Source organism: Conger conger, chromosome 6, assembly GCF_963514075.1.
Source record: "Conger conger chromosome 6, fConCon1.1, whole genome shotgun sequence".
In the NCBI taxonomy this organism is placed as follows: domain Eukaryota; kingdom Metazoa; phylum Chordata; class Actinopteri; order Anguilliformes; family Congridae; genus Conger; species Conger conger.
In genome coordinates, this window is record NC_083765.1 from 49,805,766 (window position 1) to 49,877,532 (window position 71,767).

At 43.6% G+C, this 71,767-nt stretch overlaps 3 protein-coding genes across 7 annotated transcripts in view; 2 read left to right on the forward strand and 1 right to left on the reverse strand.

The window, feature by feature from the left end:
- The first annotated feature begins 229 nt into the window (after positions 1-229).
- LOC133130486 (sodium-dependent noradrenaline transporter-like) lies at positions 230-35,218 on the forward strand. 2 transcript variants are annotated; one of them, XM_061245104.1, is made up of 15 exons: positions 230-400; positions 1,037-1,529; positions 2,533-2,664; positions 5,803-6,040; positions 18,837-18,975; positions 19,876-20,010; positions 20,914-21,017; positions 23,542-23,666; positions 24,403-24,515; positions 25,320-25,448; positions 26,865-26,964; positions 29,808-29,908; positions 31,684-31,854; positions 32,592-32,663; positions 32,903-35,218. In XM_061245104.1, exons 2-15 carry the CDS (start codon positions 1,241-1,243, stop codon positions 32,924-32,926), a joined length of 1,872 nt encoding a protein of 623 aa, XP_061101088.1. In that variant the 5' UTR covers positions 230-400; positions 1,037-1,240; the 3' UTR covers positions 32,927-35,218. The 2 variants fall into 2 exon arrangements, with proteins under 2 accessions (XP_061101088.1, XP_061101089.1); XM_061245105.1 differs by lacking the exon at positions 230-400 and adding an exon at positions 704-777.
- A 19,383-nt stretch (positions 35,219-54,601) lies between these two features.
- Positions 54,602-68,201, reverse strand: LOC133131485 (E3 ubiquitin-protein ligase AMFR-like). 4 transcript variants are annotated; one of them, XM_061246863.1, is made up of 14 exons: positions 68,113-68,201; positions 66,948-67,204; positions 66,707-66,799; positions 64,661-64,825; positions 62,541-62,693; positions 61,892-61,932; positions 61,121-61,253; positions 60,132-60,265; positions 59,700-59,810; positions 57,258-57,448; positions 56,564-56,667; positions 55,797-55,931; positions 55,321-55,514; positions 54,602-54,977 (listed from the first exon to the last, which is right to left on the reverse strand). In XM_061246863.1, exons 2-14 carry the CDS (start codon positions 67,194-67,196, stop codon positions 54,803-54,805), a joined length of 1,878 nt encoding a protein of 625 aa, XP_061102847.1. In that variant the 5' UTR covers positions 67,197-67,204; positions 68,113-68,201; the 3' UTR covers positions 54,602-54,802. The 4 variants fall into 4 exon arrangements, with proteins under 4 accessions (XP_061102847.1, XP_061102848.1, XP_061102849.1 ...); XM_061246864.1 differs by having other exon boundaries at positions 66,948-67,218; positions 68,113-68,199; XM_061246865.1 differs by having other exon boundaries at positions 68,109-68,199.
- Positions 68,202-70,452: 2,251 nt separating this feature from the next.
- Positions 70,453-71,767, forward strand: part of si:dkey-148a17.6 (uncharacterized protein LOC108190685 homolog) — a 2,076-nt gene continuing 761 nt past the window's right edge. The window contains exon 1 of the mRNA XM_061246466.1: positions 70,453-71,767. This exon is cut by the window's right edge and continues 761 nt beyond it. Within this exon, the coding sequence (XP_061102450.1) occupies positions 70,538-71,638 (1,101 nt within the window). The 5' untranslated portion in view covers positions 70,453-70,537 and the 3' untranslated portion in view covers positions 71,639-71,767.

The window sequence follows — 71,767 nt, forward strand, 5'->3', positions numbered from 1 at the left end:
AAAATAAATAAAAACGTAATACAATATGATTCAATATCAACACGGTTACCGCCCCCTTGGCACAATACAAATCTGAAATATTAGGCGTTCTGACTGACGCTCATTAGGCTAAATTGTATCCTTGATATGCCGGTGAAAAAATGCATTCTGGACATTTAGCCCGCAGTTGCTCGTCTGGTTGAAAATCCATCGGCGATGGTTATGCTAGCTTCTCAAGGGCAAGAGAAAATGTGCAATTATAAAATATCACGTGGAGTCCGATTTAAAAGCACAGAGTTTACATCGCCTCCAGCTTCTGTGAAGGCAAGTCTTCAAGTTTCAGCAGATTTGGCTGCAACTCCTCAGACTCATCCAGGCGACAGGAGCAGCGGATCATGGAGCCTTACCTCCCATCTCTTAAGTACGGATTACTCTACCTTTCTATCGTTACTAAACTCATTTTGCTGTGAAAACATGTGATGGAGTAATTTGCTTTGTTTAATGAAATATACTTGAGGAGGTAGTCGTTTGTTTGAGTTTACTCTTATTTTTACCTCACAGTCATCATTAATAAGATCGCCACAAATAACTCTTCAAGATGATCACTGTTCAGTGATCACAGACAGTGGTGGAAAATGTGTTAGTCTGACAGACTGGGGACACGCTGTGGTCGTTTAACTAATGTCTTCTGTGAGAATTAGCTTTAAAATGTAGTTTCAGAACCGAATCATTGTGTTATTGAATTATTGTACTGTGTATTGTACTGAAGATGTTCCTGCATTTTTGCAGGGTTCTAAGGTAGATAACATTATTTGTTTAGAATTGTCATTACCTAATAAAGTTGCTGGATGCGATATACATGCTGAGTAGATGCTTGCTATTGGTTTCAGATTTCAAGACACATTTGCGTTCGCTGTATACTATACATGCGTCAACGTCTCAAAGTTTGCTAACGTTACATTGTAGAATAATAATAATCATAATACGTGTTTTTTTTGTTTTTTGTTTTTTTCCCTTAACTTTTGTCATGTCGTGACTATTTAATCCATTTTTATAGTTGATGCACGCAGTGGAGACCTCTCAACTACCGAGGAGAAGTAGATTGCCTTAACAGAGTTTCTTCATCATCACCGTCATTATCATAATCATTATTACCACCTTCACTGCTACCGCCATCAGGAGCCGCAGCGCCAGCATCACCTCCGCGCATTCCTCGGGGCTGTGAGAGCACCAGGTCGCCAGGATTCCAATTTCCACGAAGATGAACATTCAAGTCCTGCCAGACAATAAGCTCTCGTCCGTTGACCCTCTGAAATCATATAACAATGTGGAAAAGAAGGAAGTGGAGTTAATCTTGGTGAAGGATCGGAATGGGGTCCAGTATACCAACTCCAGCATCATCGCCGCCTCGAGTGCCACCGAGTCCGCTGAGGAAGCGGAGAGGGAGACTTGGGGCAAGAAAATAGACTTTCTCCTGTCGGTCATTGGCTTCGCGGTGGACTTGGCCAATGTGTGGAGATTTCCGTATTTATGCTACAAAAACGGAGGAGGTGAGTTTAAAAGCATGCACATTTTGACGTTTTATTTGGTTCTTTTTAGCAACGCATAGTAAGGGAATAGCCAAGTGATTGACCGTAGTAAAACCGTATTCCCTTCATTACGACATACAGATTTACACGGATTTAGTTAAAATTGAGAAACAGCGGATTGCCTTTAATTTCACATTCTTAAAACCAGTAATCTCTTGATATTTTTTTGTGTTTTGTTTTGTGTTACACTGTTCGAATGTAGTGCCAATGTTCTGTCAGGGCCACATCGACCTGAACTAGGAGTGAAGTGAATTATGCGACAACAGGCTTTGGAAAGCTGGAGTGGGGAGAGAACTCGTAGCATGGCTTTATTTAGTGCTACATATAGTTCAGCCCTTGTGATTTTAGCCAGCTACTCCCTTGCAGAAAAAGATGACTCATTCATCTAATTGAGTGTTTTAAAATCTGTAGTAGCCTACTGTAGTTGTGTCCCATTATCATTTACACGCAAATTCCCTTAAGTTGGAACAATAGGCACCAAATACTGGTCTTAAGACCTCTCTGCTCTGCTATTGCAGAGAGACACAAATATTTGTTTTCAGAACCCACCAGTGCTGATTTGTTTCATATGCAAGAAACATTCCTACTCATGACATTAACATTCCTTAGTGAATTCATCTTTCCATTTTAACTGCATTTTATCTTCTGTTTGTGTACACATAGAGTATGCTACTTTGAAAGGAACCCGAATCTGTTGTCTCAAGCAAGACCGTCTAAATATTGCCTTTGGCTTCATGCTGATATGTATTTGTTTTAAGCCAGACTTCGTGATTGAGTCTTTTCAGTTGTTTGATTGTGTTAGTGTTAAAATGTTCAGTAGCTTGCATAACTTCCTCCAATTGTTTTTCACAGGATCTCTGAGATACGTAAAGTGGTGAGAAGTCGAGAAAAGTACACCGTATCGGGTTGACACTCATGTTTTTCACCCAAACATCCCCAGTTAACATGCGGTTTGCGTTTGCAGGTGCCTTTCTGATCCCGTACATCCTTTTCCTCCTGATTGCTGGGATGCCCCTGTTCTACATGGAGCTCGCCCTGGGCCAGTACAACAGAGAAGGGGCTGCCACCGTCTGGAAGATCTGCCCTGTGTTTAAAGGTAGGAAACCAAAACCATACCATTGCACAGACATATGGGCTATGGCTATTTCATTCTCTGGCTACTTGCAAACCAATAAGACATAGTGTTACTTACTACAGGAAATCTCTGCAACTCGGTTGAGCTTGTGGTATGCTTTTAAGTCAGACTTTGGCTGGCACTATATTCAAACTGTATCCTATTGTATTTCTTTATTCAAATACAGTTGCTCAGAGAAAGAGATTCAGATCTGCATTCAATCAAAATTTGCCCTTAAATTTGACTTAGAAGCAAACTGAAGTGTTCCAGTGTACACGTTTTCTTCACAAAGAACTCGGATATGGTTGTGAATACCTTCGGATTAAAGGCAACAGTCTGCACTTTAACCTCATATTTATAGTTTCATTTCAAATCCAATGTGCTGGAGTACCGAGACAAAAAAGAACAGGGATTGTACCACTGTCCAAATACTCAATATTGTAGTTTGTCAGCTCACATTTATCTGCAGATGTTTTAAAAAGCCATCATCTGCATAGTTAAGTAACTGAGTGTGCTACATTGGATCTCCATTTAATTGGTATACTGTACACTCACTGAGCACTTTATTAGGTAGCCCTGTACTCCAGCTTGTTAATGCAAATACTTAATCAGCCAATCATGTGGCAGCAACTAAATATATAAAAGCATGCAGACATGTTTAAAAAATGTTAATTGAAGATAACAACAGTCATGTAAGTTCTCCTAAATGAATGCATACTTAAGGAACGTAAGAAGTCAGTATAGCTGATATATCTTAGCTGAGACTCTTCAAGGGTTCTGATTTTCTGTATGTTTACACTAGGACTCAGAACTGTACTGTCCTCTCAGGTCCTCTTTGCACTTGTTCTTGTGTTTGATTTGCACTTTGTTGTACGTCGCTCTGGATAAGAGCGTCTGCTAAATACCATGTAATGTAATGTAATGTAATATATAGACTCCCATTAACATTACAGCATTTTCTGAATCAGTAATCTTTCCTCTATGAAGTTCTTTCAAAACCAAATGTAATATTAACATCAGTCAACCTATTGTAATTGATTTAGCTTTTAAATTATGTTGCATGAGTTGCACAACTGCTGATTATAAACTCATTTTATATGAAAATTTAACAACTTAACAACCAAATTAATAAAGCTGAGTCAGTTAAGAGTCTTGACGGGCTGAATGGCCAATCTCATCATCCTATATTTCTATGCCCTTATGAATTTTAACATTTTACATCATTTTTTGTTTCTTACCTAAAAAATGAAATTGTCTCTGTTTAATACAATTATTTGATATAGTTTTTGATGCTGTTTTAGAATTTATGGTAACACTTTACAATAAGGTTAGATGAATTGGCTTGAACTTATGTAGTTGTTAATTATCTAACACAAAAAAAGTTCTGCTGTTCAGCTTTGTTTATGTATTTGTACATCATTACTCACTGAGTAAAATCCACAAAGCAGGATTACTGAGTTAGTTGGATAACTCACTGAGTAAAATCCACAAAACAGGATTACTGAGCTAGCTGGATAACTGCACTGAGTAAAATCCACAAAGCAGGATTACTGAGTTAGCTGGATAACTGTGCTGAGTAAAACCCACAAAGCAGGATTACTGAGTTAGCTGGATAACTCCACTGAATAAAACCCACAAAGCAGGATTACTGAGTTAGCTGGATAACTGTGCTGAGTAAAACCCACAAAGCAGGATTACTGAGTTAGCTGGATAACTGCACTGAGGAAAACTCACAAAGCAGGATTACTGAGTTAGCTGGATAACTACGCTGAGTAAAACCCACAAAGCAGGATTACTGAGTTAGCTGGATAACTGCGCTGAGTAAAACCCAGAAAGCAGGATTACTGAGTTAGCTGGATAACTGCGCTGAGTAAAACCCACTAAGCAGGATTACTGAGTTAGCTGGATAACTGCGCTGGTTAAAACCCACAAAGCAGGATTATTGAGTTAGCTGGATAACTGCGCTGAGTAAAACCCACAAAGCAGGCTTACTGAGTTAGCTGGATAACTGTGCTGAGTAAAACCCACAAAGCAGGATTACTGAGTTAGCTGGATAACTGCGCTGAGTATAACCCACAAAGCCGGATTACTGAGTTAGCTGGATAACTGCACTGAGTAAAACCCACTAAGCAGGATTATTGAGTTAGCTGGATAACTGCGCTGAGTAAAACCCACAAAGCAGGATTACTGAGTTAGCTGGATAACTGCGCTGAGTAAAACCCACAAAGCATGATTACTGAGTTAGCTGGATAACTGTGCTGAGTAAAACCCACAAAGCAGGATTACAGAGTTAGCTGGATAACTGTGCTGAGTAAAACCCACAAAGCAGGATTACTGAGTTAGCTGGGTAACTGCGCTGAGTAAAACCCACAAAGCAGGATTACTGAGTTAGCTGGGTAACTGCACTGAGTAAAACCCAGAAAGCAGGATTACTGAGTTAGCTGGATAACTGCACTGGGTAAAACCCAGAAAGCAGGATTACTGAGTTAGCTGGGTAACTGCACTGAGTAAAACCCACAAAGCAGGATTACTGAGTTAGCTGGATAACTGTGCTGAGGAAACCCCACAAAGCAGGATTACTGAGTTAGCTGGGTAACTAGGCTGAGTAAAACCCACAAAGCAGGATTACTGAGTTAGCTGGATAACTGTGCTGAGTAAAACCCACAAAGCAGGATTACTGAGTAAACTGGATAACTGCACTGAGTAAAACCCACAAAGCAGGATTACTGAGTTAGCTGGATAACTGCGCTGAGTAAAACCCACAAAGCAGGATTACTGAGTTAGCTGGATAACTGCGCTGAGTAAAACCCAAAAAGCAGGATTACTGAGTTAGCTGGATAACTGCGCTGAGTAAAACCCACAAAGCAGGATTACTGAGTTAGCTGGATAACTGCACTGGGTAAAACCCAGAAAGCAGGATTACTGAGTTAGCTGGATAACTGCGTAAAACCCGGAACAGCTCTTTTTATATCGTTCCAGATTTGGGTGGGGTCCAGGTTTTACTCGGTACCAGGTTTATCCGGCAAACTGACTAATCCTGCCGTGTGGAACAGGCCCCAGGTGTTCAAAGATTATTTTTTCCCCCCACATATTGTCTGAGGAATTTTATTCTTTTTGCAGGTGTTGGCTACACGGTGATCCTCATTGCGTTGTATGTGGGCTTCTACTACAATGTGATCATTGCTTGGTCTCTGTTCTACCTGTACTCCTCGTTCACACTTGAACTTCCCTGGCAACACTGCGGGAATGTCTGGAACAGCCCAAACTGCACTGACCCCAAGGTCCTTAGCGGCTCGTTATTGAAGAATGGATCGTCATACTCCAAGTACAAGATCACGCCGGCTGCGGAGTTCTACGAGTGAGTCTTTTGGGCCCGTTCACACATCCCCTTATCGACTCTATTTCACCTGATCGTAAGGGAACAAAGATTGACACCTCACTGTGAGACGGATAGGTCTAAAGTTCTAACGCTCCATTCGCAGAGGGTTTATACAATGCTTATAGACGATGATATTGAAATATTTAGTTTAATACAATTGTAAGTGCTGTACACAAGTCAATAAACATCCTCATGCTAGCCGTCATGCTGTCACATGTCTAGAGGGGGTGGTAAGAGGAATTTGCCATGTCAAATGGGGGCTCTTGTTCCTGTACCGCTGCATAGGCTAGCCGGTCTTCCTGGCTAACAGACCCTACCCAAAAAAAGAATGTGATTTTCATGGCCTGAGAACATGACTGAAATCAGTGTCATGCTGTTGAGTGTATTACATGCCACTCACACTCACGGAAAGATGGACTGATGCCAACAGAACTAAACTATTTCCATAAAGTCAACACAATCTCAGGACATCTGATGACTCAGGTAATGATCATTTACCCTTTCACTTCTAAGTGTGAAACATTCATGAATTTGTTATTTTGGTTGTTGTGGTGGATTGATTCAGTTGGGTCACTGGGATAGTTTTGTAGGCAGTTCTTCTACAGCCAGTTGTGAAATCACTCAATAGCTGAAATAGGATATAACTTTTGGAAGAAATGAAGAAGAAACTGCAGGACCATGGTCAGTTTAAAATGCCCTCTGCTGGTCTCCTCGTCTTGTGTGGAATTTCATTTGAGACAGCTCATGTTTTCGTCGTCCTAGTCTTCTCTAGGTTAGAGTGGTTTATTGCAACAGACACAGAAAATACATTGATAGCATGACCCACTCTTATCTGACAAATTTAGCAAAAAAGGGCAACATTTCTTGAATTATTTTTTTACCGTATTTATATTAGCATTTGTGTTAGTTATTGAGAAATTCCCGATTATTCTTAGATTACTATTCCACATCGACCATATTGTGATTTCCCGCAGACAACAAGGCACTGTCTTTAGATTGTGTGTTCAGTTGGACTGAATTGTATGTTTAAGGCACTAGGCCACATATCAGTAATAGATTCACACATACATATTTGTCTTCCTGTTCTGTAGGTTGCTCTGTCGTAGGAGCATTAGTTAAGCCTGTATGTTAATTAGTTCATCGTTACCTAATGAGACTCGCTAAGACCGCCTCCAGTCTGGCGTAAACGCAATCGCCTGCCAAACAGAAGAGCTACACAAAGTACAAATACTTAATCCGTGTCACAGCTGATGTGAAGGATACGAAGGATACCTTCCCAACCCATTTTAACTATTGCTCTGATAGGTCTCTCATTACAATTCTGATGCCATCCATTCGATCTTAAATATGACAATGGGCTGGTCAGTAGAGGACCCCCCCCTCGCTGTGTTCCTCCCATGATTACGTCCCACTGGGACGGTTTTTTACCTCAGTTGCTCGCTCTTTTTTTGGCTGCAGGCCTGGGATTTCCCCCCAATTTTCCTTTGTGGCTCCATTGTAACAATCCCAATAACAATCAGAATAATAATCATGACAATCATAACAACAATGCATAGCATGTAATATAGCGCATCATCAAAACTATCACAAATGCCTGTGACTGAGGGTTTATCAAAAAGGCCTGTGCATCATTAGAGCAGATTCTGATAGCTGCTGTCCATGTGTGGGGAACAGTTTATCCATAAATCTATCCCTAAGATTCAAAATACCATATTCCTTGTTTTCTATTGAATAAAACAATATTGTATGCCTAAAAATATATTGTATATGTGAAATATATCCGAATCAATACCTGATCAATACACCAAATTTCATAATTGCCTCCATCTAATATCTGGCTTTATTAATAGGTTTTCATATCAAGCCTCTAGTAAAAGAATTCTAGTATTCTAGAAAGGGAAATAATGCTAGGGCAAAGAAACAATCCATTTAAGCCCAAGAAAGTATTCTATGGAAGTACAATGGTCCTCCTAATCTCCTGTGATTTAATTTCCATGTGAGTTTCTGTACCACGCAATGTAGTCTCATTTGGACAGTGGTATTGTAGCAAACTGATAAAACATTGTTAAGCAGGTTTGGCCTATTTGATGATTTGTGCGCTCACTCTTCACTTTGAAGTGTGCATCAAAGGAGTGCTTCAGGTGCCCAGAACTAGGTCACTTTCACTAAACTTTTACGCTGTGTCTCCGAATTCTAGAAAGAGTAGCGACTTTTAACCTGCGTAAAAAAAAACCTAATTCTAAGTGTCTCATCCCACTGTATAATGAAATTATATTACAAAGGACAGAATTTGTTTCTAGCATATCAGAATAATAATACATCTGATAAAGCCCTATAATTCTGAAATCTCGATAGGCTTCTCATTGCAATCTGAGCATGCAGATTTATTTCAGTAGCCTGGCATTCGCCTCTGGAGCCCACTTTTATTATATCGGCCTGTTTTACAGGAGCTCTTCTTTTGACTGTAACTGTAACTCTGATTGAAAATGATAGTGGGAGTTATGTATTGAGAATTATGGAGGGAAAAGTTATGTATTGAGAATGATGAATGGAGTTATGTGTTGAGAATGATGAAGTGGGTTATGTATTGAGATTGATGGAGGGATCAGCTATATATTGTGATTGATGGAGGGATCAGTTATGTATTGAGAATTATGTATTGAGAACGATGAAAGGATCAGTTTTCGTATTGAGAATGGTGGAGGGGGCTACGATCAGTTTAAGATGGATGGACAGAGGAGAGGGCTGTGGAGAGATTACTGGAGGTCAGTGGTCTGGAGGAGCAGCCTGAAGACATTCACTTCTCTCTGCTACTCCCTCCACTTTATATGTGTGGAGGCCATAGCAGAGAGAGAAGTCAGCTTTGTTAGGGTTGATGAATGCAGCTTTAAGGTGGATGGAGTGATCAGTTTTGACATGGATTAAGAGTGCGATCTTGAGAGGCCATGTCTTATGTTTTATGGTAGATGGCCCCTTTTAGAAAAGGATGGGGAGGGTTTGTTCTGTGTTGAAATGGTGGATGGAGAGATCAGTGCTTGTTCTCTAAGCTATTTTGGGGTGTTGGAGGCTACGCATTTGTAGTTGGAGCCTTATTTACACTCACTGAACACTTTATTAGCACTTTACTTATTTGTGTGATTATCTAATCAGTCATGCAGTCATGCAGATACGGGTCAGGAGCTTCAGTTAATGTTCACATCACAAATTGTGGTGCAAATGGCCGAGCAGGTCAAGGTTGCCAGCAGGTGCCTCCCCTGTGCTCTCCCAACAAGGCCCCAGGCATGCACCTAATTGTAGCATCACGCCATGTCTGTATACAGAAACGGGAGTGTGAAATTAGAAACAATGGGAGAAGCAGGGAGGACCGAGGAGACAGAGGAGGTAATAAGAGAGGAGGGTCAGCAGAATGATATGTCTTGGTAATGCTTCTGTCCTCGACGACACTATTAAAGCCAACAAGCTCATTTTTCTCATTATTCCCTGGACTAGACAAATTCACACATTCGTTGTGGTACAGCTTTTGTACTGCATTCTTTCTTCGTCAAAGAGCCGGTAAATAACGTCTCTATTTTCTCCTCTTGCTGCGGCTCCTCCACCATGCCTGCAAACTCATCTTCATCTTCCTCTTCCTCAGGCCTCTTACTCTAGGGTGGCCTGTAGCGTAGTGGTTAAGGTACATGACTGGGACCTGCAAGGTCGGAGGTTTGATCCTCGGTGTAGCCACAATAAGATCCGCACAGCCGTTGGACCCTTGAGCAAGGCCCTTAACCCTGGGGAGGACTGTCTCCTGCTTAGTCTAATCAACTGTACTTCGCTCTGAATAAGGGCATCTGCCAAATGCCATTAATGTAATGTAATGTACTCTCCCTACATGCCTCATTGAGCCATGCTGGCTAATAGCAACACAGAGGTGGCATCATTAGATGGATAAGGACTGATTGCTGATTTGAGTTGTGCTCGGGAGCTTCACACATGTGCATTAGAGATTCATGCAAATAATTTATATTATCTGTGAATAGATGTTTTCCTTTTATTTTTAACACAGTTAAACCAATAGAGTTTTGGGTCTTTTCTATGAGATCTGTGTTAACTGTTTTGAAAAAGGGTGTGAAAAATGCAATGAAACAGTGTTAACAGTGCAAGAGAAGACTTCTGCTATGCTAAGATGAAGATCATGTGGATCCCAGTTTCATTGTCTTAGCAATCTTAGCAAACTGTAACAGCCTTAATGCCTACTATTCAACTACTTTAAGAAATGTATCGTACCACATCTTTAAGTGAATCAGGGTTCCTCAGACTACTTGCAGATGGCCTGATATTGTGAATTAGAGATAGAGAGGGCTTTCACCTCGTAGCCATATGGGGGTTGTAGTCTGAAAAAGAGTCATTAGGAAGAGAGCATGCTCTTTAGCTTCAGTTCTCCCACTGTAGGAGCATTTTGCATCTTCAAAACAGAGGCATTTCTGCTGTTAGTTTGGATCCATATTATTGTATATACAATGGCAGCAATGTCATATGTTATACTTGTAGCAGATGTAACTTTCAGCAGGTTATAGGCAAAAATTGGGCCATCTAGTAAGCCTATAGCCAACAAGCATTTTTTTCACCAACTTCAGTGGTGTATTTTCCCTGCAGATGGTGAACCTGGGTGATCTTAGTGAATGTTACAGTTACTCTATTAACTCTGACTCCCAACTAAAGGATCCTGACTCACTGCACAACCTCCCTCTTTCACACACACACACACACACACACACGCACACACAACACACACACACACGCGCACACACACACGCGCACACACAAACACGCACACACACGCACACACAGACACGGACTGAAGGAATTTCACAGTTGCATTTCAATGCTTCAAAAACGATTTTGTGAGACATACAGGATAGAGATACATTAGACCACAACCAGGTTAAATGTTCCAAATTGAACAGTCATCTTGGATTTCCGTTGTTTACTGTTTAATTTTGTGTTGCTGCACAAACATCATTATTCTTGTCTGCTGAAAACTGATATTATTTGCTTTAGAAGAATGACTACGCGACTGGAAAACATTACATCAATTAGATTTCCGTATTACTTGAAATAAACATTATTTAATCTGATCTAGGTTAATGTGTTCCAGTGAATGTTTTGAGAAAGGGATGGAAAGTAAACGTAAGGGTCTATCCAGTCTATCCAGTCTATCCAGAGATTATCTACATAAATCTCTTCTTGTCATCTCGGTCAAATTTGTTCCAAATTTTGTTCTTCAAAAATATGCTATTCATGGAACTTTAGAAAAAAACATTAACAGAGGGATACCTGTACCAGTGATGCTAAGCATTTCATTTGGAACCATGGAACGATGTGAAACCATTCTGGATGTTGTTGAGAAATGTTGAATGTTAGAATCAAGCGTGGCAGAGCTTCACGGTTGTCTACCCATTGAAGATGGCTACTCCTCCTTAGGTTGATAATAAGGAGGTGATTCGCAGTATACCAAGACTTTATAGCCTTCTCTGATGCCTGTTTTTTTGCTGTATGTGAAATATCAGACAGCCCCTCCTGTCCTTCACATGAAGTGTGATAGCGCTTTGATTTGCAATACCCTTGACTGTCTTTGGTGTTGGAGGGAATGTGTTAGGTGATTATTTTGTTTGTGAGGGTTTTATTATTGCTCCTGTCGCTCCGCGCTGCTCTGTAACTTCGGTGAAAAACCGTACTAATGGAGGCCCAACGTGTCATTATTAGTGGCAGAACTGGCATGTTGACTTCAACAAGGTGAGTTCCGCTCAGTCTGAAGTCCGTCGGGCCGGTCGGAATCACACCCCAAATAGCAGACTGCAGCTCAAGCGACCTGTCGTAACCACCTTGAGCACCATTACATTACATTACAAAGCATTTAGCGGACGCTCTTATCCAGAGCGACGTACAACGAAGCAGTGCCATGGCTCTACATCCAACACCAACATCATGCAGATCTGCAGCTCAGACCAGGTGTGGTGAATGTTCTGGAAAGAAACTGGCTGGTGTGCGTAACCCATGTGGGCGCTACCCACTAGTTTTGGCTGAGATGAATTGACCCCATGAATTCAAGACGGCTGGCGATCTCCTTCTGCCCTATCCGTTCTAACTGCTGGATGATTCTCAGAAAACGCTGGGCAGCTGTGTAGTATAATGGCTATGGAACTTGGCTTTCAACTCTGGGGTTGTACATTTGATTCCCAGGTGGGGTGTTGCTGTTGTACTGTCAAGCAAGACAATTAACCCGCATTGCTTCTGAAATTATCCAGCTCTTTAAATTTGTGTTTTCATGGAATGTAAGCTCTGTAAGTCAAAAATAATTCATTTTTAGTGTCAGACACAATGCAGTAAGAAATCAGCCATTTTGGGATTAGTTTAATGTTGTAATACACATTGTAACTCAACTCACAGTTCCCAGAACTGTTGCAAAACAGCGTTCAAGTTGCTTAAGGTTGACCTGCTGAACTTCGGTTTAGGAGTCCAACTAAATCCTTTCCGTGTGGCTCTTCAGTGATCATATAATCGATGTATTATCTGAGTATAAACACGTACCTTACGTGTTAAACTTGTTTTCCATACGTGGCTATACAGTTCCCAAATTAAAAATACAGTATATCCTTTGAAGGCGGCACGGATGGTGCAGTGGGTAGCACTGCCGCCTCACAGCAAGGAGGTCCTGGGTTCGAATTCCCGTCGGCCGGGGCCTCTCTGTGCGGAGTTTGCATGTTCTCCCCGTGTCTGCGTGGGTTTCCTCCGGGTACTCCGGTTTCCTCCCACAGTCCAAAGACATGCAGGTTAGGCTGATTGGAGAGTCTAAATTGCCCATAGGTATGAGTGTGTGAGTGAATGGTGTGTGTGCCCTGCGATGGACTGGCGACCTGTCCAGGGTGTATTCCTGCCTTTCGCCCAATGTATGCTGGGATAGGCTCCAGCCCCCCTGTGCTGTAGACTAACAAATAACGCCGTTATTGACATTAGCTTTATTTCCCAACATGTTTAAAGTAGTGCACTTTATTAATGATTCAGTGTAATCAATCAATTTCTTACATTAATAAAATATTTCCTTAATTATTGGCACAATTATTGTTCCACAATTATTGCCACCTCTGGTTTAATATTTTGTGCAAACACTCCTGGCAAAGATTTGTGAGTCTTTTCTTATAATTTGTGATAAGGTTAGAGAACACATTTGGAGGAAGTTTTGACCATTCCTCCATGCAAAACATTTCAGAATCATTGATGTCCTTGGGATACCCCCCTCTTCAGTTCAGACCACAGGTTTTTCATGAGATTTAAGTCTGGAGACTGAGATGGCCATTGCAGAACATGGTTGTTGTTTTTACTTAACCATTTCTGTGTGGATTTTGATGTATGTTTGGAGTTATTGTCCTGCTGGACAATCAAGCTACGACCGAAACTCATCTTCTAGCATAGAAAACCTTCCTAGCACAGATTTTCTGTCAAGATTTTCTGGTACTTTGTTTAATGAATTGTTGCTTTTCCCAAGCTGATGGTCGACAAAGGGATTTTGCGTGCTTGTTACCTCGTTTTTATACGCCGGTCGGTGGTGATGGAAATTACACAAATTAATTCCTTTAGACTGAGATTAACTAAATGAAAGTAAAATTCTACTGCCAATTTCACTTTGTTTAATTTACAATAATTGTTAGGGGTGCCAAAACTTTTGGCACCTGTGGTTTTCAGTAAAGATTATATTACTCAATAAAAAACATTGAAACATGAGATTAAGTGTATTGAAATTAAAGTATATAGTTTGCATCAGATAAATCAGATATATCGCATCAGAGCTTTCAGTATCCAGTCTTGTTTCTTGGCTTTCAATTGTCTTTGGAGTCCATTATAGGCCTTTGTCAACAAGAGGACCAGAGTTGTGACAATGAAAGTCAAGGTAGCTATTACAAGCCATGAAATAAGACAAAACTGTCAGATACATAGGCTAAACAGACTCACTAAAGTCAACTGTTTGGAACATGATTAAGAGCGCTGGTGAGCTCAGTAATAGCAAAGGGACTGTTAGGCCAAGGAAGTCCATGACAATTGATGACCAAAGAAAGAAAAAAATAATAATGAAGAAAACCCTCCAAACACCTGATAGATCAGACACCCTCTTCATCAGGCGGGTGTGGATGTGTCAGTGTTTTTAAAAAACAGAATCAAGCTCTCCCTTTTTCTTGAAATGTCATATTTCTTGTCAGTATGGGGTGTCACCAGTCTGCATGTGTCACCAGTCTGCAACCCAAGCAATGTTAAGGTGAATATTGCCAATTACAGCGCAATTCAATGAGAGAAAGAGGGAGCAATACTGGACCCAATAGTCACTTAGACTTGTTAACATGGTTTGGTTCCCAGGCTAGGAACTGAAGCCCTAATTTAAAAGCAGTATCTGCACAGAGAATTCAGCCTTTATTCTTGCTAATCTCCAACTCAGTGTACTGGTTTGTGAACGCATGTTGTGTGTTTACATGCAAACATGTTTGTGTGTTTGTGCTGATCTGGCCATGGAGGGGGAAAGCCTCTAGAGTCTGTAAAGAATGGTGTAAAAAAAACAAACAAAAAAATCCAGTTTCCCTTGTTCTCCCCAATGGTGGGAGATATTGCCAAAAGTCTGTTTTGATTATATGCAAGTGATTTCTTTTTACCTTTGTGTTTTTCGGTCTGTATGCCCTAGAATTTAAAAGAATGGGCAGCTTGTAGTGTAGTGGCTAAGCTAAGGTACCTAATTGGGACCCAGAAGGTTGGTGGTTCAAGTGCTGGTGTAGCCAGGATAAGAGCAATGAAGCTGTTGAGCCCTTGAGCAAGACCCTTAACTCCACATTGCTCCAGAGAAGATTGTCCCCTGCATAGTCTAATCAACTGTAAGCCGATTTGGATAAAAGCATCAGATAAATAACTGCAATGCAATAGTAAACATTCCTTTAGTTACTAACAGGCTGCATTGTTTTGGTATAGCGTGCTAGCTTGCTGGGATTGCTAGACAGTCAAAAGTGCAGACTCACCACAGGCTGGTTAAACCTAACGGGGTGCTTAATTTCTCTGTGTATCTATCAGTGATAGAGAGTTGTAGCAGAATGCCAGCAATGACAGAATATAGCAGGTGTAAGCTAGGGTGTTTTAATAGACTATTATGACATTTCTCAAGCAACTAGGCTTCATCGAAGATGCATAAGAAAGTGGAGTAAAGCTAGAATTTCCCAAACAGGCAATAAAGACTAATAAATAAAAAGAGTGGGAGAACCCCTTGACTAAATTTATTCGGCTTGAACTCGAAAATAGTGATTAGTGACGGCCCTAGTTGGCATTAATGAGGGCTCGCCTGATCTATGGTTATCTGATTTATTTATTTTTTATTCACAAGTATCGACGTCAGTATCAGACACAAAAACCCAGTCAGGTTTGGAACGAAAACCTACTCTCGGCCCTCCATGACACATGATTGGGCACCCCTGCTCTAGAGTGAATAGTGTTCAATGCTGTTCCCTGTTTCCTGAGTGTCCACTGAGCTCAACCAGTCCTGGCCATCCAGGTGGCATTGCATGGGAGCCTAATGAAAAGGGGATCCGAAGGTGGAAATGGTCAGAATCTGGAACCAGTCAGTACGAACTGGGGACGGCCTGTAGTGTAGTGGTTAAGGTACATGACTGGGACCCGCAAGGTCGGTGGTTCGATCCCCAGTGTAGCCACAATAAGATCTGCACAGCCGTTGGGCCCTTGAGCAAGGCCCTTAACCCTGCATTGCTCCAGGGGAAGACTCCTACATAGTCTAATCAACTGTTCTTCGCTCTGGATAAGAGCGTCTGCCAAATTCAATTAATGTAACGAACAAAAAAGACTTTCCTTTGGAAAAAGATATACTTAGCATTTGGACTATGGCACTCAATGCCATCTCACAGTGACACTGACCTACAACACGACATAACACAAAGTTAACGTCAGTCTTCCTAAGACACAAACTATTCCGAAATTACAAAGAAAAATGCTCATGTGATATACGGTCTGGCTGAAACCCAAACAAAAACGTCTAACCGGATCAAGCCCCCGAACTATGCCCCTGAGCCCTGTGACTTATTGTCCAAGGCTTATCCATCTCTCTATAAACTAAAATCATTCTTAAATCATATAGACTCTGCTGTTGTTTCCATCATATTTCCATACTGAAGCCAGAGCTCCCGAGATTGTTTTTGTCCTCTGCTGCAGACTCGCGCATTGTGATTTATTACATTGTATGTCTAGTGTTCTGTTCCTGGATTTTTCGAGCAAAAAAAATAATAATTGCATTGTAATGATGAGAGTTGGTTCATCATGGCATAGCCTCTATGGTTCCTGGATGAAACTCAGATGCTTGTAAAGACATGTCAACTGGTTCATAGTCATTATATCTCACTTGTGTATTTGTAATAAATAAATGAAAGTGTAATAAATAGATAACTTTCCGACACATGTGAAGATCTGATGTATAAGGCATGGCCCTACAGTCTGGAAGGAGATTCGGCTGTTGCAGAGGGTGTAGAGGAAAAAGAACGAGGTTGTAGTGGCTGTATTCACACACTTCCTGATTTCTGACCAGAGAAAGACAACAACATAAACCTGATTATCACCAATCAATGTGAGCCCGCCTAATCGTAAGGAGCAGTGTCATAAGGAGCAGCTTACAGGCTGCAGTGTCGTAAGGAGCAGCAGAAGACATCACATGCTTCAGAGCAAAACTCTTCTCTGTACTCTGTATGCGAACATTAACGACGGAGGTTGCAATTAGCATGACTAGGGAGAAACTAGGCGTTCTATTGAGTCAGATCAACTAATGCCTTCATTTTCTGTAATGAATGTTAGTAGTCAACAATCAGCTTTGTTTCAATCTGTAAGCTGCCAGCCACCACGTTGTATGGCCATGCACAGGCAGATGAGAGGCGCCTCTCCCAGAACGAGCGGCACTGTTGTGCGATACCAACTAAAACACTGGCTTCCGGGGAGATGATTCGGGCAGTGGCTTGGACCAAAGTCCCTGCAAGCACTAGGATTCGTCATTGCACCATGCCGTCACTGGATTTGCCGCTCACGCACTTACATGACTATTCTGAGCTCACTGAATAGTTCAAAAGAACACTGACTGAATAGTCAAGTCAGTGGTTTCCAAACTGTATGTTGTGATGGTAAAAACTATACTAGCACTGTACTAATTTCTATGTACACACAGTTCTTTTTAAATGTATATACATTCATCTATATTTAGACATGCAGCATGGCAGACTATTGTCAATATGGGTGACATAAGTGTGTTTACGCATTAACACGAGAAAGGCCACAGTTTTTTTTTATTTCCAAAACTACCAAGGCTGAGCGGACGTTTTTTCTTATTTCGTGAAGTGTGTTCTTCGTAATGATTGGATTTGTGTTTTTCTTCCTTGACTGTATAATTTACCTTCATTGCTACAAAAACAGGCTGCGCAAGACACAATTAACATAAAACTTTGGAATTACCTTTCAATGGATCATTGGTTTGCCTGTTAATAACAAAATAAATAAAAAATGGTCAAAAGCGATGATTTTCAAAGACAAGATTTCTGCCTCTGTTCTCCAGGGCATCGGCTACCATTGCCTTACAGTATGTTTTATTGTTTTATATTTGGTTATGCTCAAGGCTTCTGCTGTGAAGGTGAGCAAGGTGCAGCATTTAAACAAGGAAAGATCCCTGCTGAAAAAAACGAAGCTTGGTTTCGAAACAGCTGGTAGCTGGTTGACCAGTTCAGACCAGCTCCATACTTAACACGGTTTAGCTGGTTAACCAGTTCAGACCAGGTCCCAGCTTGACATGGTTTAGCTGGTTGACCAGTTCAGACCAGCACCCAGGTTGACATGGTTTAGCTGGTTGACCAGTTCAGAACAGCACCCAGCTTGACATGGTTTGACCAGCTCAAGCTATGTTTTATAGGCAGCCAGCTCAGACAAGCTACCAGCACTAGCTGGTTGACCAGCTGATACACATCTAGACCAGCTTTATCACCAGCTTGGTCAAGCGGGTTGATCAGCTGATACCCAGCTAGACCAGCTTAAGACCAGCTCATACCCAGCTAGACCAGCTTATGACCAGCTTGACCAACTCAGTTTTCAAGCTGGTCAAGCTGGCATAGCTGTATGTTATAGTAAGGAATTATTTTTATGAAGGTCCCATCCCTTGATTCTATTGAGAAAAGGCAGTTGCATATTTAATCATGCCATTATCACGCACTTATCCGCAACTCAGCAATGCTGCTTTGTGTCAATTTTCAATATGTTTTAGCCCATGTTTTAATTTATGAGAATGGATGAGTTGAATTTCTATCTACAGTTGGTCTCTAACGGTCTCTACCTAAGGGCACTGACCGCTGGGCTAGTGCCTGGAGGTTGGGGAGACCTCTCACATCCAGCATGAACCTGGGCAGACCCTGCGGTTATGGGCCTGGTAAATGAGGCTAATGGAATGTTTAATGTTAACTGTACACGAAAGGTGACAACGAGTGTCTCTCTCTCTCTCTCTCTCTCTCTCTCTCTTTCTCTGTGTGTGTGTGTATGTGTGCCTGTCTGTCTGCCTGCCCATGTGTGTGCCTGTCTGTCTGCCTGCCTGTGTGTGTCTGCCTGTCTGTCTGCCTGCCTGTGTGTGTCTGCCTGTCTGTCTGCCTGCCTGTGTGTGTGTGTGTGTGTGTATGCCTGTCTGTCTGCCTGCCCGTGTCTGTGTGCATGCATGTGTTTGTTGTATATCTAGGCGAGCAGTGCTGCACCTTCACGAGAGCAAAGGCATTCAGGACCTGGGAGTGCCTCAGCTGCGGCTGGTGGCCTGCCTGGTGGTGGTGGTCTTCATCCTGTACTTCAGCCTGTGGAAGGGGGTCAAGTCATCCGGCAAGGTACGGCACAGGGTCCCCCGAATGGCTTCAGTCCAGCATCGCTCACACGCTCACACACGCCATACCAGGGATTCACCCTGTTCTGTACACGCTGAGAGAGAAATCTACCATTCTCAAATGAAACCGGCTCATTAACTCACTGCTGCGCAACACTCTCTGTGACAGGCCAATGGAAAAGCTGCTCTGCCATGTGTACCAAGCGTGTATAAATGACTATTGACCCAGTGTGTGACTGGAACATGTTGGTTGTATGCCTCGGGCTGCTGTGGGTGATGATAAGACACTAAGGGCCAGAAAACCAATAATATGACCAATGATTGGACATGGTATTTGTTGTGTGCCAATCATTGGTTTTGTTATTAGTTTTGCACCAATCATTGGTTGTTTTTTTTTTGTTTTGCATTTGTTAAAAGATTTTTCACATGCTACAGATCTAAGTAAACCGAAACCTGAATTGTGTCAATGCACAGGCCTGTTTTGGGTCCACACTTTTTTTGTGTGGTTATTCGTTTCCAGTCGTATTGTCTTTAAGCCAACACCCGAATTGACTGTGATGAGTAGAGAAATGTACAGATTTGCTCCAGTAAAACATAGAGAAAATGTTTGCCTAAAATATAAATCATTGTCTGAAACATTCAAGGGCTATTGAACCAGTGTGCAACTCAAAACTGTCCCGGGGTAAATTTTATGCATTTATTTTATGATTGTTGATTAAATTAATGTTCAAGTTCAATAAGTACACCTTCTTAAACTGAGCAGTGAGTTCAAACGGTTCTCCCTTTGGAGAGCTGCCCGGTCTGTAGAGCAGTTTGATGTTCTCCCTTTGGAGAGCTGCCCGGTCTGTAGAGCAGTTTGGTATGGGACAGTCTGGGAAGAAGCTAATAATGTGTCCATGTTCAGGTGGTGTACATCACCGCCACCATGCCGTACGTGGTGCTGTTCGTCCTGCTCATCCGTGGCATCACCCTGCCTGGAGCCATGGATGGCATCAGGGCATACCTCCACATCGACTTCAAGCAGCTCAAGAACCCCAAGGTGCCATTTTACCGTCGACTTCCCACGTGTTCGCTTACAATTAATGCCACTGAACACTGTAGCTGCCTTAGCATTGTATCCCTGTGGTACTTCAAAAGCATGACAAGGCGAAAATTTGCAAAGGGCTGGCTGTTGAAAACTAGCACTAGGCTATATACATAATGTTGCCTATGCAATGTATCACTGCATTTGTAGCGGTCCCTATTAAAAAAACAATAAATAACAAAATTCACAATATCAACAAAAAGTGAACTTTTATGGGCAGAGGATCTGTTGTTCCAATGCTGTGTGTGGAACACAGAGAAAATAATGATACAGATTTCAGGACAGACTGTGGGCAGAAAACCATTTATTGATAATTGGCGGTAGTGTCAGCCAGGACGTCCGTGTCATATCGCACACCTCTGACATGCTCAGCGATAGCATCCACAGTCTGGCTGCACTAGCCACATACACAGTGTAACAGTCTGCCTGTACTAGCTACATATACAGTGTAACTGTCTGCCTGTACAAGCTACATACACAGTGTAACAGTCCGCCTGCGCTAGCCACCCCACATGTACAGTGTAATTGGTGGACTGCGGACTGAAGAACACATGACCTTGCGTTCTTCTCCCAAATTGATGTGATAAATCTGCAGCAATGAGCATAAACACAGTACAATTGAGTATTTTAATCGGTGAGAAAATAGGGTTACAGTTACAAGGAATGCAATCACAATGTATGGCTTTATACTGACAGTATTTACAGTACTACACTGGCATATTGATTCTGCTGTCTATTCAGAAGAAGGCCTGAATAAGAAAGGTGTTAAGGTTTAAGAGTAACATTATTTCCATTGTAATATTATTTCCATTGTAACAGTATTGTCATTGAGATTATAAACTCAGGCTTTTCTTGCAGGTATGGACTGAAGCGGCGACTCAGATATTCTATTCCCTGGGAGCAGGTTTTGGGGTTCTGATCGCATTTTCCAGCTACAATAAATTTGACAATAACTGCTACAGGTAAGAATGGAAACTGAATCGAGTTGTTCAGCATGACTGTTTTGCCCTGCCAGTGCGGGTTCTGTATGTGGGAGAGTGGGTTCTGTATGCGGGAGAGCGGATTCTGTATGCAGAAGAGTGGGTTCTGTATGTGGGAGAGCGGGTTCTGTACGCGGGAGAGCGTATCCTTAGTATCCAATTGAAAGTAAAGTTAAAAAGTTTACTTTAAAAACACTACCTATATTTTTAAACTGGTCAAATTAATGAATCAGTTGGCTAAATAGGTTGTTCAACACATATTACAGTTTCTTCACAATGCAGGTTTGGCTCGTTATCATTTGCTTTGTCTTTGAATTCTTCATTATCTACCAAATTGTTAGTTTTAGTGTCCGTACTTTCACGTAGTAGTAGCATACTGATTTACCTCAATCTTTCATTTGATATGGGAAATAATTCTGTTTGCAATATATCACAATAAGCACAACATCAACGTCAAACTAAATTCATGGAATACTTACATTCTATTTATTTTACTATTTCTGACATAATTTCAAATGCATCTGGATTTTTTGATTTCTTTTAGCTGTAACAGACTTTGGCAAAGTTTATGTAAGAGGCTGCGTGGTGATAGTATGTCTTGGTCAGTGTACCCAATCTTGACTGATGTCTTGGTAACATGCTATACTGTAACTGTGTTCCTGTAACATGTGAATTGATGTGTTTTGGCATTCCAAACACACAGTGAGAGGGTCCTTGAGGTCAGACTAGCAATTTCCCTGTTCTGTGACTGCCATGAACAAGGTCTTGGGCAGTAATTCAGTGTGAAAACTCACATTGGTACAAAACATGATGGAAGTGAACTGAAACGAAAGGAGCGGGGGAGAGTTTTCCTTATTAAACTGCTTTATGCTTTATGGTTCCCATGAAAAATAATTGCTCAAATAACATGGTATTTCCAGGTTTCATGTCATGCCTGTGAATAAGGTCTAGAAGGGGTGGTCAATCTTGAAAACATGCCTACTGCGGCTGTTGAGCTATGCTAGACTATCTCCACTTTAGTGAGTAACTAAATCTTTCAGCATGTAACCCTGTCATTACAGTTACTGCAGGCACTGTAGAGCCGAATTATACGAAGCATTTTAGTGCAGAGCCCTCAAGCGACTTCTTCCTGGGGGTCAGGTTCATTTTTAATAATGGTACATTGGCCAAATATTACCATTCAAAAGTATGGAATCACTGATAGATCTTTATTTTTTTGAAAGAAATGGATAAGATGGTGATAATGTTACAAATTACTGTCGTTGTTTACATCACAGGTCCTCAGTGCCCACTAAAAATCAGTTTAATCTGCAGCAATGAAGAAGGGACTCTGGGATGCTGGCCGAACAGGCTGTATACTGCCCAGTCTCTGTGTTCTTTGCCCATTTGAACGTTTTGTTCTTGTTTGCCAGTTTCGGTGGCTTTTTCTTCACCGTTGCTTGGGTACTATTCATCTGAGGACCTGTGAGGCCAAAATGGAGGCTCTGATGTACTTGCCCTCTTGTCTGGTGTGCCCCTTGTATGAAATATTCAGTTTCTTGGCAATCGCACACACGGAATAGCCTTTGTGTCTCAAAATAACAATTGATGAATGAGTTTCTAGAGGAAGCTGTTTCTTTCTGGCCATTTTTAGACCAAAATTGAACGTTAGAAATGCCAGTGTACTAGATAATGTAGCACCTGAAAGAAAGCTACATTGAACAGCACAATTGTTTTCAGTTGCGCTTAATATAATGGGAAAGGTTTCTCTCATACCAAATTTGCACATTTACTCGATTACTGAAGGATGAGGTAGAGTGTTGTTAAAACACTGGAGTAATGGTTGAATATGGGGCTTTGCAATCATGTGTAAAGATTGATTTAAAAAACTGGTTTAACAAACGTTAAGAGTAATTTGTAACATAATCAATTTCTTGCCTACATTTTGTATCAATATAATGGTGCCTTGATAAATAAAAATATAAATTTCTTCCAAAAACAGAAATATTTCTCAGTGATTCCAAATTTTTAAATGGTAATGTATTCGTAAGATGTATTTGATATTTGCATGCATTACATACCTTATTAAAACACACATAGCTATTGTTTCTTATTCTGATGCTTGTGGGAGATATGCTGGCTCTCTGCAGATTGAGATGTGGACAGCGTAAAAACTAATATCTGATACCTACATGGGGTGACATGGCTCAGGCAGTAAGAGCAGTCGTCTGGCAGTCGGAGGGTTGCCGGTTCGATCCCCCGCCCGGGCTGTGTCGAAGTGTCCCTGAGCAGGACACCTAACTCCCAAATGCTCCTGAAGAGCTGGTTGGTGCCTTGCATGGCAGCCAATTGCTGTGAGTGTGTATGAATGGGTGAATGAGAAGCATCAATTGTACAGCGCTTTGGATAGAGATGCTATATATAAATGCCAACAATTTACATCTGAATATATATGTATATTTATTTTCTTCTCGTTAATGCTCAGAAGGCCAACGTTGTGTGTTTGTGTTGTCACTCACTTCTGCAGGGACGCTCTTTTGACCAGCAGCATCAACTGTGTCACCAGTTTCTTTTCCGGGTTTGCGATTTTCTCCGTGCTGGGATACATGGCCCAAAAACACGGGGTGAACATCAAGGACGTGGCGACCGAAGGTATGTGAGATTAGTCATTAGTGCTGGGATGCTCAAATCTCACCCTTGAGGTCAGTAGCACTGCTTCTTTTCTCTTCTGCCTGCTCGTCAGCGGTCCAGTGATGTCACTGATTGGGCAGAAATGACACTCACCTGGGAATCAGCCCCTGATTAGAGAAGAGTACTGAAAGCCAGTCGGACTACTGGCCCCCAGGGCCAGCTTTGAAGATCTCTGCATTAGTGACTAAGTGTTCAGTTATGCTGGCCGGTTTATATTGGTGAATTGGCAGAGGAGTGGTTGTGGTTTTAAACAACAGTATTGAGCTTTCACACTGCACAGGCACTGCATAACCTGGGACAGTTCAATGTAATGGAATACTGACAGAAAGAGTCCCATAATTCCCTGTAGGACCCAACTCAAAATGAATCTTTAAAGGGATTCTGCTTCCAATACACATCTACTGATCCCTTGATGCATCACTCGCTCTCGCTCTCTCTCTCTCTCTCTCTCTCTCTCTCTCTCTCTCTCTCTCACTCCCTCTCTGTATCTACATGATTGTTTGCATTGCAGTGCTGCCACACAATTGGCTGATAAGATAATCGCATGAATAAGTAGGTGTAATAAAGTAAAAATGTTCCTAATAAAGTGCTCGGTGAGTGTATTTTACATCAAAAGAATGTCAACTGCCAAAGTCGTCATGAAAAAGAGCAACTGCTAATTGCCTGTAATTGTCTGTCATTGTGTCTCTAATCACAGGGGCCGGATTGGTTTTTATAATTTACCCAGAAGCCATATCCACCCTCCCTGGATCAACCTTCTGGGCCATAGTCTTCTTCATAATGCTCCTAACCCTGGGCATCGACAGTTCTGTGAGTGTCATACCCAAACCCTTCTGGGCCATAGTCTGCTCCGTAATGCCCCTAACCCTGGGCATCGACAGTTCTGTGAGTGATAGACCTAGTGTCATGTCTTTCATAGGTTATTTCATCATGTAAGGTTTGGGCCATGGAATTATTTGAGAGCACACACTGCATTCGTGTTACACCAGGGGTCTGGAGCTTGAGTGCTGGGGAGCTCTAGTGTCTGCTGACTTCTGTTGTTTCATTACTTAGGTGCTTATTTCAGTCATTGATTGGCTAAAAATCAGAGGCCTAAACGGAGGCTGAAAGGAAACCACAAAAACCTGGAGATACTGCAGCCATCTAGGACTGAAGTTTAAGATCCCTGTAATACATCCAAACTAATGCCCCCTCCCCGTTTATAGAAGCGTCTTGCCATCAAATTGTATCCTAAATAGTGGCTTTTGCAGAAAACCATGACCAAGTAGTCATTAAAAACAAAATCCCAACTTTGATGTGGATATGATCGTACTATAACTGCATAAAGTTGATCGTAGCTATGTTATTTAGCTGCTGGTTATGCATGGGGTACTGCACATTTGAATATGCTGCCTCTTCTGCAGCTCGGACATTAAAATGCAGTAGTTAGTATGGAGTGTGATTTTAGTGTTTCCTTTGTGTTACCTGGCATTTTCACTGTTTATACACATGGACATGGAATTTTTTGGCGACTACATGGAGAAGTTTCTCTCTCTGTTTTTCCATGATCCCTCTCTTCTTCCCCCTTCTCCTTTTCCCTCCTCTACGCCTCGGTTCCTCCTGTCTTTTTTTCAGATGGGTGGTATGGAAGCTGTCATCACCGGCCTCTCGGACGATTTCAAATTCCTCAAGAGGAACAGGAAGCTGTTTACGTTCGCCACGGCGTTCGGGACATTCCTGTTTGCCTTGATCTGCATCACAAACGTACGTGTGTGAGACTTCTCTGCTGTTATGTTCGAGTCTAAAGCCGCAGAACCCCTGCTGGGACTTTGGCTCATCGACGCCATTTTGTTGCCAAAACCTCTGACTTTACAGTAAATCAGGGTCACGGGTGTAGCTAGTCAGGCCTGAAGAATTTTCACACTTTTAAATGTCATTTAAAATGCATGTGCAAAAGTGGTTCAACATATGACATAAAAAATGGTTTAAAATTTCCCTATGAGACCTGGTATGTTGGACAGCCATTCGTCATTGGCAATACACGGGCTGTAAAATGAACTGCTGGAAAAACAGAAACACTTGAGAAAGACTCATAATTTGCCAGAATCCTGGATGGCTGTAGAGAGGCCCCTGGCTGGCTGCAGTATCTGCAGGAACAGGGGCCTGGTGTCAGGGGGTGGAAGGGCCTGTACAGGAACTCTTGCCAACCTGGATATTTTAAAGTTGCCTGCTTTAAAAACGTCACCTGTTTATTTTAAACCCATGTGTGATATAGAGCATGCTTCCCGAGGTGTTTTCCACAAAGCAGTTTACAAATCTTAATTATTGAGTTTACAAATCTTGAAAATAGTAAAGGTAAAAAAATAAGCTAAGTGACGGGTTTAGTTTTACAGGGTGAGGCAGAGTAATGTACCTCATTACCAGAGAATGACCGTAATTTTAGTCCCGTCCGAATGCACCATCTCAGTGATTTATACAGACTGTGCAGTAAACTTTCCGACCTCTTTTACCTATTGAAATTTGCCCTACAAAATTTGTTGCAAACTTCTTATATTGCTTCCCAAACAGTGCGGTTGTGTAACATTTTTTTTATTTTTTGTTATGTCTTGCGGTGTTGACCCCATGCCGAGAGGGAGGGCAGGCTTGTTTCTTTGGCCAGTCAAGCATGGGTGACAACACCAACTAACCACTCCCATCTCGGTCATTTTGGAGACCAATTACTGAGATGTCTTTATCACGTCCCAATCAGACCCACGTCCCATATTACAGACACAGTCCTGTGATAACAATTACTTTATACACAGTGTCCTGAAAACAAATCCTGTCCGAATCCTGCTTTTTTCAGTTATCTTGCTTTGTGGAACAGCCCCCTGGTGTTTGTGTTTACACAACTACTTTTGTTTATGTTTAAAGTTCAATGGTCTTTCAACTGGGACTAGCTTTCTAAAGTGACTTATACTGGACCTATGCCTTTTTTCCCATTAGGCACGACATTTTCAGAAACCTTGACGATAAGCAGTCTCAGATAATGTTATTAAGATTATAACATTATTTTATTGTTATTTTATTGTAAATTTACAAGCCCAGGTTTGTATTCAATCACTGCTGTGTTTACTGTACAGAAACGGTCACTGATCGTGCCGGTGTTCTACCCGTTTCCTCTCTTCTGTCTGTCCCCAGGGAGGGATATACGTCCTGACTCTCCTGGACACTCACGCTGCGGGTACCGCCATTCTTTTTGGGGTGTTAGTGGAGGCTGTGGGGGTGTCCTGGTTTTATGGTGAGTTGGTATTATTATTTTATTTTTCACCATCACCAGTTTATTACTTTATTCCCATAATCATTCCCCCTGAGCCACATGTGGTTGAATGTGCTTGTGAAAAATGATTCGCTGGGCCCTGAAGGCACTGTGTACCAAAGCTCTCCGACGTGTATCTTTTTCTGCCGTGCTAAACTGCTGGTGGCCCAGCAGGTTCTGTATGGGTTGCTGCCCCCTACGTATCCCCCAACCCCCCCCCCCTATTATGGGCTTTCACAATCCTCAAGCATCTGTTGGACCAGGGCCAGCTGCAGTTAAAGGCATACGATGCAGGATTTTTACCATGAAGATATTATCGAACAAACGTGTTCAGTCGTTACTATGATACACTGGCGACCAGTGTCTGTGTTCGCTTCTGCCCAACACCTTGCTTGTGTACTTGTATGTGTTGTTCTAAAAACTCCTCGGGCCCCTTCTGGGTGTGGGCCTTTTCTTCTGTGCTGTACCTGAAAAGCATGTGTCCTAGACACTGAACTGAAAAGAGCAGCCCATTGGCTACTGCAGCACTGAGCTGGGTTTGCGAGAGATTAGCCGTGGTGGCTAATTATTAACCAAGTGGCTGGCTAGCTTTCAGTAACATTCATTTGCAGCGACATTGTAAGCTAACTAAATTCAGTTTTGTACATCGGCTGGCTGGCTGTGATAGCCACTGCACGGTACTGCAGTTACTGCTGATATTTTCTGGAGATTCTACCAGAGTATTTCCTCTCCTTGGCGGGGAGCTCACTCCTAAATCAAAAAGACTCCCAGAATTTCAGAAGACTTGAGATGTCTGATGAAAATTGAGTGGCAATGAAGTGATGCGTTTGTGGTTATGCATGCTTATGTTGCACAATTGTGCAGGCAGGCTGGAGCAGACTGAAATCCAGTGGTGTTTGCAGAAGCATCACCACTAGCTAACATTTAGCCGTAGCATAGTGGGTAATTAAGGTAGATGATCCCCGGTGTAGCCAAAATAAGATCCGCTCAGCCGTTGGGCCCTTGAGCAAGGCCCTTAACCCTGCGTTGCTCCAGGTGAGGATTGTCTCCTGCTTAGTCTAATCAACTGTTTGTCGCTCTGGATAAGAGCGTCTGCCAAATGCCATTAATGTAATGTAATGCAATGTAAATAAAAACAAAAGTAACGTCAGTTAAATAGCAAGCTAAATGGCCTGTGTGGAAAGCGACTACTAACGCTGAAATTGTTTTAATCACATCTGGATTTCTCATCTCATTGCTATCACGGCACACGGTCATCTACAAAGGAGAGGTGGGGTTGAGAATGGGGCGTACACGTTTCTTGTGTACAAACACAGGAGATATCCCGCATAGTATGCCTTTAAATGCAGTGCAGGGACCGTGTCACAATGTTTTATCCCGCAGCACATTGGAGTTGATATAATGCAATGAACATGGTTATACTGGCAATTTTAATTTGGGGCTATTTACATTCATGAGTGATCTGTGTAGGAATTACAGCCCTTTTTATACATGGTACATATCCATCTAACACTTCCATTAGCATGTTATCTTCCATTCAATTACAGTACACTTAGAGAGGCACTCTTCTGTCTGAGACACACGAGACGCTTCCTCATATCGGCTAACACTCGCAGCTGGAGGCAGTGACAGCCCTAGGCATGACAGGGGACAAATCCCTCCGATAATCGATGACTCCCGGAGTCAGGCTTCCTGTTTTTGTGACTGCAGCCGGTCGGGTCTCTCACTGTGGAACGCTCCGGGCTCCGGTTCTGATTGACCGAGTGCCCGGCTCACATTCACGTCACGTTTTCAGAAAACAATCATACTTGGTTATGATGGGCCCGTTTGATCAGCGAAATGGCAACCCTTCATTTGTCCACGGCATGTCATCATGAACAGCTTTCCCAGCTCTGTTGAGTCTGTTATTCCTGGTGCCACAGCCTCCATTTGACTGTATAGTTCACCATCAGCAGTGACCCGTCTGTCGATACTTTTATTTTTTGCATTATATTACATTACTGGCATCTGGCAGATGCTCTTATCCAGAGCGACGTACAGTTGATTAGACTAAGCAGGAGACAATCCTCCCCTGGAGCAATGCAGGGTTAAGGGCCTTGCTCAAGGGCCCAATGGCTCTCCAGATCTTATTGTGGCTACACCGGGGATCGAACCACCGACCTTGCGTGTCCCAGTCATGTACCTTAACCACTAGGCTACAGGCCGCCCTTATTTAAATAAAAACGAAAGCAATACAGTTGTTAGTGTGTGCCAGATGCCTTTATACCATACCATACCATACCAAACCATACCATACCATTCAACATTGAAGAACCTTGTACTGGGTAACAAACTTTGCCAATGGTGTATATTAGTCTTGTTCACTGTGACTGTGATAATGTGATGCTATGTAAAATTAATTCAATTAAATGTTTCTTTATCTTGTGGTTCTTCTTCAGACACCAGTCTACAACTGGCATATAATTTTATCAGCTTACAAACAATCTATTTTTAAGAGTAAAAATAACCTTAACTGTAAACATCTTAAGCTGTGAAAAGAAGAGAAGAGGTTGCTTTGGAAAAGTGATTACTTAAAAAAAGAAGCAACATCTACATGATGGCAATTATAATTACTGTATCCATGATTTCCCACAAACTATATTTACAGCATAAATTAGGGGCCTTTAATACATTTAGGCACGATAAATTTTAAAATGGTTGTGCCAAAACAATGTAAATACATGCATGCATTCCAGTAAAATTACCCCAAATTGTTCTTCATGGGAGGAATGGAATGGTGACTGGAAGTTTGACTGCTTGGCGTGGTGTGGCTGTGTTTGCTCCAGGTGTGGACCGGTTCAGTGACGATATCGAACACATGATGGGCTTCAAGCCCGGCCTGTACTGGAGGCTGTGCTGGAAGTTTGTCAGTCCTGTTTTTCTGCTGGTAAGTTTCTTGTGGTTTTGCAAGGAGGTGGGGGTCCATTTCCCAGCATGCATTGGGTGCACTGATACCCTTACAAGGCAAGGTTTATGTAAATCATCTGTTAATGGTACAAAATGATGATATTTACCACTGCTAATGCATTTTCTTTTGAATGAGTTGTTTTTAAAGAATGCCCTCGTTCTCAAGATATGCAATGGTTAATGAATACCAGCAGGTATTATTTCAGATGGTTTTTTTTTCATAAATTTCGTATACGGTACCAGTCAAACGTTTGGACACACCGGGCCTGTTTCCGCTTTTTCCAATTGATGACAAACAGAGGAAATAAAACATCAAACATCAAAGTGCGGTCAAAAGTGCAGATTCTCCACAGATTTTTTGGTTGTGATTGATGCCTGAGCTGCTTCGTAAGGACAATTGATCGGCAGCAATAGGAAATGTGCTTTTATATCAACCACATCACTTTGCAGTTGTATTTCTGATGATTATATTCTGAGAAATTCAGTAAAGGTCATTAGATAAATCAGGCAGGTGCTTGATCTCATGGATACGCACCAATTTGCCATAAACAACACTCTAACCCAGGCCAATCTGACAGCGTTTGGCAGTCTGGGCTGGGAAGAGCATATCCATAATTAAAGATTTGTATGTCGACAACCAATTTGCCTCTTTCAGTCAGTTACAAACCAAACACAGTGTCCCCCATACCCATTCATTTCCTATTGCAGGTTAAGCGTTTGACAGGCAGCATACCTTTTATGAGTCTATGGTACAAGTCCCTTCCTCCAAGTGATTACCGTAGTATCACAGTTTGTTCCTCTCTTTGCTGGGACTACTTCCTCTAACCCTCTTAAGGAGGCGTGGAGCTGCTTGGAAACTAGTTCCCAAATATCAGATGAACTCTGGGAGAAAGGGTTATGCAAAATTAATCAATGCCAGACTGCAACTTATACAGTTTAAGGCTATACATTGTTGACATTATTCAAAAACATTAAAGAGGATGTATCCTTATGTTTCATCTATGTGTGATACGTGTAAATTCTGTGAGAGTGGAAATCTACCCCCCCCACCCCCCCCACCCCCTTTTAACGAATGGCTCAATTCAATGGTTTCCTGTCTTTACCTGGAGGAGACAAGAAACTCCACATCTAACACTTACTCAAACGATTTGGGGACCCTTCATAGACCGTATTCAAAGTCAGGCTAGATTTTCAAGATCTGTATATGGGGGTGAAGGAACATATGTTTGAGGGTATCTTTGTGTATCGCAAATTGCATTTATTTGTCATTTATGTACTTTCATTTTATCTATTGATATTTCCCTAACTGCATCTGCTTCCATTTGAAAGTTGTTGTATTGTAGGCATGTACAATCTTACTAAAAGGTACACGTTTTTGTACCTTTTATTTTTTCTTTGTAAATCTGACACTGTTTTGTCTATTTGTGTGTCTATATTTGTTTTGGTGTGTAACTTTGTATTTAGTGTATTTTCTAAATAAAATGCTCAAAAAAATAAAAACTGAAACAGAAGCTTCACGTAACTTAAGCCTTATGCTGCGAGATCCACTGCACAATCCATGCTTGCACTCAATTCTGACTAAATGAAATGTCATTTAGCCAGTTTTTAAATGCAGTCCACAGCAGGCAAACAAGCCTAGCTTCAAACCAATCCTTTTCTAATTATTCAGTGAGACAGTGCTGATTAGTTTGCACTTTCACAAATGTATGGAATCCGTTAAACAAATTTTGATACGGAGTGATTTGTCTTTTTCAGTTTGTGGTGATTGCCAGCATCGTGAACTCCAGTGACCTGAAATACGATGAGTATACCTTCCCTAAGTGGTCCAACTATGTTGGCTGGGGCATCGCACTGTCGTCTATACTGCTTGTGCCGTTCTACGCCATCTACAAGTGCTGCACCGTGAAGGCAGACACACTGAAACAGGTCAGTCGGGAGAATCCTGCTTTCTGAAACGTGCAGTGTGGAATGTGTTCTGTGCGTGGAAAACATGCAGGGAACGTCGTGCCTAAAATACACATCTTAATGGTTCCCTTACGTCCTTCCTTTATATTGTCCTAAGATCAGGTTCATTTGAGTATAAAACATTCAGCCCACGAGGAACAGCTGCTACCGTCTTGTAGCCTGTAAGGTTTTGAATTTGTACTGCCTCCAAGATCTTGATTTATGCTGATAAAAATCATTAACAGTTTGGAAAATACTTTCATCTCCCAGAACCACAGTGCTGTTTACCCTAATTGTTTTCACTTGGTCATGTTTTCCGTAGTCATTACTATATATCTAATATCTTGCCGTAACAGCATGAAGTGAAGATGCCAGCTGCTACACAAATGTTGAGACGGATAAAACGGCTACATTCTTCTCTCAGTTTAAAATGGCTACCGCAGCCGGTGAAGTCTAAAAATACAATGCACTTCCATCATGTCCAGGAAAAGGGTTTCTTGCAGTACATTGCATCCACAAAGTGAGGCCTAATTGCAGTAGAGCCATTTTAATTCATTTCATTTCAAGATCATATTTGCCTCAATTGTTGTTAATGACTAGTACGGTAACTTTGGTGGGACAATTTTAAAAGTCATGGATAAAACGGTTTCCAGTAACCGTAATCTATTAAGAATAATCCGGGTGTTCTAACTTATTTGTTCTAATTCATTACATTTCAGAGAATAGCTTATTGCATTACACCTGAACATGAATATCACCTTGTGGCTGAAGGGAAAATCAGGCAGTTTGAGGTAAGTCTACATCCTACGGTTGTTAGCTTAAGAGGCAATAACCTTTTCAAGTTCAGTCTTTGTTCCAGTCATTGTGTGCAATATTTCTTGTCTCAATTCCTCATTCAATGATGAACAACAAAAAAAGCAGAATAAGCTGAGTAAAATTAAAACTAAGAAGTAAATTCTAACGAGTCAGCTGTAATGTATATGTGTGCATTGACTTCAGACTTTTGTGAACAACTCTATTTTCATTTCAGTTAAATCACTGGCTTTCCATTTGACACGTGTGACCTGAAGTTGCAGCCTGAAATTCCAGGATAGTAAAGACATGCAGTTCTGCCTTCTTGGGAAAGGTGAATTTCTGTGAAGAAGATTGACTGGGAAAAGTGGAATTTTCTGTGTTCTGAAAGGCATGTCAGATGCGCTGTTTCATTGGTGTAATTATTTAGTTAATAAATGAAACCATTTCTCAAACCTCATAAGACTTCACACAGAGGCACTCCACTGAGAAATCTGTAGGTATATATATTTTTTTCAAAAGTTGCTTTTGCTTTTCTTTTGCTTTTTTTTGTAAATTACATTGTTAAACATTGTATAAATCAGTTAAAGAGGAAAAAAGGATTCATGCCAAATCGCAACCACAACCATGAAGAGAACTTTGTGTTAAGTACATTTGTGTTTCTTTTTTTGCAAACCCCGAACCTTTAAAAGTGAATTACGCACAGGAATAGGTAATTTCTTCAAACAGCCATTTATTTTCATTCACCTGTACCATCACCTGTGTTTCGTGTAAGAGCAGGCTGATGGGTACAGTGAATGGGATCTCAGGATCTATCAGTCAGCACCATGTCATAGCTGTTTAGCACCTGGTTGTGCCTGGGTCGTGACTGGCTCAGAGGATCCTTCATATCGCATACATTATGAATTTGAATGTCACCCAATGTCTGTGTAATGAGCATGAGAGGTATGCCCAGGTTGATTTGAGTATCCCTGCTGGTGTCAGAGATGAGCTGAAGGAATGTGTAGCAGGAACACCATGTGTATGAAGCAGCAGCATATCCACAATCCACAATACGCAAATGAACGCTTCGTCATAAAATACCTCACCTCATCTCACACAGGTGTCCACTTGAAATAACAATTCAACTGTCAGTGCCTTATCGAGACACTAAAATATTGGCAAACATTTAACAGATTTTTTTTTCTGTGACTTATTCATCCAGTCAGAATGTTTTCAGGTTCCTCAGATACATTCGTTTTTAAAGCAAGATTGTTGAGGTACAAACGATAGCATTATCCATTTTATTTCCAAATGAAAAACTAAAATGAACCATTTCTTATGTAAGGGAAAAGGGAAAAAACTGACACAGAGATTTGCAACAGCATTCTTTTCAAAAGCTTTATTGCTGTTGTGTTTACCAAGAGCTGTGTGGGTTTACTTTACAAACCTCATAATCCTTTGAGTACTAAAGTAATCACAGTGCTATAAAATAAGTGTGGTGTCTTAAGACCCAAAGCCAGTGAAAACATTGAGCTGAAAAGCCAATACCATTGCTTTTCCTCATTTTCAAGAACCTCAGATTAATGTAATAAAGGAGGTGGCTTTGACAACATGGATTTTAACTCTATATGGTATATTTGCACTGTATTTGTGATATTTATTACCACATACATTCAATGCTTTGTTCTGTGTTGTTAAAAAAAAGTCTGCTTTGCTTCCAAAGACAGATGTTCAATATGTGTGTGTGTGTGTGTGTGTGTGTGTGTGTTTGTGCGTGCTTGTGTGTGTGTTTGTGTGTGTGTGCGTGTGTGCGTGCGTGCGTGAGTGTGTGTGTGTGTGTGTGTTTGTGTGCATGCGTGTGTGTGTGTGCGTGTGTGCGTGCGTGTGTGCCTGAGTGTGTGTGTGTGTGTGTGTTTTTGTGCGTGCGTGTGTGTGTGTGTGTGTGTGTGTGTGTGTGTGTGGTTGGAGGGGTTATTGCTGATGTTTGCCTGAAAGTGTTTCTTCTTCTCTCATAAACATGTGAAACAATCTCAGTCCAGAATAACTGTTACCTTATCTGAAATGATACATTTATCAGTAGAAGTATTTTATTTAAGTGTTTTTTACTCAAGTAGAACAGCTTAAAAGTGCCAAAATATCATATTTCATATTTCATCTTTTGTTACTTTTATTTATTAAAACAGTGAAAACAAATGACTTTTTTAATGATTTAACAGGTAGGAGGTAAGCCACACATATCATGAAACAGAAATATGTGTGTTGTAAGATATACAGAATATATAAATATATTCTTTTGGTATGTATAATCTTGTATTCATCAAATTGTTTATTACAGAACGTGAATGTAAAGTCTTAAATGTAACTGTCAACTGTTACAGTGTTTGACGTAGTTTAGGCAAAATATTACAGATGTATCTTCATTGTAACCTGGGGCAGCTGGGGCCAAACCCAGCATTACTGCACTATGTTTACATAATATTGTGTACAATATAAAGTCCTGTTGAACGTCAGTGAAAGTTATCTATAAAGAAGTCGAAATATGCACATTATCACAATAAAGCGTTTCCCTCTACACAGGCCAGACAATGGGTTATTTTTGCTATTTTTATTTATGGAAAATGCTTACAGGAGTTTGAGGTTGGTGAGGAGGAGGACTGGCTCCGTGGTATCCGCTCTGCTCCCTTCAGACAGCCCACGCTTTCACGGCCCGAGTCTCTTCAGGAACTTGGACAGTACTGGGTCGAGGAAGTGCACTTTTGTTTTGTGAGAGGAAGACGCAACCCCCAGTTGTACTCTCGCTTGCTAGAAGTTCCATTTTAATCCTTAATCTCCAGGGTCTTTGTTTAGCTCGTGTTTCTGTGCTTCCTTTGGCTTTAACAATGCCTTTGACATCAACTCTCTGGCTTTGAGTTATAGAGATCAAACACCCTTCCAACACAGAAAAATACATTTCTGTAGGGCAGGAATTCTCAAACCTTTGTGCCATTGGGCGAAACTATTACATTAAAGGGGACAGGCAGTGTTGCAGTGTGTTGGATCTAGGTTTATGACAAGAAGGCTATACGTAAATAATAATATTCAATTGTAGAGCACCTTTCATACAAGGCATGCAAATCAAAGTGCTGTACAGAGCAATGAAACAATATAAAGTGGTCGAGCCATACAACACCATATAATACATACAATATCAATAGTACTCAATAGGGGAGAACATGGTGATTGGTTTGTTTTCATTGATGTATTATAGCAAAGCGTCTCTCATGTGTGAGTGGCTGGATGATTTGAAAACTTCATCAAGAGTTATTAACAAATCTGTGTTTTAGCACCATGAAAGTAATGTTTTTTTAGTTGACGGCCACAGACTGAAATAATTTAAATAATGTCTTGTGGGTTATGACACAGTGTAGATTCGACACGTCACGAGAAAGCAGAACCTGTGAGCCTCGCTGGAGTTCCACTCCCGCCGTTTTCGACTGAACTGTAATCACCAGGAATGTACAACTGTACCCACGGTCTATAGTCATAGCAACGACGTGTGTCTTCTTTCTGGATTAAAAATATTTGCTCTAATGTGTGTATCCACTCACCGAGGACTTTATTAGGAACATTTTTACTTTATTACACCTACTTATTCATGTGATTATTTAATCAGCCAATTGTGTGACAACAGTGCAATGCATGCAATCATGTAGATACAGGTCAAGAGCTTCAGTTAATGTTCACATCAACCATCAGAATGGGGAAATTTTTTTACTTTGATTTTTTGATTGTTGGTGGCAGACAGGATTTAAATAGCTGCTTTTAAATGTTCCTGCAACTGTTTGAAGTGGACAATATGTAGTAATGCAAACAATGTCACCATATGCAGGTGTCTCAAAAACAACAATAATACTTAGAATGATAGAAACAGTAGATTCTGCTTTCGGTAGAATGTGCAAGCGTGTGTTCAACTGAAAAAACAATGGCTGTTATGTAACCTGCAGCATTAGCCAGTTTTCATGGCCCTTTCTGTTTAACTTGAAGTTTTGAGCTGTAGGATGGATTTTGTGGATTTTGCCGCCCTCCATACATACGTATACAGTACCCACTCACACATTATTTCTCTACTAGTACTTTTTTACCAAAGGAAAGAATAACAGTCTGAGGTGTTCTGTTTAAAATCTATCTTCAACAAATACATACTGACCACAAAACAGAAGGACATTTGTCGGGTAAATACCCGTCTGGCAGCATCTGCCATTGAGTTCATTTTAGCATGCCAGCTTTCCAAAGGTTCACCAGTCACCTTGCCTTGCTTGCAATGACACAATGCTGACCTGCATTACACAAGCTGAATAAGGAGATTTGGCCACCCACTGGTTTTGGGGAGAAGGCAAAGTACTGCTGCTGACTGGAGCACAATACCATCCACATGTTTTTTTATTATTCAGTCATTTGAAATGTATCTTAAAACTTATTTTTCTACACCTAAATTTCCCACTACAAAAGTTCAGCCAAACTGTCCGGGTGTGTTAATGAGAACCGTCAATTAGCTATGATTGACAGACCGTGCTCCCACTTTCCACACATTGTTGTTTGTTACCATAGCTACCTCCATGATATGCGCTCATCTTGGGACACTGAATTTTCACAAGCGATCTAACTTATTATATCAACTATCGATAGCTAAGGTAAGTACACTGGCTTATCCAATGATCATTATTTATAGCACAACTATAACTTCCTTATGAAAGCAAACTAGCTCGCTATCAGCATATAACTATAATATATGCTAATATGAATATAACCAGAAATAGTCTAATAGTCCTTAAAAGGCACTCTAATGTATGTGAACCTAGTGTTAGTCAAATTCACAGTTGCCTGGAGGCCAGCGGCGCAAACTGTGGGTCAGGAGTTATAGGGGAGGGATAAGGGGAGTGGTTATCCTCGTGTGACACACTACGAGGAGAACATTCTCAACCGGTTGAAAACAGGACAATAAATTTATACTTACTTCTCCAAAACTAAAGAACGGACATATGTAACACTTTCATCATGTTTCTTCATTGCCCTCTTGTGCAAATTGCATATAAAAACCAATAAAGTGTGACCAAGCACCATGTTACTCCTTCAACTGTTTTTTTAGTAAATGTCAAACACTGAATGAGGTCAGATTGACACCAAACATAATAAGGTTAAATTACATTGAAGCACATCCATTTTGCCTAAAAATGAACATTCTGACACATTCTGGGCTGTTTTCATGTAAACACACCCAATAACGAATAACACCGAGAACTGATGTCACTGCTCGCTCTTTGCAAATTGGCACTGATTTACAACTTAGAACTGTGCTGGTGTCATGAAACTTAAGATCAGGAATGAAAAAAAAAAAAGTGTTTCTGTGTGTTTCCTTTCCCTTTGCGTCTCTGTGAAAGGGAATAGTCAGAAGGAAACAGTCAGAAGGGAACAGTCAGAAGGAAACAGTCAGAAGGGAATAGTCAGAAGGGAACAGTCAGAAGGGAACAGTCAGAAGGGAACACTCATTGATAAGGAAGAATAATGGCAGGGGCTGTACAGACAACATTACACTCATTTATATGGCTTTTCCCCCCGAGGGTGAACATCCATCCGTTCTGTCTGGAAACAACATGGAATTACTGTAAAACATCAACACAGCTACGCTATGTCAATGCAGTCAAGCTGCCTGAAATCTGGCTGTTTGTCACTGGGTTTCACTGTGTCACTGTGGTTGGTAATCTTATCCCTCCTGTAAAACCACACTGAATACTGTTCATTAGGTCTTCCCAAGCTCAGTCCTGAAACAGCTATTTCCAGTACAGTACAGACTGATTGATTGATTGATTTGTTGAGTGGCTAGCAGGCAAACACACACTGCAGTCCTAAGTGCTGAAATTGTAGTTTTTGTATGCATATCAATCTGGGTACAACTCAACGAGCCAAATATGCATTCAGAGTAAATACAGCAGAACGATAATGGAAGCACATAAATGCATGTCCCCCAATAATCTTAACTACTGTAAATATGGTTTTTGTCGCAATAGCCAGTATGAGATCATGTAGACCAAGGACAGAGAGAGCTTGGAATGGTACAGTATTCTCAATCCTATAGCACAGCTTTTGTATTGCATTCATGTAAGCTATGACATAGGGGTGACATTGGCTCAGGCAGTAAGAGCAGTTGTCTGGCAGTTGCCGGTTCTATCCCCTGCCCTTGGTGTGTTGAAGTGTCCCTGAGCAAGACACCTAACCCCTAAATGCTCCTGACAAGTTGGTTGGTGCCTTCCATGGCAGCCAATCTCCGTCTATGTGTGAGTGTGTGTATGAATGGGTGAATGAGAAGCATCAATTGTACAGTGCTTTTGATAAAGGTGCTATATAAATACCAGCCACTTTATAAAGCTGTTTCAGGTGTTACTAAATTAACCACAAAGAGACTTTGCTTCTAATTTAGGCAATAATGTCAGTGAGCAGTTTATAATTCAAACAGAGAAATACAGAACAAATCGTATCCATATATTTTGCCCAAACAAAAATAGCCCCTTAGCTAAAAAATATTTGTTGTGGATACAGCACTTGCTGGCCTGCTATTTTATGTAGTCCTTATCTCTCTTTGCCCCCACCTACCAATGCAGCAAAAAAAAATCAAAACGACAACTTTCATCAGATTTGTCTTACTAATAAAAGTCAAACTGGCAATCCACAGACAGCAAGGTAATTGGCAGGTTCTGTACAGCTCTAATGCAATTGGGAGAAAAAGGCAATTTTTTGGTTTGCTTTTTTTCATATCAAGGGTTTGTTTTCTGCTCATAATCCAATTGTAGCAGATAAGTCCTTGCGACCACCTCAATTAGATCTTTCCCTTAGTTTCTTGTAAATGTTACCTCAGTATGAAACAGCAAAAAGGATGGAGAAGATTGTTAAGAGGAAGAGAAGGTCAGGGCCTGCCCGGCACTAATGTGATAGTTATCAACCACGTTAATTAAAGGGTAAGCACCAGATGTTTAAAAAAATTTACTACACCCTCCCAATGGAAGAAGTTGTTCTATTTTATGATTCACGTTGTTTAAAGGAGTAATATGGTGGCGCAATGTGACACTTGCCAGCTGTCTTTAGGCAACAATAAAACAATGTGCATCCTTTTTTTTACTATTCAGTAATTTAAATGTCTTTTAAAATGTATTTTTCTAAGCCTAAATTTCCCACTATGAAAGTTCACCCAAACTGTCTGTTCGTGGTAATGAGATCTGTCAACACACTGTTGTTTGTTACCATAGCTACCTCCACAATACACACTCATCTGAATTTTCTGAATTTTCACAAGCTAGTTAATTTAGTATATCAACTATGATCGATAGGTACGATAAGGACGCTGACTTATCCAATAATAATTTTTGCTAGCTACATTTATATTTATAAGTGCATAGGCTCTTCCACAGATTAAAAGCATCAAATCCATGACTAGTAAACATGCATGAAGAGCTGTTCTAAACAAAAAGACAATAGTCATCGTAAGTGCAAACGTTTATTTTTTATTTTTATTAGGGTTATACAAGTGGGATATCGGAAGGGGGGAGGAAATCAGGAGGGAGGACTAAGGTATAGTCTGAAAAGGTCTGTTTTTAGTCTGCGTCAAAATATTTCTGTTTCTGAGCTGTGGCGCTTCCTGGACCCAGACGGAAAGTTCCCGTAAACCTTGTTGGCCTGTAGGAAAGAAGAATGCCGATGAGCTTCCCAAGGATGCTCGATAAAAAGTGAGGTTTGAAATGGGTCTGTATTTGGCTGGGACAGTGGCCTAGCCAATCATAGACCCATTTCAAACCACCCTTTTCCTGCCAGGTCTCAATTAAATTCCTAATGCCAAATTCCCGAAAATATTTTTCATGGGCGAGCTGGCAGAGATGCGTAAAACAGACCTGAGGAATGTTATCTGTCGGGCGAATCGTGAAACAGCAGGTGGACTGCTGACGGTATGACTCCGACGCTCACGTAAGTGAAAGGACAACAGCATTGTTCTCCAGTGCCTCTCCGCTCCGTGGTGGTGGGACTCCTCTGATTGCGCGCATGAGAGGTGCATCCGTAGCAGCTGTTTTTGTTTGCTCTGCGGCGTCTTGTTTTGTCTGCGGAGAGGGTCTTTGGTGAGGGGGTTGAGTCTCCTGGCCCTGTCATTCAGCACAGTGATTTGGGTTGTACTTCCTGCACCAGCGAACACATCTTCCTCATTGCAGGATGGATTCAGCTTCTCACCAGCTCATTGCAGGATGGATTCAGCTTCTCAGCAGCTCATTGCAGGATGGATTCAACTTCTCACCAGCTCATTGCAGGATGGATTCAGCTTCTCATCAGCTCATTGCAGGATGGATTCAGCTTCTCATCAGCTCATTGCAGGATGGTTTGAGCTTCTGGAGAAAGTCAGTGCTTTGAACAAGAGTGCACATATCATTCAGGTTTACAGTGTAATTGATAAAGTTTTCTTTTAGAATAATCTAATGGCCACAGAAAGAAGTGGCAGTTGGCTACAAAGTGATTGCAAATATCCTCACAAATAGTTCTGTAATTTCTTGCTCATTAAGATTTCCACCTACATAAACAGCCACACCTCCACCTCTGTTACTGGACCTGTCCTTCCTAATAAGTTTATACCCCTCTATATTATATTATATTCATCCCCAAGCCACGTCTGTGTAATCTCTCATAGTGCCCACTCATTACAACAGCCAAAACTGTTCCAAAACTGGTTTAAATGCTAGCAGTATAAAAAAATAAGACATTTCAATGTTTGTGATTAACAAAGACTTAATCTTTTATACTTATAGACACAGAGGGATGACCAGATGCGGACTACATTTGTTTACAGTCAGCGGACTTTGCTAAATGGCAGTAAGTGAACTCGTATAAAAGAGTCCTGGTACTGGAGAGAAAAGGGCACAGGGGTGGCTCGGTCCGTCCCTGGGGCAACACAGCACCAGCTCTGACATCAGAGGCCTCCACTTCCACCCCCACCTCCACCTCCATGTAATGTAATTCTCATTATCTCTGATCGCCTCACCTCTTCACGTGACACTTTGCTTGCAGTATCAGAGTGTGTCTCGTCCTCAGAGGAGGTGTGGGCAGGCTGAAGGATGGAGGCAGAGACGTGCACAGGGCCACAGAAATCCTGCATAGTATGCCGAGACTATTTTTCTTACAGAGACTGTAAGAAAAATTCAAATGAGACTGTAAGAAAAATGAACACATTATACCTTTCACTGGCTTCCTGTGACATATCAGGTGCACAGTGAAATATGCCATGAAAAACAAGAGACACTTGCTGCCTCAGAATCACGACCAGGTGCCATCTGCTTGCTTTATCACTTGTTGAAGATCCGCCAGCAACCATATCACACTGTGAATCTCTCCCACCTCAGAGCTAAGAGGGGTTAAAAGCATCCGGGCCCGCTTAAGACTTGAATAGGAGGCCACTGCTGGAAACAGGCCACTGTTGCAAATGGCATCTTGTCTAAATATAGTATCAGTGTCCCAGTCCAGTAATGGGGGCGCAGTGATGTACGCTGAGGAGAGACATCGAGCCCAAGCCATGATTCTGAAGCCACTTCAGATAACTGTGAGATCTATCAGCCAGAGTAAACATGCACAGCGACGACCAGGCCCCAGTCCTTATCCGGCTTCCCCGGGAATCCATTCCCTCCTTTCTTCCACAAAATAATGAATGCATCATATTGGACTGTGATTTACGGCACATATTGTATTGTACAGAAAAAAAGACTATGGGAAGCTTATGGTAGAGAATGGCAATAACTCTGCCATGGTTATGGATTCAACTCCCACTGATGCCAGCCATACTGAGAAATCTATGCGCTCATGCTATGGACCGCATGCTATGGTCCTTGGAAGTTTGTTCCTTTTGAATTACACTTTTTTCCCTTGAGTTACACTTTTAACACCATTTAGATTTAATACATGGAGGTGAGTTGGTTCTCTTTGATCACAAAAGGGAGTTGTTCAAAAACAATGAATCCTTCAGAAAGCACACACCACTACTCCTGAACCAACAATGGAGGTTGCAATTAATATTCCAGCACGACTGGGAGTTCCACACTGGGAAGAAAGGGGGGGGAAGGCTTACAAACACTCCGATGGAAACCTTTAAACTAATGCCAATAAGGCCTTTTCATAATACCTGACCATTGGGACTGATTCAGGTCATAATGTTAGCATACTGAGCCATTGCTTTCCATGACAGGTCAATGTTGACCTCATGTATAGTTAGCAATGGCAGATAAAGTATGCCGAAACACTTTTAGAAACTGATTTCTTTCATCTACAGAGAACCATGAGGCACAAATTAGGTTTATTTACACTTATAAGATAATTATAAGATACTCATCTACAAGATAATATGTATATATTATCAAGTTCAATATTGCAGATTAGAAACGATGGATATCCTCTTCTCTGCATGTAATCTTTTAAATTGTCCCGAGATGGATCAAAATTTAGATTCAGCTGAGCGTATTGCTTGTCTGCAGACCCTGAGGTTAACACTATTAAACTGATGGATTTAAATGATTGGCCTAATTTAGCCAAGGCCCTCGCGGCATCCTGACTAATGGGAGAACACGGACGCAGATGGTGCTAATTGACACCAGGAGTGACATGGAATATTTTCATTACAGCGATGCGCTTACTTTTGAGTCAGAGAAGAAGCAGAGGTGTAATTAGTTTGGCAACTTTTAAATCACCTCACAGAGGGCAATCTGACAAACCAAGTGGAATTCAAGTGCAATAAAAGCTTCTTTTTCCTTTTTTGTGGAAGTGGTCTGGCCTCATGGAGGCATTGTTTTGGACCAGATTAATTTCTTAAATCTTAGGAACTTGGAGAGAAAAGGGCACAGGGGTGGCTCGGTCACTCGCTGGGGCAACACAGCACCATCAGAGGCCTCCACCCCCACCTCCACCTCCACCCACACCTCCACCTCCACCTTGGTTCTATAGAATGCAATAATATTTCTGATGAACATGAAAGATAATATTAGTAATTAGCTTTAGTTTTATCTTGACTGGCACAGCCACTTGCAGATGCGTATTTGCCATAAAGAAATCCGTTTTTTTTGTTTGTTTGTTTTTTGTTTCTTTTTGTTAATTTTAAAAGAACATTTCAAATCAATCTGCTCCAACGAATATGTAGAATGTATGTTTAATTGTCCTATATCCCTGGGAAATTTAAATATTGCAGTTCATCCATGGCTGCATACTCTTGCTGAGGTCACCCAGCAGAACTGCAGAGGCAGGTATCTGATTGAGCAGAGTGGTGTGGATGTGTTCAGACAGACAGTAATCTTCTCCCCCCTGGCTGAACATGGCCAACACAAACAGTGCCTGAAAAAGTGGGGGGTTTTTTCTCCCTGACTCAGAGCTAGATTTCCATCTCCTGTAATCCTGTTTGGACTGGGTTTATATTCTTCTGCAGTCTGTCACACGGGGAAGTGTAATTGATGTTATCGTGTCCATCTGCTACGGATTTCCTGGGAGGCTACCTCTCTGTGTCAACTGACCCCCCCATCCCCGTCCTGGTCCCCTCAGCCACTGCCACAGACAGAAAACACAGATACACAGACACCCGTGAACACTGCACTAACTCCACCCGGCACGCAATGTCCCAGAAGCAGGTCATACGCTCGCCCTTTACCTTCACCGAGAGTCCAGCACAATCCACGGTTCGAGCACAGAGAGAGAGGTCTCAACGCTCAACCCTAGTCCAGGAGAACCACCGTGTACGTGGCTTTAACTGTAATGTTCATTGTCCTTAATCTTTACATTACATTACATTATTGGCATTTGGCAGACGCTCTTATCCAGAGCGACGTACAGTTGATTAGACTAAGCAGGAGATAATCCTCCTCTGGAGCAATGCCGGGTTAAAGGCCTTGACTGGGGATCGAACCACTGACCTTGCGGGTCCCAGTCAAGTAAACCCATCTTACCAATAACCATGATTTAGCATACAGAAGGGTTCTCCAGGGCCAAATATTAACACCAAGAAAAGGGCAATATCTCAAGTTCTATGTTAATGCAAAATAATTAAGAGTATGATGCTGTATGTGTGGACGCCATCTGCCATGATGCTGCTAGTCAGAATTAAAGTCAGAATGTATTCGAAACTAGACCTGGGTCTAGACATAGACGTGCACCCATGAGCCAGAGCATTATGACCCCTCACAGATGAAGTGAATAATGCTGATTATCTTGTCACAACAGTGCGTGTCAAGGTCTGGGATATATTAGACGGTAAGCGAACAGTCGGTTCTCGTTGTTGATGTGTTGGATGTGGGAGAAAAGGGCAGGCGTAAAGACCTGAGCGACTGTGACAAGGGCCAAATCGTTATGGCCTGATGACTGGGATGGAGCATCTCTAAACTATGGAGTGACTGCGTTGGGCGCCCAAGGCTCATCGATGCGCTAGGGCAACGATGGCTGTCTGTCTAGTCCAAACCAACAGAAGGGCTATTGTGGCACAAGTCACAGAAAGTTTTAATGAGGTTATAGGAGGAATGTGTGACAACACTGATTAGGTATTTGCATTGAAGTTGATGTACAGGTCTGCCTAATAAAGTGGACACTGACTGTATATCCAATTGAACCCACCTTCAATACAGCCCATGAAACGGACAGCTCTGGGGTCCGATGCGTCACCACGTGTGGTCCTATCAGCATTGTTTCCATATGTTAGCCATTATGTTAGAATATGTAGCATCTCAAAAATTGTATAAAAAAGAACAACAAACTGTTAGCATAAGCAATTAGGAAGAATTTCCTCCATTCTATTAAGTGTGAAAAAGGCAGGTAAGAACATTTTTCTGTATAAAAAAAATGACAGTCTCTCAGCTACTGTTCTTATTTGTTCCAAAAGTAGACCAAAAACAAAATTGGGTGTAGAATATGATGCTAGCAGTTTTACTTTGGAAATGTGTAGCTCATCACAGGGCATCTGGAAGCAGGCCTTTCTGCCATAAGCAGGAAAGTGGCAGGAAAGCATTAAACTTGTATCTCTGCGGTAAATCATCGCATTACAACCGTCCCTGCTCCAGATGGGCTCTCCCACCCAACAGCAGGAGGGGACTTCTGTAAGAGTCCTTGAGATAAAGGCCCAGTTAATCATTCTGTCCAGGGATCCTTTCCATTGTTTTCTAACCTGATTTGGCTATATCAGACTATGTGCATTTGTACAGTTTGCACAATTATTCACCGTGACGCCTTTGGAAAATTGCTTTGTTTTTTGGGTCATGCTGAGTGCTACCTTGACCCTCTCTTTATGCTGTCCTTCCTCAATGGCTCAACATGCACCCATTGAACATTCACACCACTCCACCCATGCAGGGTCAGGTGTGTCCATAGCGGGCTGTCCTGTTTACGTGCTAATCTCTCCTCCCGAGAATGAATTGGAAACACAATTGTATGCATAACAAAAACATATGAGTATTGCATTCGGTATAAATGACAGCATTGACCTTGAGGCATAAAGACTACTGTGTATCGTTGCATTTCAGGAAGTAGAACCGGGTGAAATGATCCCGTGACTCACATAACCAGTGGCTCTCCCACGTTGTGTAGTCAGCCGGTCGGAAAATGCTGTTCAATGCATTGCTTCCTAATGAATTTGGTTCCATTCATCGTGGCATGAGCACACAGGCATGAACAGGCAGGACAGCGGCTGGAGGGATGGGAGCAGTGTCTCCGTAGGGCTATTCCAAAGGCCGACGCTAAAAGAGACATTTTGCGGCACTGAGGCTGATATTCATTATTGGCAGGAATACAATAAACAAGGTCAGAGTTAATGAGCAGTTAAATTAATGCACATGTGAAGCTAGCTACGTAAACAGCCAAACTAGACGATGGGCCGGTTTCACAGACACATACTGAACTTAGTCCTGGGCTGAATTACATTTTGTTAGAGAATCTTTTTTCAACATTTAATTTAGTACAGGACTATGCTTAATCTGCGTCTGTGAAACCAGCCCTATGTAGCATGGATGAAGCATCAGAGAGCCCATGCGGTGGTGACCGAAATGCCCAGATTGCAGTTATGAATCCCCAGTATATCCCCAGAGAAAACCCTGCAATCTACGTGAAGCTCTTGATCTGCAGGAAAAAGCAAGAGGGCTGCACATTAGAATTTAGTTGAAAAGAGCGCAGACTGGTTCTGCCAGCTTCCTGAGTGAAGCCACCCTTTCACACGGCAGTAAATCAATGCATTTCCCTGTGACAGTGGAGACTGGGGGAGCCTGTCAGTAGCATTAGCATCTCCCTCCTAGCCGGTCTCCCAGCGTGCGCCATCAAGCCCCTCCAGCTGGTCCAGAATGCTGCAGCCCGCTTGATCACCAGTCAGCCCAGGTCGGCTCATGTCACCCCGCTTCTCATTGGCCTCCACTGGCTTCCTATTGCCGCACGCATCCGATTCAAGGCCCTAGTGTTGGCATTTCAGGCTGCTAAGGGGACTGCCCCACATTACATACAATCCCTGATCACTCCCTACTCCCCAGCTAGACCACTCCGGTCTGCCAGCTCTGGTCGCCTTACGATTCCCTCTCTACGGGCACCTGGCGGTCGAGCTGCACGTTCACGCCTGTTTTCCGTTCTGGTTCCTCAGTGGTGGAATGACTTGCCTACCACTGTCAGGACAGCAGAATCCCTCCCCCTATTTCGACGCAGACTCAAAACACACCTCTTCAAACTCTACCTTAGTCCCCCCTCCTGATTTACCCCGTCCCCCCCTTCTGATACCCCTATCCCTGTCTAACCCCCCCCCCCCCCCCCCCCAAAAAAAAAAAAAAATTGCACTTATGATGACGACTATATGTTTAGAACAGCAGTCCAGGTGTATTTCTCTAGTTCTGGATGTGATGCTTTGACTTGTGGTAGAACCTATGCACTTGTAAGTCGCTTTGGATTAAAAGCGTCTGCCAAATGACTAAAATGTAAATGTAAAAATTAGATGTTGATTCACACTTTGTTACATGAATCAGCAATTTTGGTTTCCATGTCCCCATGACTGGTTGACTGGTTTATGCCACAACAGAGGGCACTTTGTTTGTTTGTGTGGGGAAGGGGGCTGGGGTTAGGACAAACATCACAGAGCCCAGCTTGATCACAGGTGACCATCGGTAAGCTTAACCACGCACAAGAAAGAAAAGCAATTGGACTCAAAATGCAGATGTGTCGTACGTAAGCCCCCGTTAGACAGGTGAATCCACTTTCATTTCTCCTGCAGTATATTGTAACTCACTCTGGATAAGAGCGTCAGCTAAGTGAATGTAATGCAATATAATATTCCTCAGCATTATCTTGGCAAACATAATGTTCCATCGCAGTGGGGAGCCCCCTCAGGCAGGCAGCAGGGACGCTCTCTCAGCTCTGATGGGAGAATAATAATCCCGCTTTAGAGGGCAGCTAACAAGCCCGCTCCCCACCCCATGTAGAGCTGACCCAGTGCATAGTCAATGAATCTCATTACCACTGTTAAAGGATAATGGGGAAGATGCTAGACCCACAAGTGATGGCAAACATTGTAATAATATGTACGTGTCTATGTAGCTACAGAAGCAAAATCTGTCATCAATACTGTCATTTGGCTGGCGATGCACTCCCTGACCATGAAGCAGAAGCTTGCATTCCCAGATCAACTAGTGCTACTACTACTTTATTACACCTACTTATTCATGTGATTATCTAATCAGCCAATGGCAGCAGTGCAATGCATACAATCATGTAGATACAAGTCAGGGGCTTACTGATGTGAACAGTAATGTTCACATCGGCCATCAGAATGGGGAAGAAATTTGATCTAAGTGACTTTGAGCATGGAATGATTGTTGGTAGCAGACAGGGTGATTTGAGTATCTCAGAAATGGCTGATCTCCTGGGATTTTCAAGCACACTAGTCTCTAGATTTTGCAAAGAATGGGGCAGCAGTTCTGCAGACAGAAACACCTTGTTAATCAGAGAGGTCAGAGGAGAGACTGGTCAAAGCTGACAGGAAGGTGACAGTAACGCAAATCACCACACATTACAACAGTGGTATGCAGAAGAACATCTCTAAACACACAATGCATAATCATTAACTCTAAGTGGATAGGCTACAATGGTAGAAGTCTAAAAAATAAGTCTAATAAACACCTAATAAAGTGTTGACTGAGTGTATATTACAGATCTATTCACCAAGTATATCCGTAATGGCACATCTGTGGTCAGAGGGAATTTTGCTCTTACTAATCTTCAAGGCGCGTTTTTTAACAAAATAATGGTGACATAGAACTGCTAATGTTTCTGATAAATTAACAGTACACTGAGGTAACACTGCCATGCATATCATGGTCTACACGATAGCCGTGTTAATAATGAATTCAAATACCACTTCTTTTAGAATACCACTTCAATATTTCTTCTTGCCCGACATCTTTAGGAAATCTTTGTCCTTCATGAAGAGAAAAAACCCAACAAATAGGGTTAATTCCCACTTAGTTTCATTGAGAGAAAAAACTAAACTGATTGGCAGAATGCAAATGGCAGTCATTTTCTCAGTTTGTTGTGAAGATGGGAAGACAATTATAATTCTAAATTGTACCCTACATGCATTCTTTCAAAATGATAAAAGTCTTTCTATTCTTAAAATTATTATTACAGAATGTAGCAACAGTATATTTCAGGTCCTCTACAAATATTTAGTGAGGATACATTGCTGGCATCCTGCAACTTTTAGTCATTGGTCATTATTTTGTCAGCGTCTATATTATTTTACTTCCTGGATTCACTTTCTGTACCGTAAGTAAATAGTGCCCTCTAGTGATTTATTTCAGACTTCCGACTGTTATTCCACCAAGTTCTTGTATGCGGTGTCTTTGGAGAACTTGGGATACTTATTGAAAATCAAGAATTCAATACAGTACAATAATGAAGAATGTTAAACAACCCCATGAATGCAGAGCCAAAGGCCCCAGAATTCCCAAGATGGAACGGGAGTGCCATTGATTTTCCGTATGATCCGCTTTCATACGCCACCGTGATGCACGGCATCATGCATTAAATCTGCGCTTTGTGTCATTTTTCAGGGACGCTCACTGGATCTTGTGTTACATAAGATTACATTAATGGCATTTGGCAGACGCTCTTATCCAGAGCAACATACAGTTGATTAGACTAAGCAGGAGACAATCCTCCCCTGGAGCAACGCAGGGTTATGGGCCTTGCTCAAGGGTCCAACGGCTGTGTGGATCTTATTGTGACTACACCGGGAATCAAACCATCGACCTTGCATGTCCGAGTCATGTGCCTTAACCACTACACTACAGGCAATTTAAGTGCTTCAAACCTTCTGCCATTCTGGACCACAGGAAGAGGGAGATGTGCAGGAGGAGAAACTTCCACCATGGCCGACATGGCTCAGGCAGTAAGAGCAGTCGTCTGGCAGTTGGAGGGTTCCCGGTTCGATCCCCCACCCGGGCTGTGTCGAAGTGTCCCCGAGCAAGACACGCAACCCCCAAAATGCTCCTGATGAGCTGATTGGTGCCTCGCATGGCAACCAATCACAGTTGGTGTGTGTAAAATATTGTGTCTCACAAATCAGACAACACATGCAGGAGAAGAGACAGAACCATGGGCCAGTTTGGGGAAGCCATTACCTACAGCAAGTCATTCCAGCAGCCAAATTGTTAAAGCCAATTGTAATTCACCACGATCAAATTATCAAATCAAATGCATTCTGTACCCCCACAGTTGGCTGAACAGTGATAAGATGGATGCAGCTTGCTTTTACTTAGCAGAAAAATTCCCTAATATAGATTCAGTCATGTTTACTTCATCAGGGCAATGGGGTATTATTGGGACACCACAGAATCTGTATGTTGAACATCATTTAAATAACAAAATGGCCTACCAGCCCCATTGCAATTGCTAAGATCAGAGTTCTCTTCTTAATGAGGTTTCAAACTGTTTATTTTAGTAAGCCTATGTTGCTCACTGTTTTGCTTGATTCATAATTTCATTTAATGTCTAATGTGCTGGAGTACAGAGCCAAAAGAACACATTGTACCACTGTCCAAATACCAACGGTATTGTATGTACACAAAACGAATGGTTTGGCAAGGTCTATGTACGTTCTTGGACACTCCTGGGACTCTTGCACAAGACATTCTTAATTACGGTGATCAGATTTCCTGTTTTCCCAGGATAACCCTACCATTTAGCCCCTTGACTTATTCTGAGAAAATCTTGATTTCCCCCCTTATGTCAGTCATACAATATTTCAATGAGGTTTCTGACTAACTGCAATTGGGAACCTGGTCACCAAAACTATAATCCATATTTTTGACGCACTCTTAATCATAGCTGCAGCAATCTGTGTCTCGGCTGGGTTGTCCATATTCCTCACAAAACCCAACTTTCCTGCCATTTGTTTGTTCTCTGTGAAGCACAATTTATCTGGTTTGAAATTGAAATGATGCAGCGTTGCCTCAGAAGAACATGGAGATGGCTAACTGCCAGAGCTGCTGCCGGTCCACTTTATTTCCAGCTCGGAAGATAAAGGACACAGCATTACTTCATATTACACCTGGTTTCCACCATGGAAAAGGCCATGAACATAAACCCAGGCAGAACCATGAAAGAAAGAAACAAACACCAAGTATGCGTAAAAGCTTCTATAGTAGCTCGGTTTTATTTTGTACAGTAATTTCACATCTATAATACAGTGTTCATTACAAAATTATTTACAAAATCAGTCATTCATCCACTGCTGAATCGAGGCACAAAATGATTTTTGTGTATAAAAGCAAACCAATAAATTATTCAAATTTGTCTGATGAATTGTTAACAGTTATGACACCAAAGAACACGGTTCACAGTGAAAATGAAAGACATCTGGCAGACATTTTATGATATAGCGAGAAGAAATACTGTATAGAGGGGTGTGACCATAAAACCAAAGAACAGAGACCGCTTATAATCCCAGTGCTTATAGACGTGTTTGAGACAGACATATTATGCGTCTCAAAAAAAAGATCTTATAATACCTGTAACAAGCAACGTCACATTCATGGAATTTACCCCCGAAAGGATTCTCAATGTGGGTATCTGCATAGTCAACACGACAAAATCCCCGAAACAATAATGTGCTCAAAAACAAATACAAACTATACACATATTGCAACGTAACTGAATCAGGTGCTTGGTAAACAGTAGGGACACGGAGTTCCTGGGAAGTGGGTTCATATCAAGAGCCGTATCAGGCACTACATGACACAAATACGGGATCTTTTCCCCCCAGAGTGCTTGCTCAGCAGCGGCCGTTCTCCCAGGGAAGTGTGCGGAGGGAAGCGTATGCTGTGCAGGCCTGACGTGCCGACCGTTTTAGCACATGCAAATAGCACTTTCGCAACCGTTGGGAGCCGTCCGCCCAGCTAAACCACAGTGCCGCTACTCTCCAGTGTCTTTTCTGGATTATTGGCTCTTGAGGGGCATTGCATACTGCCACTCTCCAAATAGAACAAAGTCCACCTGACTAAGTAATGAACTCACTATGCAGGACTAACCCTTAAGAAGGTACAGATGAAAATGTGCAACTGAAGGACTACGGCTCACTTTAGACTACACACACTTTATCGTGAATAGGCTTAGGACATGGTTTCTGTTGGGGTTTCACCAATCATATTTCTGTCCTGATTTATTGGGCGTTTATCTTCTGGATTATGCCATATAATCTGGCACCTATAAATAACTTCTTGAAGAGAAATTATAAAATTAAGTATTATTCTTCACACAAAAAACTGAGCAACCATTGCAATTGTATGTCTAAATCTTAAACAATACTTGACCAGATAATACCGCTTTGTCAAATGATGCATAGACCAGACTAAAGAAATAAGTAAAAGACCAATAGTTATGAACTTTCCATTTACGTGACGCTGCTAGCACAGTGCTCTTTTTTCAGCTGACCCATGACTGAGAAATGTGCTGATTTAATGTTCTTACCTGGGACAGTGGACTGATAAAACCTAAATCTTGATAAGCCTAAGCATACCTTCCAATTCATTTTGCACATTAAAACAAAAAAACCTCCAAGCCATTACAATGAACAAATTTCATAAATTAATCACATTTACTGTATACAGTCAACTGCCCCTCTCCCTAAAACAAAGAAGTTATGCAGTTTAAAATTAAAGTGATTGCATAACATAACATCCAATAAGCCCGGCTCTAGATGCTGCCACCTAGCTTGGGAGAAAATCGTTGTTGGCAAGATTCTCACAAGCTACATTTGTCTTGCTGGTTTTTTGTAACAGCAAACAATTACTGAAACCCTTTTTTATGATACTGATGCACAGCTTGATGTAGACCTATGAGCAAATGAAACTGCAGGTCGCAGCTATAAGAGCAAGACTCGCATTAGAAAGAATCACTGCTGGTGAGGCCAATACCATATAAAAAAAACAAGTCTGCTTAGTTTGTAAAGATAATAATAATAATAATAATAATAATAATTATAATAATAAATAGCAGAGAAAGCTGCTCAAACCCTAAAACAGGTGCTGTCTAGAGCGAAGGAGAAAAGCCATCTTCTCGGAGTGTTCCAGCAGTACCTGAAGCATTAGACCGGGAAGCTGCACCAGTAAGGCCTGAATGTTCACTGTGCTGGACAAACCGGCACCGTCTTCACAGGAAAACATTGCCACTCAAACGGATCCAGAACCAATCCCCATGCTCACGCTGCCCTAAGCAACGCTTTCATCAGGGGGAAGAAGCACACTCTTAAAGACTTTAAAAAAAAAAGGAAATGAAAGGAAATTACTGAATACTGACGACTGCGCTGAAAATAAAAGTTCTGCTTCCTTCTCGTTAAAAGGCAGAACCATAAGAATGATCTTCAAACATGAGTGTGTGTATAGCATGTATATTCTTTACATATATTAGATTGTATACACACACACACACGCACACAGCTTACATGAAATGTGGCTCTGAGGCCGGTCCAGTTGCAGTGTTACACGTGTTCAGCAGGTCCTTATTCATCAGTTAATAGAAAATGAAACTAATTTCCATCCAGCTTTTCCAAAGTCACTGCTAAATCTCTTCAACCTGAACTAAAAACAAGTTGGTATTTTCTCCATTGGTTATTATTTTTCCTGTTAATACGAACAAGTAGATACAAACCTGCAGCCAAACAAGCACGTTGACCAGATCCTCATGCGGACAGAGCAGGGTTTGTGTTGCGGACAGAGCAGGGTTTGTGTTGCGTAAGAGCCGCTCCGAGCCCGACTCGAACTCCAGCCGGACCGAGGCGAGAGGGTCCGCTTCGAGCTCCGAAGCCGTCGGCAATCACTGGCCTCTCACGGACACGCGATCCGTGGAGCAGCCAAAAAGTGGAACGAAGCTCAAAACACTATCGGCACGACACTCAGGTTTCAGCGGGTGCTAAAGCCGGTCAGACGTTGTGCAGTTCCTAGGCAGCCGAGGGGAGGCGGGGAGAAACCGATTAAAGCTCTGACCACTACAGATGTACTCGAGTCTCATCTTCCTAAGGCAACGTAAAAACGCCACGGCAGCGTCAAGCTCAGCCAAATGCCATGCTCACGATGGGCTCGCTTTCTCCCCAACTTCACAACGCTAGTTTTCCATTTTTCCTTTCAGCGATTCTAAGATGGTGCCCCGGTGGGGCGAGGGGGGGAGGCAGGGTCCGGGGGTCACAGACGCAGTGCGGGAGGGTGAGGGAGGGGGCAGGGCGGGGGTAGAGGGAGGGAGGGGGCAGGGTCCGGGGGTGAGGGAGGGGGGCAGGGTCCGGGGGTGAGGGAGGGGGGCAGGGCCCGGGGGTGAGAGAGGGGGGCAGGGTCCGGGGGTGAGGGAGGGGGGCAGGGTCCGGGGGTGAGGGAGGGGGGCAGGGTCCGGGGGTGAGGGAGGGGGGCAGGGTCCGGGGGTGAGGGAGAGGGGCAGGGTCCGGGGGTGAGGGAGAGGGGCAGGGTCCGGGGGTGAGGGAGAGGGGCAGGGTTGGGGGGTGAGGGAGAGGGGCAGGGTCGGGGGGTGAGGGAGAGGGGCAGGGTCGGGGGGTGAGGGAGAGGGGCAGGGTCCAGGGGTGAGGGAGAGGGGCAGCGGCAGGGCTGGGGGGAGAAGGTTAGGGGTCGCGCTGCCCCTGCATGCGCCGTTCGGCCGCGGCGGCCAGCATGCGGCGGCGCTGCGTCATAGAGTCCGAGCCATCCCCTTGCAGAGAGGGCAGGCCATCCTCCTCCTCCTCCTCTTCCTCCTCCTCTTCCTCCTCTTCCTCCTCAGGGCTCCGGCTCAGGTAGCGTCTATGAGGAGACACCTGCCTGTCAGAAATCCATTTCCCATGGTGCACTACACTACACATACTATAATATGCTACTGCAGTATTTGAAGCTGTGTGGACTTGGGGAGGGTTATCTGCGTGCGTGCCGATTGGTTGGGCAGGGTTACCTGCGTGCGTGCAGATTGGTTGGGCCGGGTTACCTGCGTGCGTGCAGATTGGTTGGGCAGGGTTACCTGCGTGCGTGCAGATTGGTTGGGCAGGGTTACCTGCGTGCGTGCAGATTGGTTGGGCAGGGTTACCTGCGTGCGTGCAGATTGGTTGGGCAGGGTTACCTGTGTACGTGCGTATTGGTTGGGCAGGGTTACCTGCGTGCTTGTTGCAGCAGCTCCTCCTTCCTCTGTAAGAGCATTCTCTGCCTCTCCTCGGCTGACTTGGAGAAGCGGCTGCCCCGGGCCTCAGAGTCCTCCGGCCCCCCGGGCGTGGCCTCCACACCCCCGCTGGCCCCTGCCGGCTCCTCAGGAGCGGGGCCCCCCAGCAAGGCGGTGCGCTCGGCCGACTGCTGGGACGAGCAACAATGCAAGCGTCAGTACTGCTCCATACTGCAGCACAGACCACAGCAGGGCGTCAGAACTGCTCCATACTGCAGCACAGACCACAGCAGGGCGTCAGTACTGCTCCATACTGCAGCACAGACCACAGCAGGGCGTCAGTACTGCTCCATACTGCAGCACAGACCACAGCAGGGCATCAGTACTGCTCCATACTGCAGCACAGACCACAGCAGGGTGTCAGTAGCGCCCCATAGTGCATACCGCATGGGCGGGAGGGGAGGGGCGCTTGCCTGGGTGGGGAAGGGGACCTGGATCCGGCCCTCCAGTATGTTGTCGGTGGTGATTTCTACGGAGCGCGTGAGCTGGAGGTCCTGCAGCACCAGGTGGTAGGGAACCTGCGGGAACATCTCCTGGATCTGATGGGCCTGCGGGAGGAACAAGCAGCGTGAAACAACCACTGCGGAAAGGTTCTCTATCCAGAACAGAACAGCGTTCCCAATGCCTACCACACACGCTAGGGAACCACAGAACAGCATTCCCAATGTCCTGCAGTGTGCGCTAGGGAACCACAGCAGAACAGCGTTCCCAATGTCTGGCAGTGTGCGCTAGGGAACCAGAGGAGAACAGCGTTCCCAATGTTTGGCAGTGTGTTGTTCTGATGCAGGGTGGTGTAACAGCGTGTGGTTCTGATGCAGGGTGGTGTAACAGCGTGTGGTTCTGATGCAGGGTGGTGTAACAGCGTGTGGTTCTGGTTCTGGGTGGTGTAACAGCGTGTGGTTCTGATGCAGGGTGGTGTAACAGCGTGTGGTTCTGATGCAGGGTGGTGTAACAGCGTGTGGTTCTGATGCAGGGTGGTGTAACAGCGTGTGGTTCTGATGCTGGGTGGTGTAACAGCGTGTGGTTCTGATGCTGGGTGGTGTAACAGCGTGTGGTTCTGATGCTGGGTGGTGTAACAGCGTGTGGTTCTGATGCTGGGTGGTGTAACAGCGTGTGGTTCTGGTGCTGGGTGGTGTAACAGCGTGTGGTTCTGGTGCTAGGTGGTATAAGGGCGGCTCACCATAGCGTTGAGCTGGGAGTTGTTGGCTTGAGCGATCCCCATGATGTTAGTGGTGTGCATGACTTCCACTGAGAAACTGGGCAGCCAGCTGGCGATACGGGACCCTAGGGAGAAACAAATACGTAAAATCAACACAGCTTTCCTTTTAACCTGGGACATTCCCTAACTACACTCTTCAGATTCCCTTTTCAGCTATTTATTTAGGAAAAGCTAAGGGATAAATCTGTGATGCAGCAAGAAATGCATTTGACATACTTGAGTTCTTGTATTACGCATAACATATTTGACACAGTACATTGACCAAAATGTAACTTTCTGAATGTCGGTGAAGAACACACACACAGACAGAATCCACAGGGGTACTGGGCAGTTCCATGGTAACTGGCATTACAGCTACTGGATATTTTGGTGGTAAAGCCCAATACAGTTACATACAGTAATAGAGACTGATAAGAGTTATTATAAGAGCATATGTCAGTCCCTTAAGTAGCTGTATTGTACCACTGAAATATCCTGCAGTTGTAACGTCGGTAACCATGGAATTGGCCTTTCAATGGCGTAGGCAACCGAGGACTGAAAGCACTTGAAATGCATGCTTGGGTCCAGCTCTGGATGCAAACACACCAGAGCGTGTGAACAGTTACGCGTACGTATGAGGTGCAAGTCTGGGGCCGGCCCCTCCGACTTCCTGTACCGTCGAAATGGAAGAAGTGGTTGTGCTGGTTGAGGTGGGGCCGCCCCTCGGCCCCTGGCCCGGGGCCCAGGTTGTCGTCCAGGGGCTCTCTCTGGCGCTCGTCCCGGGCGCGACCAGCCTCGTTGATGTTCAGCGACATGCGGCACGTGGGGCAGGAGGTGTCCTGCTCCAGCCAGGACCGCAGGCACGAGCTGAGGAGACACAAGTGTTACGGCTACTTGGGCCTCTCAGCCTTATTCTGCATTCTGTTGCTTATTTCTGTTCTGGTGTCTTGTAGGCCTGGTCCCGTGTGTTCCTGGATGGGATGTGCCAGCACGCGGGGCGTGTCCCGGCCGAGGACATAAAGTGGGCCTGGCCTTCCAGAGAAGCGGCGGGAGCTTTGCTTTGTCTTTTGTTCTGTTTGCGCTTGAGATCAGTTTGAAATACATATGTTTTCATGTAATTAAAACCCTAAACGTGAAACAGTTGCAAAGTCTCTTCTGCCGTTTTCTTTGTTACTTTGAGGTCTGGTAGTTTGCCAAGAGCAGGTGCGGGGTGAAGTGAGGACAGGGGGAGTCCTGAACTTTGTTCGTAGTTGGCAGAACGCCCTGAACTTTGTACAGAGTTGGCAGAGCATAAGGACCATTGGCAATTTGCCACAATGACGTTGTAGGAGGAGCGTTGGGAGGAGTTACGATAAGAACAGTGTGGGTGATTTGCCAGAATGAGGTTTGAGGAGGAGTTGTAGGTGGAGTAACTGTGTATAAAATGGGTGTACAAATGACAGTCAGGGTTCAGCTCTGGAGAGCTGATCCGGCTTTATGCACGTGTGCTAGTAAAGTCTGATTTTCCTGAAGAACTTGCTGCCATGGTGTCGTCTTTTCCCTCGCAAAGATGTTTTTCGACAAATTGAAGATTTGGACTCTGTCGTTTCCTAGACACGACAGTGGGGGAGGGGGGTGTCACCAAAGACACTTTTTTCAATTGGACAATAAATTACTCTTCACATTCAGATTTGCAAAAAAAATACCTTTTACAACCGGAGAAGACAAATTATGTCAAAGAAATTAACACTGATTAACATTTCATGCTTATTACCCCATGTTTTCCTATCTGTCTTCTTTGTTTTCCAGGGCCCGGATTACAGATGTTATGACAGTTGGGAAATGGTTTTGGAGAAATAGGGGTTAATGGGGTGTAATTTTTGGAATTTAAATGGGAATTAACTGTGTTGCCCAATTAAGCACATTTGGTGAATTTGGTGGAATTAAATTGGTGATTATTGGTGATAATGGTTGTGGGTATAATGACCTGTGATAGCCTACAAGCCTCTTCTTAAGGGGGAGGGTGTTACGGCGCCCGGACCAGAGAGAGCTCAGCACCCGGACCAGAGAGCTCAGCGCCCGGACCAAAGGGAGCTCAGCGCCCTGACCAAAAGGAGCTCAGCGCCCGGACCAAAGGGAGCTCAGCGCCCGGACCAAAGGGAGCTCAGCGCCCGGACCAAAGGGAGCTCAGCGCCCGGACCAAAGGGAGCTCAGCGCCCGGACCAGAGAGAGCTCAGCACCCGGACCAGAGAGCTCAGCGCCCGGACCAAAGGGAGCTCAGCGCCCGGACCAAAGGGAGCTCAGCGCCCGGACCAAAGGGAGCTCAGCGCCCGGACCAAAGGGAGCTCAGCGCCCGGACCAAAGGGAGCTCAGCGCCCGGACCAAAGGGAGCTCAGCGCCCGGACCAAAGGGAGCTCAGCGGCCGGACCAAAGGGAGCTCAGCGGCCGGACCAGAGAGCTCAGCGCCCGGACCAAAGGGAGCTCAGCGGCCGGACCAAAGGGAGCTCAGCGGCCGGACCAGAGAGAGCTCAGCGGCCGGACCAAAGGGAGCTCAGCGGCCGGACCAAAGGGAGCTCAGCGGCCGGACCAGAGAGCTCAGCGCCCGGACCAAAGGGAGCTCAGCGGCCGGACCAGAGAGCTCAGCGGCCGGACCAAAGGGAGCTCAGCGGCCGGACCAAAGGGAGCTCAGCGCCCGGACCAGAGAGCTCAGCGCCCGGACCAAAGAGAGCTCAGCGCCCGGACCAAAGAGAGCTCAGCGCCCGGACCAAAGAGAGCTCAGCGCCCGGACCAAAGAGAGCTCAGCGCCCGGACCAAAGAGAGCTCAGCGCCCGGACCAAAGAGAGCTCAGCGCCCGGACCAAAGAGAGCTCAGCGCCCGGACCAAAGAGAGCTCAGCGCCCGGACCAAAGAGAGCTCAGCGCCCGGACCAGACAGACTACTCTTGGGACTGAAAGGGTTAAAATGGCCAAATCCATACAATCCAATGTTTCAGTTAAAAACCCCTCCGAGGAAGGATCGTAAACATTTTGAAAACCATTAACGGGTTTTAGCCATCAATGTGTACAGGGACATTTACCATGAAACATAGTTCCATTAAAAATACACGGATTCACAGTACTGAGGCCCGGTCAGACGCTCACTTGTGGAAGAGGTGTCCGCAGGGGAGCTTGCGCGCCGCTTGCATGGAGTCCCAGCAGATGGCACAGTCGTCGTTGTTGGCCGCCAGCTCTTCTGGGGTGGCCACCGCAAACCTGCAGGTAAACACGGGGGATGGGTGGCCAAGCCCTGCGACACGTCCCTTAAACAGCGTGCTAACCACCCGTGAATCAGTTTGTGTGTGCGACACGTCCCTTAAACAGCGTGTTACCCACCCGTGACTCAGTTTGGGTGTGTGAGCCCTGGAGTATTAACCATCCGTGAGTCAGTTTGGGTGTGTGAGCCCTGGAGTATTAACCATCCGTGAGTCAGTTTGGGTGTGTGACATGTCCCGTAACAGCGTGTTAACCGCCCGTGAGTCAGTTTGGGTGTGTGACATGTCCCGTAACAGCCCGTGAGTGGGCTTGCGGCCCTACCTGGCCTCCATGTTGTCGATGACGCGCAGGTAGTTCTTGTGGCGGCGCACCCGGCGCTGCACCTCGTGGAACAGGTAGCGCAGCTGCATGAAGATCACCAGGCTGGCCATGGACAGCCAGATGTTGCCGAAGAGCTGTGGAGCGTAGCGCGGGGCGTGAGAACGAGGCCAGCCCGGGGCCGCCGCCACACGGCAGAGATCAGAGACGCACGGGCCGAGAGGGCCAAGAACCACCGGGGTTCCACCCCTCCTCTTTAACCAGGGAGCCGGGCGTGAACCCGGTCTGGCCAAACTACCTGGGAGCCGGGCGTGAAGCCGGTCTGGCCAAACTACCTGGGAGCCGGGCGTGAACCCGGTCTGGCCAAACTACCTGGGAGCCGGGCGTGAAGCCGGTCTGGCCAAACTACCTGGGAGCCGGGCGTGAACCCGGTCTGGCCAAACTACCTGGGAGCCGGGCGTGAACCCGGTCTGGCCAAACTACCTGGGAGCCGGGCGTGAAGCCGGTCTGGCCAAACGTTAGCACCAATTACCCCAGAGAGAAGAAAAGCAGGGCTGGATTCAGACCGTTCAGACCGTATCATGGTGCCCCTCAGCCCATGGACTTTCTTTCGGTTTTCTTTTTGGATGATATAAAAGCTATAGGTATAGCTGTGTAAAATACATCACGCCTTCCTGTCACAATACAATTGTGGTGTTAAGACTAGTATTTCACTCAGTGATTATAGCCTTCCTGATGCCACATTTTTGTATGTATTCCCGAGAACAATGCTCTCCACTACCGTTTGTCAGTCTAGAGCAGAACGCCTGCCAAAGCACTTTAATGGAACAACAGGTAATTTCGGACTCCTAACGGTCAAGAGAGGAATAGCAGCAACAAACGCCTTCAAAGCACAACACTGGTTATCCCTCCCCCCTCTCTGTGAACGTGCTGATGCTGAAACGCCATTGGCTCTGGCACCTTGTTAACGTGGACGGGCAGGGCTCTCTCACCAGCATGTGGATGTGGTGCATCAGGTCCAGGGAGAGCAGCACCAGCTCCAGGATGAAGTCAGTGTAGTACACGTAGGTGCCCTTGCTCTCCCAGGTGCCCTCGTGGTTCAGGTCCCACAGGTGGATGGTGTACCTGGCGACAGTGGGACAGAGGGCCCGTTATCTCCCGACCTCACGGGACAACGACAGGGCACGGCTCTCAGGGGCCCGCAAAATCCAATTCAATTTAGACCTTCATATATTTTACATTGTTCTTAAGACAGTAAACCGTTTTAAGAGCCATATCATTTTTCATAAATGAGCTTGTCTTGATCATTTTAATTCACAAGGACACCCCAACACATGACATGTCTTTCACACAAAACTTCAATATTCATCCCTGACAAAAGAGCACATCAGTATTCAATTGGCAAATCCCATCAGGCAAAAAACATAAACCTAGGCAAGAACAAGAATGTGTTTCCAGCACCATAACTGAGGTAATGTGCCCAAATCGTATCACCTGAGAGCGTGTGGTTCCTGATCTTATAGTTTTAAAAATAGAATGTTTAATTAATGAGCCACGCTTCACTGACAGCTCAGAATAATCCTAATCCTCCCACTCTGAAGAACAATGCAACCTTTCGGCAGCAGCTGCAGCAGGTGAAGGGACTCTCCCTGCGCGGCTTGTGTGCAGCAGGTGAAGGGACTCTCCCTGTGCGGTTCGTGTCCCCAGCCCGGCAGGTGTGTGGGTTCAGGCGGGTAATCGAGGGGAGAGTGCTGAGGACTCACCTCGTGATGACATGGCCGGTGCGCACGGTGACCAGCAGGCACTGGAAGAAAAGACCAAAACCACAGAAAGAAGAAGTCACACCGTTCTTCCAGATCGCCATCAGGCCACATACACACACAGCAAACATCTGCACGCGGTTCTTTAAAAGGCCCATGCCTCTTGGTTTCAGTTTTGAAAACGTCCGCAAAACATTTGCCAAGAGCAGTGAGGCAGCCCCTAACCCTGCTCCCAGAGCCCAGATCCCCCTCAGCCCACCACCTCCTGCGTCATTCAACGTCATTCCATTAATATGCAAAAACATACGTCGTATCATATTGGAGTTTTAACAAAAGGCTCAGAAAAACAGTAGTTACAGTAGTTACCCTACAACATGCAGACTTCCACCAAAAGTGCAATTGCTTTACCTGGATCAGTATGGAACACAAATCGAAAGATCCAGGAATAATATTAAAAACGCGAAAACATGAAAAATATGCACGTGGGTTTGTTAAGCACTATGATGATACCAAGATAAGTGTATGTGTAGCAGCAACACACTAAACATGAACATTCAGCCGTCTCAGGGAGCTCGCCTGAGCTCGCACAGGGAGGAGAGGCCTCGCTGCTGCACACTGAAGCCGACAGCGCTGGTTATGGTCCTGGTCCTACCTCAGCGGCCATGAAGGCCACGGTGTGCATCCCGAGGGGCCGGCCCACCACCCCGCAGACCACAGCCAGCCCGCAGCAGGACAGCAGCAGGGACACCAGCAGGGTCAGCACGCGCACGTGACTGCTCATCGGAGTGGTCGGGGAGAACGACAGCTGAGGACCGCACGCACGCACACGCACACAGAGATACGTGCACGCACGCACACAGAGATACATGCACGCACGCGCACAGAGATACATGCATGCACGCACAGAGATACGTGCACGCACGCACACAGAGATACATACAGACACAGACACATGCACACACACACAGACAGACACACAGCGTGCGAGAGAGAGAGAGAGAGACAGAGAGACAGACAGACAGACAGACACACACACACACACACACACACACACACACACACACACACACACACACACAACAGCTTGTTACTTCGTATGACATCAGTGATTTATAAAGCAATTCAAAGGTGCAAAAAACGGTCATCAGAACAGTAGCACAACAGCCGTTAGCGTTGCAAGTACTGATTTATTTTTATTTTTATCAATAACTCAATACACTTTTTACAAAATAATCTCTGAATAGTCAGTCTTTTGAAACAATGGCAGACAATTTATTCTGGTACCCATTCCAGTCTCAGAAACAATTTCTTACTTTCAGTGTCTTATGAAGTAAATTTTGTTACCACCCCAATCGCCCCCCCAATCAGCAGTGCCCAGTCACAGACGGATGTATTGGGGGGAATATTATTAGGCTGTAATAAAATTATTATTTTTGTTTATGCATTATTTGGTTCATTGATTGCCCACCTAGCCGCCAAACAAATCCTGATTGCCTGCTTTTGCAATTCCTGAAATGAACTCGGATGCACGTTCAGATGACCACATACGTTTTTGTGTTCCAAAGTTGCTGGGTGAAACTACACGCATTAGGCTCTGTCTGCATGAGTAGCTATTATTAGCGCAGGCTCTGAAGAAGATACGGGCCTCGGTAATAGGTGATATGAGGTGATCTCACGAGAATGTAGGGAAAGTACGTCTTCGGCATACATAAAGGTGCTAAATATTACATGACACATGAGCTCAAACATGGGGTCATGCAACCGGTGCCAAAACGGAAGCATTTTGTAATTTGGCCATCGTGTCTCACGGGAGTGTCTGAAAGACCTGTAAACAGTCACCACACCACAGAAAACATGCTTACAGATTTGTGAGGTCAGATCAGTTATTATTAAAATTCGTACAACTTCAGTATTATCCACAGGCCGATTTATTCCAGACTGCCTCAAGAAAGCAAGTCCTGGATAAGCAATTTACCATAATAATCTAGTGTCTGGCCAGCTGGCTGGCTGACAATGTGAAAAATCAGGCCACCAAAAATACAAAAATCCTAACCTAGCTACAGAGCATGTGGGCTACACAGTAATTAGGACACTAGCTTGTTAATTCATAAGCTTGTCATTTGTAAGCCATCTCTAACTAATCTAATCTAGTGGAGAGCAAATCTAACTTCAACAAGTTTCCTTGACTCCGACATGTTCAAGGTATGAACTATGGATTTTCAACACAACACCAGACAATTCCCATTCCTAGTCTCAGCAATCACATACCACCAGTAAGTCCAGTTTTACAGTCCTCAGAATCACAACATGCACTGAGCAAATGTATAGTTTAAGAAATAAATACCTTGGGCTGTCAAAATACTCTGACAAGCAGGAGTTGAGGAAACTGTTCTTGCGAAATTGTGTCAACAAGATGGATGTTTGTAATACGACCTTCCTTGCCTGCACCTTGCTGATCATTTTTAATTGAGGCTATCTAATCCAGACATATCCTGACGCAAAAATATAAACAGGTTGCTGCTAACAGTTGCTGCAGCCCCTTGTCCTCCAACATGGCGGAGAACTTCGTCGTCAAGGAAATTCACACGCGAATAAGAAGGAAAACGCACCACGCCTAACTGTCATTCCACATCTCATCGCACAACGGACGACCCGTTCCCAACACTCCAGCAGTCCAGTACTGGACGGACGCTTGGCCTGAGAGCGTCTGCCCAAACCAGAAGCTCACAGTATCTGCAGTCGAAGCTCTACAACGCACGCGTTCAAACTCACATATTCAAAGCGGTCCTTGCACAGCTGGACCATGAGGTGCAGGAACACCAGCAGGGCGAACCACAGACACCAGGTGACCACCTCCTCCACGGTCTGCACGTTCAGCACGCCGAAGATGAAGATGAACTTGTAGAAGATGAAGTTCCAGAACTTGTCCTTCAGGTGCTGAGGGGGGAGAAGGAATATCCTCGAGAATTCAGCAAAACCGAGACCTGTTCTCCGGAAAAACTGCCACCAGCTCACTTTCCCAAATCATTATTTACCATGAATTCCCAAAATACAGTCTGAGCTTAATGCATGTTTGCTGGAAAGGGTAAAGTAACATTTACCTATAGGAACAGAATTTACAAGGCATTGTTATTACTGTTTGGGAAGTCCTACTAAATTTTCTGACAGATCAATGATGCGATTATTGTAATGAATCAGGTAGCCTGAATAGTATGCTCAAGTTTTTAGTTTTCTTTAAACAATGGAAAGTGCAACGACAACCCCAACTCCTACAGTGAAACAAAAGTGATCCAAACGCCGAACTTGGAGGTTGGAAGATAAAATAATTTTGTCTCATCCTGCAAAAATTCCCAAACCAACTAGCCCACTGAGGGCACTTGTGTTGTCTGCCGTATGCCACATAATAAAATGAACACAAAATGAATATTTAACATTAACCCTTTGTGGTTCCTGAGCCCAGTTATTTAAAACTTTTAATTTAGATTTTAAAATCCCTTTTTATTGCTATGCCAGATGAAATCGATCTTGTAGGTTTTCTCTCAGTTTTTCCAATAACTTTCAGATAGGATCATTCTGATCCAGATACCACAAGATCAGGATTACAGAACTGGATTTGCAGTCTGCTTTGGTCACAACTGCCGCCTGTTCTGGCCCCACGGTGGTGGAATGGCCATCCTGTGGACGTCAGAACAGCAGTCTTTGACCACTTTCAAGCCCAGACTGAAAACTCTTCAGGCTGCACCTATCCCTCCCTACCTCACTGCTATAATTAGCCATGTGTATGCCATAAGTTATAATTGCACTTGTATGTACAATTATTTTAGTATTCAGGGTATTCTAGCTGCCAACCGTGGTATGCTAGTTGGTAAGTTGATGACTCTTCAAGGGTTCAAGTTTTATCCATGCGATCATAGATAGGACTTGGGACTGTACTTCCCTCTTGGAACGAACGCACTTGTACCTGGTTCTGGTTGGCACTTTATTGTATGTCACTCTGAATAAGAGTGACTGCTAAATGACTGTAATGTAATGATTATCTGTAGGTCAAAATAACGAAACATTGCATTAAGAAAGACACGAGTGAACATGTGGGAAAATGCATAATTCAGTTGGCATATTAGTCCTGTTAATCTGCATTAATACACAATACATTGGAAGTCTACTTAATTTCAGACTTCAATGTCTCACTGGAGACTAAAAATAATTCCAAAGAACTTTAACTTTAACCACTAATAAAAATGACCCAAGATAAAATGATGGTTCACTACAGTACAACTGCGGAACTGCTACCAATTAGGCAATTATCTTAGAATAGGAAACGGAGTACATCTTCAAATTAAAAAAGATAAAATCCCGAAGCATTTACTAATTTTTTAGGCTTGCCATTTTCTTTAGACCACTTTCAGTTCTGTGGGGCTCGTATAAATAATTTATTGTCCATTTAGAATAATGTTTTGGAAAGGTTTGTGTGCAATCATGATTTAATGAAACAATTTATTAAAGATGTGCAATGTGTCCTTCCAGATTAAGATTACCCTGATGTTCAGTATCAAACCTATCCTAATCTCAAACTTGGAATTTTAAAAAGCTCAAAAACAACATTTGATCTAGATTCTAGGTAGGATTGGATTACAAGACCCTTATCCCAATTTTCAGGACCAGGATCACAGCTTCCAGTCTTGAAAATAGCCAATTTTGAGAAGTAACCCCATATGATTACTGAAATCCCATTCAAAAAAGTTTTTAAATACTGGGCCCTGGTTTCAGATGTAGACAATTCAATATAGACAATTTAATTATGCTCGTCTTCAATCTCACCTGTTTTTCGCTGACTCTAAGGGGCCCAAACACTATGCACTGGATCATCTTAGCAATGAGCATCAGGCAACAACAAGCTGTATTCACGAGAACCTGGGCAAAGGGAAAATCAAGAGCAGTCAATGCACATCGCCACTATACTAGAGGCCTCCCGCAAACTCCGTATTATATAGATAACGTTGAGTCAACATAATTAATAAAACTCAGGAACGGAAATTGTTTTTGTTTTTTTATAGCTTACCCAAACGTAGAAGCTGTCAGACACTAGGTATTGGAGGACCGTGGTGGCCACTCCATTTCCAAGATCGAAAAACGGAGATTCCTCGGCTTCATCTTGCGCTTCTACGGATTCGTCCGTCTCCGAAGCGAATCTCGAGTCAGTCACAGTGGTATAAGCGCTGAGAACACTCCCGACAAGCAGGACAGCGCTCAGCGCCGTGTAGGTCTGCAAACTGGGCCACGGAAACCTCTCCAAGAACATCAGAGGCATCGCGAAACCTGAGAAGATCGAACTGCTCTAAACTAAATTAAATAACAATAGTAGCGAACCATCAACACGAGTTAGCTACACACTTCAAGTTTTTCTCTAATTTAGCGAAGAAATTACATGCACCTAACGTTAAATAGTTTGCAAGCAGGTCTCAGAAACGTTAAGTTATGTTGTTATGGTTGGCTCAGTAACTTGGTTGACACTCGTCAGTACAGTTCGAGATCCGTACTCATTTGGTCGCGTGTCATCGAATCGTTTGTTTGGCAAATTAGCTCAATTATAGATGCTCGACGACTCTTTGATAATGTATTATAGAATTTCTAAAACACTCACAGGAAACTTTTAAGACGTAGTTTGCCCTGAAAAAAAATATTTCGGCATTACTCACGTCGTCGCAAGTGGGGCGCACTATTGCAGATATTTATTGCGTTATTTAACGTTACCCGTCAACACAAGTAAAGTTAGCCACCTATCCAGCTATTTATGCATTTAACTGTTCCAATGTGCTCTACTCCTGTAAAATAATAGCAACACTAGCCTTATGCATTACCAAGCACACTAACGTTAACTTAGCTTAAAAATCTTCTCTCGGGTGACTGGTGTTTATCCTGACACGTCTACCGTCCGACGATTTTCTTGCGACGCTTTTAACTGGCGTTCATTTCTTGTACCGACAATGCACATATAAAGTATTGTTTTGTTCTCATTAGCATGCTGGCTTCCTAGCTATGTCACAACGTCGTCAACTTTACCATTTGTTAGCTAGCTCGCGAGTTAGCCACTTGAGGCGATTACAGTTCAGGCCTAGCTAAATCTGTTATTTATCCGACACCTGGGCGTAAGTAACTAATAAACAGGGGCCTACGTTATTCTTTATAATGTTTTCTTAATGTTGTTTGATGGGTAACCTACTTACGGCCCTAGTTCAATTCCAAATCCATTTGCCAGTATAATCACTCCAGCCGTCAGTTCTGGCAATTTCGAGAGGCGACAGGTCCTTAACCTTTCCGGTTTTGTCTGACGTCATTCAAGTTCTTCCGGTTATTACACCATAGAAATCCCCCTGTACTAGTGTCTGAAATAAAGTCTCATGTGTCAAATGCCGAAGTGCTTCTGTTTTTTTCAACCATACTGTTGTTACAGTCGTTAATTAAATCCAATGTTTTCTATATTTCTCAAACTACATTTGAAATGGGACTGTGGAATTAAAGAGAAGTTTTTGTGTATGTTGTTTTAAACATAGATTTTCCATTTTTTTAATAGTTTCTGAGGGCAGCCTTCAGGCTTGCAGTGACACAGGACAAACCTGTCTGTTTTATATTGTGCCAACTTGAGCGCAGCGGTCTTGGGTTGCGTGTGCCAAAGGAAGTAGTCTAGTGTTCCAACCGAAAATAATATCACACCTAAATGTTGCCTATTATTTTAGGTGTTATTGGATAATATATTCACTTTGGCCTTGTATCTCCTACAAGCTGCTCTGGGGTTATTTGAAGTGTTCTCGCTCTATGGCGATGTAGGCCTACGTTACCCTAAAGCAGACAGCTCTACTAAATATCTAAAATATCTCATATTCTGGGCTAAACAGAAACATACATTAAAACTGAAATGTTTATCAAAAACCCACACAAATTAAACTATCCCTTTAATAAAATAAAATTCACTCACATTTAACAGGCAAAACCTGTGTTTATTTGGTTAATTTGTGGTTCAACCCCTTACGTATCGCCCTGTTTTCTGAACACAAGCTTGAAAATGACATGCCCAAAATAAAAGAGTTACTATTCATGGACCCTCTTGACAACAGGCATAACTCTGGTCTGAAATTCTTGGGGGTTTGTTTTCAAGATTTCAGAATTACTGTAAATATTACTGGAAAAAAGTCCCAGAAGCTCAAACAGAAGATTTTGGATACAGATGCATGTGGCTGTGCCTGAAGGCCTTAGAAACACAATGGAGCCACAGTCATAACACTGGACAAATCACCTTTTACATTTGATGACAGTAGCAGCAAAAATGAGCATTCTGCATTGTTTTTTCTAAGCTAACTGTTTAAGTGGATTTCTATAAAGGCCTTTTGGAGACTCCAAAAGGACACATGGTAACTCAATCATATTTTGGGTGTTATGAATATTTTGGGTGAAAGTTCTTTCGAAAAAAAGGTATTTATTTTCTCAGGGTAGGTTGGTACAGCGAGGGTCAATAGCCAGCAAACAGTTATAGCAGGGAAAAGGCAGTTCGTAAGTGATAGTCCAGGAAAAGGGTCAGATCTCCAGCAAACAGATGTATTGAGGATAATCCAAAGAATAGTCGCGGTTATAGGCAATGGGTTGAAAAACTACGGGTCAGAACAAAACAGAAGGAATAAGCTAAACTCGATGGTCCGGGACGAAACAGGTCAAAACAGGTATCAATACTAAAATGCTGGCGAGTATGGAATAAACACATAACAATCTGGCAACTAACTGCACAAACAGAGGGGTTTTTATACACAGGTAACGAGAGGGAATTGGAATCAGGTGGGGAAACAATCAGGAAGTGAAACAGGTGAAACGAATGAATGAAGTGACAGGGAGCCTACGGTGTGCACGGAGGTAACAAAAACCTATGTCTCTGCTTGTTTTTGTTCTTATTTCTCAGCCTCATAATGGCGTCCTTGACAGCCTCTGGTCAGCATGTTGACAAACACCAATAACAGAATGCAAAGGAAATCAAAAGCCTAGAATCAAGACTAGATACTAAAAGCTTTCTTGTACATGCACAAAGGAGGTGAAGAGGCCCGACTAATCGGAAACAGCTGAGAAGCCAAGTGTCCAATTACTTTTTATCCCATTAAATGGGAGGACTATGGAGAAGAAGGGATGTATTTCCAACATGGTTTGTCCGATAGGCATGAAGTTACCATAAATGAAAAGTCAAGGCAGTCTGCACTTTCATTTCACATCTAATGTGCTGGAGTACAGAGCCAAAAGAACAGAAATTGTACCACTGTCCAAATACCTACGGACTGCACTGTACAAATTATTGTGTGTTACATGTTTGTAGCTATTTGTTCATGTCTACTACACAAACAGATTTATGCATTCCCTCATAGGAGGATTTATCATTTCATCTTGCTTCATCTCCTCAGTAGGGTGTTGTACATCTCAGTTTCCTTGAAGAGATGTAGCCACTTATTCCCTTCTTATGACACAGAAATCAGATGGATGAGTCACCAATTCTCTGCATTGAGATTCCTCCCTAAAACATCCTTCCTGTTCTTCTCAGCAGTTAAAGGGAAGTGGGCCCTTGCTTGCTCTCGAGTATCCTCAGTAGTCTGCGTTCACAAATGAAGAGGTGACAACATGAATGGCTCCAGCATGCTGCCGAGCAAAGAGACAGAGGCCTGGGACGGAGGGATGGCGGTGGCCTGCGTGATCCTGGTTCTGTCCTTCCTGGTGGGAGCTCCTGGGAATCTCCTGGTGATCTGGACCATCCTGAGGCACATCGAGAAGCGCTCCCACACCGTGGTGCTCATCCTCCACCTCGCGGTCGCTGACCTGCTGGTGCTGGTCACCCTGCCTTTGTGGATCTACTCCCTGGCCCACTCCTGGGTTTTTGGGGAGGGCATGTGCAAAGCCGTGGTCTACGTCATAAACTCCTCCATGTATGGCAGCGTGTTCATCATCACGCTCATGAGCGTGGAGCGGTTCGTGGCCATCCGATACCCCTTCGCCTCCATCAGCTGGAGGAAGAAGGACCTCCTGACCAAGGTCCTGCTGGCCCTCTGGGCTCTGGCTTTCCTCTTCAGCGTTCCCGTGATCCCGACGCAAGTGGTCGACGAGGTGGGGGAACGAGAGCAGTGCCTGTTCAGGGACTACTCCTCCGTCAGCCAGGAGGTGGTCTGCCTGCTGCTGGAGACCCTGATGGGCTTCGTCGTGCCCTTCTCTGTGCTCGTGGTCTGCTACAGCTGCGTGTGTAGCCGCATTGCCCGGATGACCTTCAAGGCCAAGCAGAAATCCACGCTCCTGATCACCAGCGTGGTGGCCGTCTTCGGCCTGTGCTGGACGCCTCACCATGTGGGAAACGCGCTCTCGCTCGTGGCCATGGCCATCCAGGAGTGGCACCCCAGCGCGTCCAAGAGTCTGGAGGAAGCCAGAGGCACCATGGCGTTGATTGCGGGGGCCATGGCGTTCATCAGCAGCACCGCCAACCCTCTCCTTTACCTGTGTGCCGCACGCTCTTTCAGGAGCTCGCTGCGTGACACCGGCATGCGGAAACTCTTTCGGCATATTTCCAGCTCGGCTACGGGCGAGAGGAATAAAGAGTTGTCCTTCGTGTCGAAGAGGCAAAGCAGCACGCAACAGGAGTGTACTTTGTGCAGCTCAGATTCAAAAATACAGGCTACGGACACACAGGATACAGACGCAGTTCAGCTGAACCTATATGAACAGATTATCCTCTAAAGTTTTATCGAGGCATTTGCCATGAATCATTTGAAAGGTATGTTGTTTGTCATCCACTTCTAGATCTAGATAATGCATCTAGATTGTTTATGTAACCTCAAATTCACTTAATACAGATTTATGCTTTGA

Excerpts from the sequence above, each read along its gene's own strand:
- LOC133130486 (XM_061245104.1), top strand. The coding sequence starts at position 1,241 with ATGAACATTCAAGTCCTGCCAGACAATAAGCTCTCGTCCGTTGACCCT. Across the intron at positions 20,011-20,913 it reads AGCAGCTCAAGAACCCCAAG|GTATGGACTGAAGCGGCGAC; the intron begins GTGCCATTTTAC and ends CTTTTCTTGCAG. Across the intron at positions 21,018-23,541 it reads TTTGACAATAACTGCTACAG|GGACGCTCTTTTGACCAGCA; the intron begins GTAAGAATGGAA and ends TCACTTCTGCAG.
- LOC133131485 (XM_061246863.1), bottom strand. The coding sequence starts at position 67,196 with ATGCCTCTGATGTTCTTGGAGAGGTTTCCGTGGCCCAGTTTGCAGACC. Across the intron at positions 59,811-60,131 it reads ATCGACAACATGGAGGCCAG|GTTTGCGGTGGCCACCCCAG; the intron begins GTAGGGCCGCAA and ends GTTTACCTGCAG. Across the intron at positions 55,932-56,563 it reads ACTCCCAGCTCAACGCTATG|GCCCATCAGATCCAGGAGAT; the intron begins GTGAGCCGCCCT and ends TTCCTCCCGCAG.